The sequence below is a fragment of the Diospyros lotus genome, chromosome 7 (genome assembly GCF_014633365.1).
Source record: "Diospyros lotus cultivar Yz01 chromosome 7, ASM1463336v1, whole genome shotgun sequence".
Lineage (NCBI taxonomy): Eukaryota > Viridiplantae > Streptophyta > Magnoliopsida > Ericales > Ebenaceae > Diospyros > Diospyros lotus.
In genome coordinates, this window is record NC_068344.1 from 18,108,952 (window position 1) to 18,181,040 (window position 72,089).

Genomic DNA, 72,089 nt, shown 5'->3' on the forward strand with positions numbered 1-72,089 from the left:
GAACAAAAATAGTCGACAGATGAAAAGCCATAGTCGACTATCCTTACTTAATAGTTGACAGATGAAAAAATAGTCGACAGAAGCCTTAAATAGTCGATAGATCAAATCAGCATAGTCAACTATTTTCAGACATAGTCGACAGCACTAAACCACATAGTCGACTATCCACAAACATAGTCAACAGAACATAAACACATAGTCGACTATTCTTTTTATAAAAACTGAAACGATAAATGATAACATGAAAAAGAATATTTTGAATCATAAAATTCTTTAACATTGAAATCTCATAACTTTATTTCATCATCAAAATACAATTGTTTTTCATCATCAAAATTATATCAAATGTAAAACATCAATCTCCCCCTTTTTGATGATGACAAAACATTTTATGAAATACCCAAAAGTCTCCCCCTTTTTGTCATAAATCAAAAAGGATATATTTGAAAGAATTTTAACACAAGATTAAGAAGGGATTGGGCAAAACATCAATGGGGTAAGAGTACATGTGAGAAAAGATAAATTTTTACAAACTCCCCCTTAATAACACATATCAAAAAGATTTATTCTCCCCCTTAATTTTAGAAACCAATATAAGTTTTCAACAAAATCATAAAGCCACACTTATAACTCAAGATCATCAAAACTTATAAACACAGAGAGTTTAGGGATAGAAAATATACCACCAAGATTAAATTTAGCAAACTCTCTTACTCTTGGTTGGTAGAATGAGGAATGATCTTCTTGTTCACTTCCTCTTTTCTTCATGCTTGATTCATTCATAAAGATTTTTCCTTGAATTTCATTTAAATGACAAGCAACCTGCAAAGATAAATCATCCACAAGCTTTTGGTGCCCAAACCACTTTGGGGTCACCATAGTTAGCATTGAAAATTCCTTTTGGAACCCATATTTGTTTATATCTTGTAGGATGGTTTCTTATAAAGTATTTGTTTACATAATGCCCACATTGACCACAATAATGACAAGTGATTTTAGAATGTGAAGCAAAATTTTGTTTTCTTTTTACAAAGCCACTTTTCCCTTTTCTTCTTTTATGAAAATCTTTTCTTTGAATCTCAAGAGCATTTTTCAATTCCTTTTTCTCTTTGTCGGCTTTTTCAAGAGATAATTTTAAATATTTATGTTTCTCTTGAAGTTCATCATTTTGAGCTTTCAACATTTTCTTCTCATTATTCCAAGAATCTTTTTCTTCTTTCAATAAGCTTAATTCTTTATCTAAAGTTTTTAATTTCTTCTTTAAGACATTGTTTTTCATACTAATATTTTCAAATTCATTCATCAAATCATTGACTGCATCATGTAATTCATCAAGAGTAAAACCTAAAATTAAATCACTAGAATGGGAAGGATTCTCTTCTATGTTGGTCATAAGACATAGGTTGACCACTTCCTCCACTTGAGATTTGCCACTAGAGGATGAATCATATGTTTTCTTCTTGAACTTCTTTCCATACCTCTTAAATGATGGACACTCGGATATGATATGCCCATACTTTTGACATCCATAACATTTAACTGCATTTCTATATTTCTCCCCCTCAAGCTTATCTTTCTTCTTCCTTAGGTTTCTTCTTTCCAATTCTTTCAACATTTTTCTACTAAGAAACTTTTTGAATTTCCTAGTAATTATCATCAAATCATCATCATCATCATCATCATCATCATCACTAGATGAGTGTGAAACTTTGAACAGAAGATTCTTATCTCTATTTATCTCATCATTATCTCTCTTCAACATGATCTCGTGAGTCATGAGAGATCCAACCAAATCATCAAAAGATAAGTTATCTAAGTCTTTAGCTTCTGTTATGGCAGTGACTTTGGATTCCCACGATCTAGGTAAACTTCTTAGAATTTTTCTAACTCTTTCTCCATTTGTAAATGTTTTACCTAAGACCTCTAAATTTGTGATAATATTATTAAACCTAGTAAACATCTCATTAATAGGTTCCCATGATTTCATAGAAAAAAGTTCATACTCATGAATTAGTAGATTTACCTTTGATTCCTTGACTTGACTGGTGCCTTCATGAGTGACCTCTAATTTGTCCCAAATCTCCTTGGCCATTTTGCATGTTGAGACTCGGTTAAACTCTTCGACACAAAGAGCACAAAACAAAGTGTTCATGGCTCTTGCATTTATCTCCATATCTCTTCTTTCCTTTACTGTCCAAGTCTCCATATTTTCCATATTGGCCAACGTAACCCCTTTCTTAATCACTTGCACAAGGCTTGTATCCTGCATAAGATAGATGAGCATTTTTGTTTTCCAAAAATTAAAGTTAGTACCATTAAAGAAAGGTGGACGAGTGGTACTTTGACCCTCAACTATTGATGAGTCGAAAATATGTGCCATTTGACAAGATCTTTTTCCCTAGGTTGTTAAACCAATGAAAAACAGTGGGAACAAGGCTCTGATACCAATTGTTAGAATGAGAGGTGCTATGGCACACACCAAGAGGGGGTGAATTGGCTATTTTAAAAAACTTGATAGGACTTGAAATCTTTTTGACCCAATTGAGGTTTTAGTGATTTAAAACATTAAACATATGAAATGACAAATATAAAGCTCAATGAATGTAAAAGCAGGAAGGATAAATGACACAAAGAATTTATAGTGGTTCGGCTTAAACCAAGCCTAATCCACTACCTTAGCTCCCACTAAGGATTTTAAACCAATTCAATAAAACCTCCTACTTACACAAGTAGGCCCTCTAGCTACACAAGCTAGGAAATACAACCTCCTACTTAAACCAAGTAGGCCCTCTAGCTACACAAGCTAGGAAATACAAGAAGTATAACAAAGAGAGGATCTAAGAGATAAATCTCTTAGTTACAATGTCTCTCAAAAATGATACAAGCTTGAAGTAAATAAATACAAGTGAGGATCAAAGCCTTGAAGAGAGAAAATTAAAGCACAGACGATTTTAAATACAAATGAGAATAACAGTAGGCTCAAATCATTTCATTTCCTTCCATTAGTCTTCTCTTGATCATCCATGACTTGTATTTATAGGCTTCCCAAAAGATTGAAGAGAAATGTAACCGTTTGTGACTGTTGGAGTTGAAAAACTAGCTATTGGAAGCATTCTGTAAAAGATATAGTCGACAGAAGAAAATGCATAGTTGACTATTTTTACAAATAAAACAAGACATAGTCGACAGACAAAAAGGCATAGTCGACTATCTTCTAACACAAAAATCTCATAGTCGACAGATACATATGCACAGTCGACTATTGCAAAAAGGTGAAGAAAATTTTAAATTTTATGAACAAAAATAGTCAACAGATGAAAAGCCATAGTCGACTATCCTTACTTGATAGTCGACAGATGAAAAAATAGTCGACAGAAGTCTTAAATAGTCGACAGATGAAAAAATAGTCGACAGAAGCCTTAAATAGTCGACAGATCAAATCAGCATAGTCAACTATTTTCAGACATAGTCGACAGCACTAAACCACATAGTCGACTATCCACAAACATAGTCAACAGAACATAAACACATAGTCGACTATTCTTTTTATAAAAACTGAAACGATAAATGATAACATGAAAAAGAATATTTTGAATCATAAAATTCTTTTAACATTGAAATCTCATAACTTTATTTTATCATCAAAATACAATTGTTTTTCATCATCAAAATTATATCAAATGTAAAACATCACATACCTCTTTCATGATGGACCGAGGGCTATACTGCTACAAGGTAATGCCCTTCGGACGATGGAATGCAGGGGCGACATACCAACGGCTAGTCAACATGATGTTCAGAGATCTAATTGGAAATACCATGGAAGTTTATGTTGATGATATGCTGGTAAAATCCAGGCAGGTCGCCGACCATGTCAACAACCTGCGGGAGACATTCCAGATTCTGAGGAAGTATCAGATGAAGTTAAATCCGCTCAAATGCTCATTCGGTGTGGCCTCTGGAAAGTTTTTGGGATTCATGGTAAACGAAAGGGGAATCGAGGCTAAGCCCGAGAAGATCCAAGCCCTACTTGACATGCGATCCCCTACCAAGACTAAGGAAGTGCAAAGCCTAAACAGACAGGTCGCGGCCCTTAGCAGGTTCGTTTCCAAATCCTTTGATAAATCCATCCCATTTTTTAAAATCTTGAAGAAAGCAAATAGCTTCGAATGGACAGAAGAGTGCGAGACTGCCTTTTAGCAGCTGAAAGACTACATGGGGCAGGCTCCCCTCATGTCAAAGCCGAAGGAAGGGGAGGAACTGATTGTCTACCTAGGGTATCTGAGTACACAGTGAGCACCGCCTTGATTCGAGAAGAAGATCGAGTTCAATACCCGGTATATTATGTAAGCCACAGGCTACTTGACGTCGAAACAAGATATTTTCCATGGAAAAGCTCGTTTTCTCCCTAGTGGTCGCATCCCGGAAACTCCGCCCCTATTTTCAAGCCCATCAGATCAGCGTATTGACCAAAAACCCACTAAAGCAGATCTTACAGAATCCTGATTCATCCGATCGCCTCCTCAAGTGGGCAATCGAGCTCGCCCAATTCAACATACAATACAAGCCAAGGACGGCCATAAAGGATCAGATACTAGCAGACTTCGTTGCAGAATTCACAGGGCCAATGGAAGAACCAGCCCCCCAAACCTCGCCAGTTTGGGAGCTGTATGTTGATGGCTTTTCTAGCGAGCATGGGTCAGGAGCTGGCATACTCCTGGTAAGCCTAGAGGACACAAAATCCCCTACGCATTAAGGTTCGGGTTTAAAGCAACCAACAATGAAGCCGAATACGAAGCATTACTAGCTGGCCTCCGTCTAACGAGAGAAGTCAAGGCAAAGTGGCTAAAAATTTTCAGCGACTCCCAGCTCGTGGTTTGCCAAGTTCAAGGGGAATATCAGGCACGGGGCCCAAAGATGGTAGCATACCTCCAGGAAGCTCAGGAATTGTTATGCCTTTTCAACGAAAGCGAGGTGAATCAAGTCCCGCGAAGTCAGAACTCCTATGCCGATGCCCTAGTTCGTCTGGCTTCCGTTGGAGAAACTAACTCATTAGGAACCATCCCCATAGAGTTCCTCGCAGTATCGAGTACAGAGAGAAGAACTGAGACATTGACAGTCGAGCTAAGGCCGGATTCATGGATGAGACCGATCGTAGACTATTTGCAAGGGGGACAATTACCAAATGACAAACTCGAGGCAGGACACCTTAGAGCTCGGGCGGCTAGATATTGCATCTGCGACGATATGCTATACAAGTGAGGGTTCTCAGTCCCGTTGCTCAGGTGCATCGATGAGCCTAATTGCCAAGCGATTCTCAATGAAATTCATGCCGGCCACTGCGGTAATCACGCTGGGGGGGTATCCTTGGTTCAGAAGGCATTCCGCCAGGGCTTTTACTGCCCCACCATGAAGCGAGATGCTACGGACCTAGCAAGGAGGTGCGACGCATGACAGAGGTTTGCAAAGGTGCTATGGGCTCCCCCCGCCTATCTTCAGCAAATGAGAAGCCCGTGGCCTTTCGCCATATGGGGCATTAACTTGATCGGGCCGCTTCCAGCAGCTTGCGGCAGATGTAAGCATGCCATCGTGGTTGTGGACTACTTCACCAAGTGGGCAGAAGCAAAGGAGCTCGCACAGATATCCGCTACAAAGGTAGAAAACTTTGTGTGGAATAACATCATCTGCAGGTTCAGTGTCCCTCAACAAATAGTCATTGACAATGGGACCCAATTTACCAGCGATCAATTCGTACAATTTTGCGAGTCTCTAGGGATCAGAAAAAGCTTCACAATCGTGGATCACCCACAAACCAATGGTCAAGTTGAAGCCGTCAACAAGATACTCAAGCAAATATTAAAGACCAGGTTAGAGTCAAGAAAGGGAGCCTGGGCGGATGAACTACAAACCGTGCTCTAGGCTTACCGTACCACAACTCGCATAACCACGGGAGAAATCCCTTTTTCTATGGTATATGGGTCTGAAGTAATGATCCCGGTGGAAAACGAAGTAACAAGCCAGCGAAGAGCTACTTTCAACCAAGAGGACAACGACCGACTACTAATCTCAAGTCTCGATTTGCTTGAGGAAACAATAGAAACAGCTCGCTTGAGATTGGCCACTTACCAACAGCGAGTGGCAAGATACTACAACTGGAAAGTCCGAGTCCGGTGCTACAAAATCAACGACCTCGTACTGCTCCTTGTCCTTCCCAGAGCTCGAAAAAGCAACGAAGGCACGTTGGGTCCAAGTTGGGAAGGTCCCTATACCGTGAAGGAAAACCTCGGCAACGGAGCATTCCACTTGGCCGACATGGACGGAGCATCTCTCCCGCGAGCTTGGAATGCGGAACATCTGAGACCATATTTTCGATAAGCAAACATCTTCTCCCTCTCCCGCATTCTCAATTGTCAATCAACACCTCAATTCTGTTGATATTTGCTTCATTAATTCAAGTAGCAAAATTATATTCGGATCATATTAATGTGTCCTTTATGACTGATAATTTCTTTTCACACCCATGTTTCGGATAATTAAATTATTGAAAGCTTAAAAGAGTATGGTTTGCGAGTTGGGGCCCATTCAACTTGGCCAACGTGCCATGGTTTGTGGCTTATCTGAGCAATCATCTTAGTCTTCACCCTAGGTCGTGGTTGGCAAAAGCAAAGCCCATTCATCTTGTCCTCAGTGTCATGGTTTGGTGCTGAAACGAGTCACCACCCCTAAAAGGTCACGGTTCACTGGTTGGGATGCTGTTATCTTGACAAAATGCATGAACTATGACCCACCTGCGTGTTCATCTTGACCTCACCGAAGCCCTCAAAAGTCATGGTACGTTAGTTGGGGGCAAAACCATGACCCACCTGGGCGTATAACTTGACGGCAAACTTCGAACTAATTTAACAAATATCATGCTGCTGCATGTTAGTTTGGATTTTATCCCGTGATATTAACCTACTGAGCATATAGCTCGAGCTAACAATGCCTTACTTAACGTGTTGTTTAAGGTCCCTCGTTCTCAAAATTTTCTTACTTTCGAGTTAAAGGTATACCTGAGTTAACTAAACCTAAGCTTATTTTGTAGCAAATAACACGGAGAAACAAAAAGTCAGTCTGACGAAAGGAATGTATTACTTGAAGGATCATGAACGAGGAAACAAAGCATGCAACGGAAGCGTTTTAAAATCAAAACCGTTCCTCGTATTGATTAGAATCTAAGAGACTTACTTTTGCGACGGATTACCGGACGAAATGGAACGATGGGAGCTTCTTCGCGTGGTGGAGACGACGGCTGTCCTGCTAGCCTTCGGCTCCGTCGCATTAGAACTCAAACGCACCCTTTCGATCTTCCGGAGTATGACTCGAACTCGTGGCCTCTCTTCGGTGAAGAAGAATGAAAAACGACTTGGATGAAAAAACAACCAAAGAGAGATATATATAGGGAGAACCCTAGGGTTAAAACCCTAGTGGGCCAAACCCTAATGGGCCAAGATCATTTAATTAATATCTAATTGGGTTAGCCCAATTAATTAATTAAAAACCCTAATGAACTATTATTTTATTCTAGCCCAATGGACCATTCTGAATAAAATAATTCTCTCTCAATGTAATTCATCCAACAAGCCAAATGTATTAAAAAAATACATGAGTTACATCGAGCTACCCCGGGGACCAAAAGACAAATTATTCACGGCTACTAAAATAACCAAAATATCCCTGCTACCTAGTAGCTATATTTTGTCATTCTAAGTGTTCCAACTATCACCATATGGTAACACTGACCCCACGAATAATTTTGCATATGCCATGTCTTTGACCTACTAGTGTAATGACGAAAATACCCCTCTGCGTAACACCCATCATTTAGAAAGGAATAATGTACTAACACCTTTCTAAATGATTTCTACCATCCTTAGATCACTAGTCCAATAATCCGTGACTACTCAAATGTACTTGCTTATCACTGGGAGCTACCCAGAAGCACACACTCTTAAGTCACGTTCCCAGGGCCCTGGATTATTTGATTATTCTTGGACAATCACAAGGGGGTGAATCACAGAAACTATCTTGTATTAGTCTGTCTTAGCTAATTAGAAACCATACTCCCAACTCAAAAGGATATTGATCTTTGATAGACCTCACCTACAATGAATCTAAGAATATAACTCTAGGTTCACTAGACCACCAACTAATACTCAAGTATTAGAGTACTCGTCCACGTAGTAGCAGTGATAGACTAGCTCCATGATAATTAGTACTTTGTCATTAGCTTCTATCACAGGTCCACTCTACGCATTCCAAATACGCTTGTACAATTAGAGTAAACGGACTGTTTACTGGCTAAGGCAAGCCATCCTCCATTAGGATCTATTGCACAATGATCTTATCATGATAGAATGCCCAGTTCTATCAAAAGATCAAGAGTAATATTTTCTTGCTTATTAAGTACCCATGATTCATGCCTAACTGTGAAGAACGACCCATCACATGAATCACTTACTTAATAGCATGGACACCTTTCCAACAATTAAATGCAAATAATATATGTGCCATAAACTGAATAAAAGAAACATCATTACCATAAATTAAACAAAACGTGTCTTTAGGGCATACATTTCCAATATTACTCCCGCGATTCAAGTACAAAAAAATAATAATAAATAATATATATAGTCTAAGGGATTGGAGGATCTTGGCTTGGGGTCGCCGCGCCTTGGAAAGTTGGGTTGATGGCGTCCTCAACAGAAAGATCGACCATGGCCTGGTCAAGCTCGGGCACGAGGACATCAGCTCCGAATTTCCAAGCATCGGCGGCATATTTCTTCACCGCCTCCACTGCTTCCTTGCCAAAAAATGAAAAGTCAAGGCCTGGATGCGCTTTCCATAAAATAAAAAGGAACACGCTGCAGACATCGGACTCAACCTCTGAACGCTCCCTCTCGACCCGGACCTCGACATCGTTTTTCAGCTGCTCAACCTCTAGCCGAGCCCAGTTCAGTTTGCCTCGCACCGCTGCCTAATCCACCTCCGCTTTATTTAACTTTGAGGTGGCTTGGGAATAGGCCAAGTCGAGCACCTGCTTTTAATGATACAACTCATCCTCAACCTCTTTCTTAGTTCTCTCAGCCTCCCTAACTCGATCCTCTAATCCTTCGGCTTGATTCCGATACTTTCAGGATTCGACGATCACGAAGGCCAGGCTCTCCTCCAATTTCGTCTTCTCCCTTTTTAGCTCCCCGGAAGCAGCCTCGAGCTTCTCTATCTTTGTTCTAGTGCGAGTTCTTTCCTCTTTCAGCTTGAAGACGCCCAAGGAAGCCTGGAAAATCAGAAGGGTCAGCACGCTCGAAAAGGGTAAGATAAATAAAAAGTGCGAGGTGGGGAAAGGGAACCTCACCAGGAGACTGTGGTGGGCAATGTAATCCTCGAGCGCCTTACCCGATACTTCTTTCCTGTCCAGGGTCTTGGCATAATTTCCAAGGACCCGGTCCATGCTGTCAAGAAGGGGGGCCAAATACGTCCCACCGGCCACGACATCTGACGCGTCTGGCCCCGTTGAGGCGCTCGGTCTTTTCCTCTTGTCCACCTAGGCCCTCTAATTGAGCTATGAGGTTGGAGGAATCTTCCTCTTGCACCTAGAAGCTTCCTCGCGAGCCACTGTTTTCCTGTAACTCGCGGTGGTCTCGGCCCCCACAGGCTATGAAGAGGTTCCTCCAGGGATGGACCTTGAGGGAACCGTGGCCACTGGTGCAGGCTTAATGCTCGGAAGATGGGGGGGTCGCACCTCGGATCGGTTGCTTCGGTACGGGCTCCAAGCTCCTGGGCCTTCGCAGGGGAAAAGGATGCACGAACGGCCTTGGGAACGCTGGAGAGGGCGGAAGAATCGGGTCGTTCAAGCTGGAGCCTCATCGCCTCGGATGCTGTTGGTAGGGCAGCGATTGTAACCTCACCGCGAACTCTGTTCCCCCTAACCGGACTCCCGTCGAAATCAGCTTCGTAAAAAATCGACCTTATATCCCTCTTGTCGCGTATTCCGATATCATTTTTTCTAACTTTCTTGATGCCAAAGGGAGGGGCGAGCTGATAGTCACAAAGAACGGACTCGCATAACTAGCAGTCGTCTTCGTCAGTCTTTAAGTCCGAAGCTGCTTGAAGATTTTGCGCTTCGGAAAGAGTTAATTCAGGCTGCCCTCCTGTGACGTCTGTAAAATCAGAAAGGCATATGAAGGAAAGGTAAGCACAGCTGAACTGATGATTATAGATAAAACAACAACAAAAACAAAGAGTGGGGAGTGGGAAATTACTACTCACTCGGCACAAGAACGAAGCTAAAGTTGTTGAGGTCTTTGAGAGAAGAACAGGACAAGTAGAACCATTGGGACTTGTAGTCTCTAACGTTAGACCTGCCCTTGGCCCTTCCCTGAGGCAAGACTCTCTTGCAGTCAGAGGAACGAGTTGCTATATAATACAACCTGTCCTTGGTACCCTTGAAAGAATAAAGATACCTAAGTAATCTAGGAGTTGGAAGGGGGAGTGTTCTTTCTAAAAAGAAGGGCAAGGGAGGTTATTTGGGCGTACGAATTGGGTGTCAGTTGGAAGGGAGCGAGCTTAAGGTCATTTAGAATATCTATGAGGTAAGGCCGAAGTGGACACCTAAAACCAAACTCTTAAGTGTTGGGGGTTAATGGCAACAAACCCCATAGGGAGGAAAGTTGCGTGGTCACCAGGGGAAGGGACCATCAGACGAGTCCCACAAGGGAGACTATACGTGGCGGCATGTGACGTCAGTTTGCCGATCGTCATCCTCGAGGGATACTGCTTGAAGATCCCATGAGCCGTGTGCTCCTCGGTAGATCGCTGGGTTAAAATGGGTGTGGCATGATGAAGAGCTCTCTCAGTGACCTCTAAGCGAGATGAAGCCACGCCTTGAACAGTCCACGACTGCATCCCCCCCTTTGCCCCGAAGAGCTAGAGCCTTCGTCACTTTCCACCCTATGGTTGCGGCGTTTCTGACCTGATGTCGACATCTAAAAAAAAAAGAAGGAAAAGAAAAGAATTAGGGCATCGAATCAAAGCTCCTAAAGACGCCTTTTACATATCAGGTCACGCGCTTCGCAACAGGGCATGACTCGAAAGGAAAAATTGGGGGTTTCCTAGGTCATCGAAGCTCCCAAAATAGGTGAAGCCTATTTCCATAAACCGCCCCGCCATTGCTGAGCAACAAGGTACAGAGACAGAAATAAAAAAAAAAAAAGGAGAGAAAACAACAAAAGTAGAGCCGAAGCACACTGAAGAGATGCGAGAAACTCACGGTTCTTAAGTTGATTGCTGCGAAGGACACAAGCAGGGGCAGGTCGAGAATCTGAGGCAGATAGGCTTCAGGACCAACGGCAATGGAGTCTCGAAATCAAAAGAAAGCAAGTTGTAGGAACGAGGGAAATCTTGGAAGAAAGAAGGTAAAGAGCTGGCCAAATGACCCCCTTTTTCCTTTTTATAATCTAAGGCACCCGCAACTGGATGAAGAGATCGACGAGCTTCCCAAGATCTAATAGCTGTGCACGAAAGCATGGGAATACGGACATAATGATCAGCAGTTATGGGAAACGTGCACATTAAATGCGCCGCAAACAAGATGTGCAGTGCGAAACAGTGTAATTTGAAATGATTGGGCGGAAAGCTGAAAAGACGTATGGAAGGCCAAAGCAGCCGGAATATGTCAGCTCCCAACCCGAAGGACGCGCTGCAGGCTGGGGGGCTTAATGTTACGGGTATTTCTCACTCTACTTTGCGCAAGCCGGACCCAACATGATGATTCGGCTCGAACGTTCGGGACCCAACAAATTAGACCGAGCTCGTTAAAGCAAGCTCGGACAGTGCTAGAGCTCGGGGTCAAAGATCAGGGCCAAGCGAGCTCCCTGTAGCACCTCTAACTATTTGGCATATTCTAACGGCCCCCCGCTACACTCTGGAGAAGTTCCCAACAGTTTTCATAGCTCGTTGCCTTAGCTCGTTGCTCGCATCACAAAAGAAGCGCGTATTGCGGCATACCGGACAGCCAGGGGATGCCCCAATTAGACCCCTTAGGCCCATTCTCACGGCCCATTTCGTCGGCCCACGCCAGTCCCATCCTGGCCTTCTGGCAACAACATCATTACAGCCGCATCCGGATTTCGAGATGCCCCTCTCGGATCCTATCCGCATTAATGGGAGATCTCATCTGCATTAATGAGAGATCCCATCCTCATTAATGAGGGTCTTATCGGCACCTCGCCGTGGCAAACATCCCCGTCGACTACTCCATCACATCGCCTTTACACATACGAAGCAAGCAAGAAAGCTTTTGGGCTAATATATATATCAACCAGCTCTCTTAAGGGCCAGAGGTATGTACTCAAAAAAACGACTAACAAAAGAACACCCAATATTTTTTGCCTACTCGCTCACTAACTTGAGTTTTGGAGTATCTTGCAGGACGGGCCGTCCGCTCGGCAAAACCAACCGGATATTTCACTATCTATCTCTCGGATCCACCATACAAGTGCGGGCTAACAAATCTCCGTCGACCAATTACGAACGTGAACAAAAGTAAATATATAATTTAATTATTAATTAAGTGCTTTATTCAATTCAAATTCATTTAATTTTCATTTATTCTAATAATTTTCTTTTTGATAGATTGAAATTATGGAACAACAAGAGGAATTATGGAGTAACAAGTAAATGAAGATCAAGGATGTTTGGTGAAAGCAGTATTATTTTGGAGCATTATTTTTATTTTAGAAATGATGGCTTTCCATATATGAAGTTTTTTTATTTATATTGTTGATTTTATTTATTATATTTAGCATTGTTGACTTTACTATATTTCAAGCCTTTTTTTTAATTTTTTATTTGATATAAGGATAAATAAGATGTCTTAAAAATAATTCTATCAACATGACTTTTATCAGTATTAATATTTTCTTACTAAAGAAATTCGTCACTTATGTGAATTATTGACACAAATATTTTTGTCATTATTGGGACATTGAGAATATGACAAAATATTTGCCACCCTTTTATAATTTTGACAAAAATATTTTTGTCACATTTTTTGATTTTATGAAAAATAATTTCATCAATATTAATATTTTCCTACTAAAACAATTTGTCACCTGAACTAAGTACTAACACAAATATTTTTGTCACTGTTCACTATTGGGACATTGACAAAAATATTTTGTCACTATTGAATAACTTTGACAAATTTATTGTCACTATTTCTATTTTATCAAAAAACTATTTGTCACAATATTTGATAATTGAAAAAATTAATTTTATCACATTAAAATTATGTCAAATAAATTTTTTCACTATTTAAATTGTGAGAAAATATTTTTCAATTTTATGAAAAAATAATTTTATTAGTATTAATATTTCTTACTAAAGAAATTCGTCACTTGTGTGAATTATTGACAAAAATATTTTTGTCACTATTGAGACATTGAGAATATGACAAAAATATTTGTCACCCTTTCATAATTTTGACAAAAATATTTTTATCATTTTTTTAATTTTATGAAAAATAATTTCATCAATATTAATATTTTCTTACAAAAACATATTTGTCACCTATACTAAGTACTGACACAAATATTTTTGTCACTATTGGGTCATAAACAAAAATATTTTGTCACTATTGAATAATTTTAAGAAATTTATTTTGTCACTATTTCTATTTTATCAAAAAAATATTTGTCACAATATTAAATAATTGACAAAATTAATTTTATCACATTGAAAATGATGTCAAATAAATTTTGTCACTATTTAAATTGTGACAAAATACTTTTTGTCACAAGATACATTTTGTCACAATAAAACCTATGATTTTTATCTAAAATTTAAATTTATTATGACTAAATAATACCTATTGTGACAAAAAAAAAATACAACAAAATAATTTGTCATAATAAGGTGTTTTAAGTGACAAAATATTTTTTGTTATAATAAAATTGTTGATATTGTGACAAAACTTAGTTTTATCACAATATACTTATTAAGACAACCTTGTTGTGATTAACATAATAACAAACATTTTCGTCACAATAAGTATATTGTGAACATTTTTATAGTTATTGTGACCAAATATTTTATCACAAGAAGCCTAATTTCTTGTAGGGAGATCTTGTTATAACAAGATTGAAATAAATTTTATACAATAAAAACAAGCCTTTAATGAGAAAAGATTGAAACAATTAAGCTTAAAAAAAAATTGAAGATCTGATCTCTTATATAAGAAAGCCCACTCTTCCAACAGCTTAAACGATTTTCAAAATGGCTGGTATTTATAGTCTTGAGTGTCCCTTACAGAATTATAGCCATTGGAGATCAAATTGGCAAAAGAATCAATCCATTGAAAACTAGCCGTTAATAATTTCTCAATGGAAACGGTCAATAGTTTTAAAATGTAATCGACAATAATATCTCCAAGAATATAAACCAATCGATTTTTTAAACTTGAAACATTGATCCAAAATGTATGCATTAAATTGGTCGACTTGTTTTGAGGACTACTCGACAATTTTGAAAAATCAATCAACAATTTCAAAGAAAAAGTTGATAGTTTAAATAACTAATTGACGTACATGAAGAATAGGTCAACAATATTTTACTAGATTTAATGTTTAATTATTTTTTCTTACATTTTCAAGTTACTTAGTTTATCTTTTAAAACTTTGATAATATTTTAGGATCCACAAGACTTTATCTATTTAAAAGACAATTTCAAAAACAATTTTTAAGAATTGTTTAAGATTAAAACCTTGAATTACAAAACACTTAGCTTAACATGTCCAAAAACCTTAAGTCCAATATAATCAACACTTTATTAAAATTTCATATTTAAGATATACATCTTCAAAATCAAGTGAAGCACCTGACACGTAAGGTTTGACAAAAACAACAAAGACACCCGACATATAAAAATGGCAAACATCTCTCCTAAGATTATAGATCATGCATCACTTTCCTCCTTATGTAAATGAACATCAGTTAATTTTTTTTGCTAATACCCAAAATACCCTTCTTCTCTTTCTCTCCCCCACCCATCTTTCTTTTTCTTATATAATTATATAGAGATAAAATATAAAAAAGTAAAAAAGAAATAATAACACTGCTAGCCAATCACCACTAGCGAAAAGGGAACCCATCTAGGTTAATCGAAGCTTCCATTAAAATCGAATACGCCTAAATCTAGGCCCTTTGGCTTTGAAAAAGGAATCCAAAGATCCAAAGAAAAAGAAGTGTACCTTATATAATCATGGATAAATTGTAACTGTCGCGACCTTCTAGGGCCGATCTTGAGGGTAGGCAACCAAAGCAGTTGTCTTGGGCCCCCCACTAAGGCTGGTCCTAGCCTAGGTAGCCTTGTTGGCATGGGCTCATCTCACATTTTAATAAATTAGTTTGGACACTTTTTATGTTTAGTTAATTTTAAATTAAAAAAATTAAACTAATAAGAAGAACATACAATTTTATTTTTAAATAAAGGGGCTTCATATAAAATTTCGTTTAGGCTCTAACATCTAAAGGTTGGCCCTGCGACCTTCCCTTCCCCGCCCCCTCCCCCAATTTTATTTTTAAATAAAGGGGCTTCATATAAAATTTCGTTTAAGCCCTAACATCTCAAGGTTGGCCTCTGCGACCTTCCCTTCCCCCCCCTCTCCTTTTATCTCTCTTGTTGTCCTCAACCAACAAATCAAAGAGTTCACCTTTGCAAATTGAAAATCAAAATCCACTAAGGTTCAATCCACTTGCAAATGTAGATCAAACCCACGTAGGGTTCAATTTGCATCTTTGCAAATCAAACTTGCAGTGTGAGGAAGAAAAAGAGAAAGATAGAGGGTAGCTAGAGAAGATAAGGTAGACATCATTGGGCAAGAGCGGTTGCTGTCAAAAAAGAGAATCGGTCCACTTTCATGGGAAGAGGAGGGGGAAATAAAAGAGAATGAGTGAGGATAGTTTAAAAATGAGTGTAAAATGGTCTGTTTGTACAAGAAGTTAGCAACAGAGGGCTTTTTGCATTTTTGATATGTCAAAAATGTCTATGTCCCAATTTTATAACAAGGCTTCAATCGTGCAGAGAGTAAACTTATTGAATTGAACTTTTTGATCAAGTCAATATGGAACAAATTAACCTTACTTTTTGATCAACACAAAAATGGTTGCTTTCGACTGTTGTGGGTAGTGATTAAACTGCTTGCTCTAAGAATACATAATAAAACAAAGGGTACGTGATTCATGTGGTGGTTGTGGAAGAATCTCTATACATACTTAATACAGCTTGCAGATATCAAATCCCCATCGCTGACGAAGCAAGCTTTTGCTTTCTGATGACCAAATTAGCCCACCAAGCTATATGTAACAAGATATCGTCCAATCGATCTCGGAAAAGAGGCCTTCACTGACTACTTTTGCAAAGCTACTTTGACGATACTGATTCCTCATTCGGATCGGTATGTGTGTGTGTGTGTGTGTGTGTGTGTGTGTTGAAGGTTTGAGAGATTAGTTTTGGGAACATTAATTCATCAATGGCAACCTCAAGCTCTTTCTCCTCGTCAATGTTAACCTCGGCGAGCTCTTTCTCCTCCGACGTGTACCCGTATCCCGTCGATGTCAACGTGGAGGACTTCGTTCACATCAAGCTGTCCGGAACGAACTACTTCGTATGGCGAAAGATGATGCTCGATTTTCTCGAGAGGCAGTATCTGATCGGCTTCATCAACGGCATGATCAAACCGCCGCCGGCGTTGATCGCCGTCGACGAACAATCCGATTGCCGCGGCAAGGAGATTGAGAATCCTGACCACATTTCCTGGAAAAGATCTGACGAACTGGTACAGAAATGGTTACGGAGCACGATCCAAGACGATATGCTCCGCACTAATGTGGCGCACCTTAAAACCGCTTTCGCTATCTGGCGGGTTTTGGAGGATACATTTTTTAATCCTTTCGCCGATTTTATGGATTATGGTAAGGTGAAAGATGGTGATTTTGGGGCCAATAATGTACAGCGATGATGGACTGCATGGGCATGGGCATGGGCCAAATCAAAAGGGTGGAATTACGATCCACTCCTACCCCTTAATTTGTTTCGTGTGAGGCAAAAAGCAGAGCACTCCTCGCCTGCCCATCGCAGTCTACCACGAAAAACATGATTCTTCTAACATAAATGAAATTTTTATTTGTACAAATAGAAATTTTATAAATTAATAATTACTTATTTGGATATATTTTGTACGTAGAGCTGATGATGGGAGAAACAAGCCGTAGAGAAGCAGGGATCAATCTAAGCCATTACTTCCCATTGTACCAAGCGGTGCAAGAGGGCGACTGGGAGCGTGTGAAGAAATTCCTAGAAGAAGAACCCGATGCAATCAAGGCCCGAATCAATACGTCCTTACAAACGCCACTACTGGTAGCGGTGAAGTCCCCGCACAGGAACAAAGTTGTGAAGGGGCTCTTGGAGAGGATGTCGGAAGAGGATCTGGAGCAGTTTGAACACGGGACAGACGCGACAGTCTTACACAAGGCAGTGGCTGCTGGGAATATAGAGGCAGCAAAGATGTTGGTGAACAAGAACCCTCGCTTGCCTTATATCTGTGGTGATTCCGGCGTTGTACCTCTACGTACAGCTGCTCGTAGGGCCAATAGAGAGATGGTATCTTACTTATGGAGTGTCACCAAAGAAGACATTGATCCTAGGCCCTTCATCGATAAATTAGGCTTCAAGCTCATCGACTCTCTAATTATCGGTGGACTTTATGGTATGTCTTTTTTCTTTGTTCCTCTCCATTCACTCCTACACAAGTATCAGTTATTTGTGGACAAAAGCTTTCAAAGAAAATAAAAGTTATCATCCCTAGGTTTATCCTAATTGCAAAGTCCTCCTTACATTTTAATAATGGCAATGACCTCGTTAACCGTTATAAAAGAGTAAAATGATCTATTTGCTTAATTTCTCTCTCATCTCTCTTATGATTTGAGAAAAAATTAAAAAAAAAAAAAATCGATGATACTTGACCATTGCTGGCCACCCACCATTGATTGCATTCCAATATTTAACTATGATTAACTAACAATAAAAAAGGAAACTAAATTAATAAGCATAAATGAAAGTTAGACACCTAGATCTAAGTTCCCTGAAACCCAAATATTGATATCTTTATTCTTTCATGGACAAACCAATGTCTGGTTCCCTCCAAGTTAGAAGCCTTACATATATAGAGAGAGAAATAGATGGATAAATAGATAGCTAAAAGAGAGAGACGTGATAGGAAAGAAAATGCACCTGTTGTTGGTTGGTGATGAGGATTCCAAATTTCTTCCCCATCACATGAAACATCGTTAATGGGGTGAAGAAGTCCCATCCTCTTTGAATGATGGCATGATATCTAATTTCCTCTCTATTACCAATGGCCAATCATTTGAAGACCATTGGTGATAAAAGAAAGAAATAGATGTGTGAGAGAAAAGAAAAAAAAAAAAGGATGAGGTGGAAAAAAATAAGAGAAAATATCTTAAAATATAGGAATTAAATGGTCATTTTACTTTCTCTGTTAAGTGTAAGGAAGTTGCATATTATTTTCGAAAACATAGAGATGGTTGGTCTCTTTTTGCCAAATTTCATGGGTGTCTTATGAAATGGACTTTAAAAAAATGATTGCCGTATCTCGTTAGATTTGGCAATGGTTGAACTTAAATAATTAAGATTCACCAATATAGGTAAAGGTAAACGTGAGAACTTGGTTTAGTCATTGGTGTTGGTCAACAATGGAGGGAGGGAAAGAGAGAGAGAGAGTTTGAAAAGACATAATAAAATAGTCATTTTACCTTCCAAGAATTTAAAAAATAGAAGGAGCTCAAGTGCAAAGTGTAATTTATTCTTTGCAAATTTGGTCCCCTGTCCTTTAGCAAATATGCCCCACACATCAAAACCAAGTGTGAAAACTACTCCTAGTAGGAAGTGAGGCGGCCATCGTGATATCTTCATTTCCTTATCATTTAGTTTTATATTATTTAAATTACAAGTGGTAATTAATGCAAGTTTTGATAATTATGTCTAAGTGATGGTTGGAAATTGGAATTGTTGTTACAGACATTGCTTTAACATTGATTCGGAGACATCCAGATTTAGCTGTTAGGGATTCGCGTCTTCTCGACAAAATGGCGCTCAAGTCTTCTGCCTTCCCAAGCGGACTAGCCCTCAACTTCTACCAGCGCTTCATCTACTCCTGTTAGTCTCACAATTCCTTCCATCACTCTTTTCGTACTTAGTAAAACAAATAAATACAATAACAACAACATCAATGCTAACACATGATGATCAACAATGATGCTAGGAATTATGGACAAGGTGGTAAAGTTGGTACTTCATGCATGCTAGCAAGCAATTTTTCATTTCCACCTTAATTCAAATCATAATCTGTAATACGTCAGGGTGGGGTTTATTTGTATTCTTATGGTTATATATTTTTTTTTCTTTTTTGCTTATTATGTTATTTTGCCATTTAACATTTAGATGTTCCTACCAAGTTGGAGAACTCAGAGAAGTTGGAGAAGCAACAATGTGGAGGAGACATAGAAAGTCCTGCCCAGTGCTCTACTCCCGGTTCGTCAAGTTGTCACTTAATAATTTTAATTTTTGTTTCATGGGAGAATAATATATTTTTATATAATTTATTTATGAATTAAATTACTTTTTAGTCTCAACTGTACTTGTTTTCTATAATCCGAGATATGAAATTATTTAGAATCTCATAGACATAGGTGTGTAGTGTTTTAAAAACTTTCACATCTAATGTACGCAATAAAAAATAGACATAATGAAGTTTGGACAATTCATTAAAGTTACCTCTTGAATAATACAAATTTGATTTAAGAGAAACTTCACAAGATAATCTTATTCTCCCCAAGTGTGAAGCCAATCTAGCTTCTAAAACCCCTTGAAATTGCCTTTTGTGTTAGCTGAAAGCTACAAAGCTACGTCTAGGCATGTAGTTCTCCTTAGTTTCAAAAGCCAAAGCTCATCTCTTGAGTAATTTGAGAAGAAGCAAAAGAAGAAGAAACCAAGAAAAAGGAAGAGCAATCTGTAATTCAAGAATATTTTCATCTTCTTCTTCTTTAATCTCTTAATTTATATGCTAAAGTGGAAAATAAGTGCTGCAAAACCATATAGCTTGAGCGATTGACAAGTGACATAGGAGCTAGTAGACATTCCACTAACTCTTGAATCTTTCAGGCACAATCTGCCAAATAGAAACTGTTGACAATTTTTAACATCTAAAAAACTATTGACAATTTATGAAATGAGTTGACAATTTGGTATTTGTTGCCGAAAGGTCCTTACTCAATTCATACAAATTTGGCATTAATTCTTAATGACAATTAGACTCTCCATTAATTCTTAATGGCATCTGTTGTTACACGGTTATAACAATAAATTTGTAAAAGGGGAAACTGCTGATGGATGACCCTCGTGTGGCTGATTCGAGCGATGTATGACTCTCGTGTGGTGTATATGAGAGATGGATGACTCACTCAGGGGATGAATGACTCATTCGGGCTATGGGTTACATGTGGATTGTCCAAACGATGAGTAATTATCGGGAGAGATGGGTGAGTCTCCCGGGGTGGAGTGACAATGATGGATGAGTCTCCCAGGGGGTCACGACAGTAATAGATGAGTCTCTCAGGGGTCACGACAGCGATGGGTGAGTCCCTTGGCTAGTTTGAGAGCGATGGATGAGTCTCTCGGGGGTTACGGCAGTGATGGGTGACTTGCTGGAAAGAAAATCAATTAGGGGCGTGGGTGAGAATCCCCGCGTGAACCCTCCGATGCTTAAGTTAGTCCCTCGCAGAAGTTAAATGCTTGAAGACAAAAAGTAAGTACGAGAGTGAGAGCTTGCATACCAAATGAGGGAAAATACCCCCTATTTATAGCGATGGGAGGGGCATCCATGTGTCGTGTGACCCGTTTTTCTCAGCGAGCATATCGGAGGCGGTTTTGACCAAGTCTTGTGGGTTATAGGCGCGAGGGTGCAAGGCCAATCGCGCACACGAGCATATGTGGGTGCGCGCACATTAGGCACCACCGAGTGACCTCTCTCAGGGGTGGGGGGTGAAAGCCCCCCCATATCTTTAGCCACGTTGTTGCGTGGCAGCGTGGCAGAGGGGGGAGCGGCCACATTATGTGGCCGCTTTCGTGCAACCTGGGGGGCCCCTCTTGGCCGCATGAAGCGGCCATGCATGGGGGTCCCCTCATAATTGAATGAAGCAGCCAGTTAGGTTGCATGGAGCAGCTAGCTGGCTGCATGATCTTCTGCCATGTGGTAGCTCCTAGGGCTGCCACGTGGTTTTTTTCTTCTTAGACTTTAGTAGGCATAACAATTGCTCCCTACTCTTTCTGTCGGGTCTCCTAGGAGGAAAAGTATTTTGCCTGCAACACTGCCCTATTTTTAAGAGACTATTTTTCCTTTTTTATTTTGTAGCAATCTCATTCTTCATGTCTTTCGTAGTTGTCTTTGACATTCTGCTCCCTATGTGCCTCTATAAAGTAGGCTTGAGCTTCTCATTTGACCATTGTTTCGACAAGTCTTCAACGTTGTTTGTAGCTCTGGTATTTTCATATTTTGACTTCTCATAAGTGCTAATGGCTTCGAGAAGATGCAGTAAAGTCTTTGCATGACGTGCTGAAGCTCATGCCTTGGCAACAGTAGTCCATGCATTTAGTTCTTCATCTTCTAGGAGTATAGACCCGATTTCTTCATACGCTCCTAGTTCTCGAGGTAGCGGGGGCTCGAAAAGATCTTCAAATCAAGTCCAGAGTGATTATGCTGCCATTTGGCTCATATATTTATCTATATTTTGCCCAGAGCTAAATTGGCATATCAAGGAATTTTCTCCAAATCCAAGGGTGTTCATGATGATTGTCTCTCCATTTTTTGGTTTATTGAAATACTTGCAAAATGATGAATATGACATCTCTTCTTGTAAGGCAACAGCTATTGCACCTTTAGGACGCCAGGCGAAGTAGCGTAAGTCACTTGCGAGGACGCTGAAATTATGGTCCCTCGATGTATTGCTGGATAACGGTCTTATGCCTTCCTGTTGTCAAGCTGCTTGTGAGGCAATGGGATGTTCTTACCTCCTCATCACCAGGTTGTGAGCGAGGCAATGAGCCATTTTGTTACAATGGCGTGGCTCCCTAGTTTCACATGTACATGCTTGCTAGTATTGTGAGCGTAGTGTCTGTGTTTGTAATATTTTATTCTTGCGGTTCGGTATAACACCTACGTCCGTGATTAGAAAGAACGTACATCTTTTGTTTTTGCGGTTCAGTGTAGCACCTACGTCCGCAATTAGTTTTGGTTTTTTCTTGTTGCCGGGGTATGAGCAGGGCAACAGACATGTTGTTTTCACCTTGTGGTCGGGCCGTTAGGGAGACAACGGGTCTTTCTGTTTTTACCTCATTGTCGAGCTAATAGTAAGGTAATGGGCCTTAAGTCACCAGGTGAAGCGGTGTAGGTCGCTCACGAGGCAACAAATATTATGGCTCATTTATATCGGACTTTTTACAGGACAGTAATTTTTTTTTCACCCCATTGTCAGGCCATGTGCAGGACAATGTCTTATTTTCCCCCTATTGTCGGACTATACACGGGACAATGGGCTTGTTATCTCCCTCATTGTTGAGCGATAAGCAGGACAATGGGCTTTTAGCTTTCACTTCGTTATCGGGCTATACGCGGGGCAATGAGCTTTTCGTTTTCACTTCCTTGCCGGGCTGTGAGCAGGGCAACGGGTTTTTAGTTTTCTCCCCGTTGCCGGGCTATGCGCAGGACAATGAACCTTTAGCTTTCACCTCGTTGTCGGGCTATGAGCGACAATGTCTTATTTTTCCCCTATTGTCGGACTACGCGTGGGACAATGGGCTTGTTATCTCCCTCATTGCCGAGCTATAAGTAAGGCAACAGGCTTTTAACTTTCTCCCAATTGCTGGGCCAGCGCAAGGCAACGGGTATTCGTTTGAAGATGAACCTTGATGGAATTTGGTGGTTAATAGTAGACGCCATAATGATAATTTATTCACAGAAATGAGTACAAGCATTTTGATGTGGTTCAGCTAAATGTGCCTACGACCACAATACAATTTTAGACTCACATTATTACGATTCAAAAAAAGGGAATAATACAACTTAATCTTACATAGTTTGTTTGGCAATTGATAAAGTCTCTTTACTTTGTTTCCCTTTTGTAGATGCAACATAGCACGTGCGGGCCTTCCATTGATCCCCTCGGACTTGTCCCACTCCTTGGGGTGTAGGAAATTTCATCAACAGATAGTAGGAAGAGACTACGGCTCTTATGTCGTTGAGCAAGGGACGACCAAAAATTAGATTGTATACAGTTGATGAGGTTTTAACCACTATATGCAGGCCTGACATGTTGTTCTCTGAGGATCAGAGCCCAACGTGACTAGCAACTGAATTGAACCAGCCACCGAGATAGGCTCCCCAGAGAAACTATATAAAGGGGAAGAGATATTTTTCAATCGATCTTGTGAAATGTGCATTTGCTCGAAGCAATTCCAATAAATAAGGTTAACTGAGCTACCGCTGTCTACTAAAATTCTCTCAATTGGGTACTTTGCAATGACAGCTAAGATTACCATCAGGTCATCATGTGGAATGATTATATCTCCTATGTCGGCAGGTGTGAACATAATGGGTTCTTCATTTTCTCTAACCTCCATTACCGAATTGACCTGGTAGGCCAAACGGGCATAGGCTTTTTGGGAAGATGAGCTATCACCAACCAAGGTTTCACCTCCCGAAATGACATGTACAACCTGATGTGTTGGGTCATTATCTAGAGGGAGATTTTTTCTATAGTCGCTTCCTCTCTCTTGCTGTCTTGGATTATGTATTTCTTGTGTTTCAGGCCTCTTTTCCCTTCTTTGTGGCTCCCTATTGTTTTTCTCTTCTTCTCGTACATATCTTTGTAAGTGCCCTTCCCGGATAAGCATCTCAATTTGATTTTTCAACTCCCTACATTGATCAGTGGAATGACCACGAGTCCTATGGTATCGACAGTACTCATCCTGATTCTTTCCTATAGGTCGATCCACCTTTTTTGGAAGTCTGATTAGGCTTGATCCTTCTATGGCTGCCAATATGGTAGATCGAGGTTGGGTGAGTCGGGTATAGTGATTGAACTGGGGCTTGACATCATCCAGTCTTCGAGTCCTCTCTTGTCCCCGATTAAGATCTTCTTCAATATCTCGCTCATTTCTTTTCCGCTCCCTGTCTTCATCCTTTGCCACAGTCCTCATAATTACTTCTGTATGGTGTATATATTTATTGGCCTTGACGAACAAATCTGCCAAGGATTTTGGTGGGTCTAGAGATAGGGATTCTTAGAAGGAAGTCAGTCGCACCCCTTGGAACATGGCAGACACTGCCATCTCAATCGGTAGGTTATGAATCTCAAGCATAGCGTTCCAAAATCTGTCCATATAATGGCGAAGGGTCTCTTTGCTCCCCTGTCGAATGCTAAGAAGGTATGTCGCGTCTTTCTTCCTCTGGCTGTTAATAATGAATGCTTTGATAAATTCTGTCTTTAGCTGCCCAAATGAGGAAATGGATGCTTCGAGTAAACCATTAAACCAAGCCCGAGTATGCTCAACTAGGGTTAACAGGAAAGCCCTACACATTATCTCATCGTCCCATCCATGGAGCATTATCAAAGACTCGTAGTTCTGTATGTGATCGTAAGGATCATCCTTGCCAGAGTAAGGAGTTATTTGGGGCATCTTAAACTTCCTTGGCAAGGGATTTTCCATTACTTCGGCCACAAATGGCAACCTCCCTCGTGATTGCTCTTCTGAAACTGGTAATAATTTATTTCGCTGCAGCACTTGCTCAATCATTTTCTTCATGTCACCTGTTTCTCAAGCACTAAATGTCGTAGGGTTGTCATTAAGCTCATCATTCTACTTGGTTACGGGTTTAGAGGAATTTCGATCTCCTTCCATGGGAATGCTAGCCACCGTTTTAGAATATCTTCCCTTTTGAGGGCTTTGTCTTTTTGTCTTTCGATGATTAATTCCTCATTGATTTCCTCGATGGGAAGAAGTTTGGCTATGAGCCCTTCTTAAGGGAGATATTGGTTGATTGTTTCGAGAAGGGATAGGTTGAGCATGAGTTTCAGGGGTCGCTTCCCGATAAGAGTCATTCCCTGGTACCTCCTAATGAGCCCTATGGGATGGAGCTGTTTCAGGAATAAACTTTCTCAATGTGGTTGGGATTTACCCGTGGGGAACTAAGCTTTACAAAATTCCAGCCATTTTGCGAAGAGCTTGCACCTCTTCATCATGTTGTTGTCGTAAGGACTCATACTCAGCCCAAGGAACTACCGATGGGATATGTATACCTGAGTAGGGTCCTGAAAGTGTGGTGGTAAGGGGCGGCACCTAAAGTTGAACCCCCAATGGATGAGAAGGCCCTGGAAGGGGTGGCTGCTGATGAGTGAGGGATGGGTGACCCTCACAATGGGATTGATGGATGAGGGGTGGTTGGCCCCCATGGATGAGGGGTGGTTAGCCCCCATGGATGAGGGGTAGCTGATCTTCATGAGTAGATTGATGTTGTTCTTCCACCCGAGAGAGGGTATCTTGTTAAGGTGATTGTCCACCACGAGAAAGAGTTTGTCGACCGTTTCAAGTTTGTGCCATGGTGAATGAAGGTTTCTTGGCCTTTTGTTCATTTTCTCACAGACGACGCCAATTGTTCTTACACGGTTACAATAATAAATTTGTAAAAGGGGAAACTGCTGATGGATGACCCTCGTGTGACTGATCCGAGCGATGGATGACTCTCGTGTGGTATATCTGAGCGATGGATGACTCACTCGGGGGATGGATGACTCATTCGGGCCATGGGTGACGTGTGGATTGTCCAAATGATGAGTAATTATCGGGAGAGATGGGTGAGTCTCCCGAGGTGGAGTGACAGCGATGGATGAGTCTCCCAGGGGGTCACGACAGCGATGGATGAGTCTCTCAAGGGTCACGGCAGCGATGGATGAGTCTCTCGAGGGTCACAGTAGCGATGGGTGAGTCCCTTCGCTAGTTTGAGAACGATGGATGAATCTCTCGGGGGTCACGGCAGCGATGGGTGACCTATTGGAAAGAAAATCGATTAGGGGAGCGGGTGAGAATCCTCGCGTGGACCCTCCGATGCTTAAGTTAGTCCCTCGCAGAAGTGAAATGCTTGAAGACAAAAAGTAAATACGAGAGTGAGGTTGCATACCAAATGAGGGAAAATACCCCTATTTATAGCGATGGGAGGGGCATCTATGTGTCGTGTGACCCATTTTTCTCGGCAGGCATATCAGAGGCGATTTTGACCAAGTCTTGCGGGTTATCGGCGCGAGGGTGCATGGCTAAGCGCTCACACGAGCATATGCGGGTGCGCACGCATTAGGCACCATCGAGTGACCTCTCTCGGGGGTGTGAGAATACCCCTGAGAGAGGTCTCTCGGGGTTGGAGCCCTCTTAGCCACGTTGTTGCGTGACTAATACCCCCGAGAGAGGTCTCTCGGGGGTGGGGGGTGAAGGTTCCCCCATATCTTTAGCCACGCTGCTGCGTGGCAGAGAGGGGAGCGGCCACATTGTGTGGCTGCTTCCGTGCAACCTGGGGGGGGGGGGGGCTCTTGGCCACATGAAACGGCCATGCATGGGGGTCCCCTCCTAATTGCATGAAGCAGCCAGCTAGGCTGCATGGAACAGCTAGCCGGCTGCATGATCTTCTGCCACGTGGCAGCTCCTAGGGCTGCCACGTGGTTCTTTTTCTTCTTAGACTTTAGTAGGCATAACAGCATTGAAAACACAACACAAGCCCCACAATTATTATTTCGGTCGCTTTGTTTTTAGGTGTAAGACTTTCTAGATTCACCACTAAATAGCAATAAAGAAACATCCAACTTTTTTTTATGTCAATCTAACTCTTCAATCTATTTTAAGAATCTCTTCATCTTCTCAAAATACCTTAACAATCTTGAGTGACGTCTAACAGTATATCAAGATAATCTAAAAAACAATAAATTTAATTCAAAGTGAACCAATTTCGTTGACAATTATCATGCAATTCAATTATTTCATCACTAATATCTCCACCAAGTAAGAGCTATGAACTAATCAAACTCACTAACTCAATACTATGTGATAGATTTTAGTTGATATGACAAGATGATATATTGAAAATGCCTTTCCAATCATTCATGCTTTGGCTAAAAACTTCTATCACATACCAACATAAGATCACGTAGGACATTCACCTCATATGGAAGGTAATGAATCATATATTTGCAAACACTTGCCTTCATATATCAATCGATGAGATCACACAGTGAACATTTTCACTATGCAATTGGATGGTATGCATCACCAGCAAATCTCACACACACCAATACATAAGAAAATTGTGTTACTTCAATTTAAAGGATAGTTACACAATCGCAACTGATAATAAATTATTAATCCTTTTATGCATTTGATTTGTTATCAACATCACGTTCAATGTAGGGGTGTGCAAATAGTTGGTTCGGTTACCGAATCGACCAAAGTCCACTAACTGAATTAACCGAATCGAGAGAAAAAATCGAGATGAACTAACCAATTAACCCAAATAACATAACTAACCGATAATTGAAAAAATAGATAGTAAACTGTATAAATTGAATCAAAAATTGAAATCTGAACTAGCAGATCGACAAAACAAAAAACTAAAAATTGAAAACCGATAGAGAAGGTTCTAAAAATAGAAGAAAAACTGCACCAACTCCATCAAACTAACATTTGTACACCCCTAAAATTGGAAACAAAAACAAAAAGAGACATAACAATATATAACAAAAATTATTGAATGAAACATAACAACATATATATATATATATAGGATACAATTGAGCGTGGAGAAAATTAAATTTAGTGGCTTAGTAATCTGTAACATGCTGATGGCTATCCTAAATTGAGAGAACCTGATGAATTTAACACCATGTATAACATAAACTATTGAATGGCGGTTCCCAAAAGCAATTGAATTCTCAATTCGAGACCTACTGGAATCTTTGTAGTTAACTACCAGCTTATTGCACGTACAAAATAACAAAAGAACCAACCAATAGCAATATGATGGTAATGCTCACCGAAGCATAATTCTTTCCCTGGCACCTTTTAGTCTACGTCTCTCAAAATCAAGATCACACATTGCAGCATTGATTTCAAGTTCAAGTGCAAAAACCTTAGCCCAAGCTTCTTCCCGAGCTGCCTGCTACCAACATCAAGAAAGAAACCTCAGTTCATTTTGAAGGAGCTTGAAAAATGTCTAAAAGAATTTCAATGCCTCGAATGCTAAGTGTCCTGACCTCCACCATCTTAAGATAAGATAATCAATATTTATCTAGTAATTACAATTCAACTCACTCCTGGACGGGCTAAATAATGGGAGAATCAACTAATTCTCACGATAGGCTTGGTTATTTTTATCATTGTCCTAATCAAGAAAGATATAAAAAGATCTCAAGCAATAAGTTAAATGTACGAAATTCATTACAATTCTCATAATTTTCATTTATCTGAATCTCTTATTGAATTAAACATTAGAGTGGCTTTATCTTGGCCGAGTCCTGGAGTAGTTATTTTTCTCTTGTTTTATGTCCATGCAAGCAATTCAATTGGCCATCGATCTTTGTGTCATCACTAATAATCGCAGGGGTTTAGCTGCATAGAACCGCTGTGCTATAGGGTTTGATTGAATGGGGAGGCAGAGCTAGTTGCAACTCCATGGACGTTGGAGGCAAAAAAGTGGGGCAGGGAGGTAAAAAAGAGATGTGAGGTGAGAAAGAGAGCAAAAAATCAGATCCAGAAAGTCCACCAAAATTCATCAATTAAATGGTCTTGCATAAGAAATTGAAGAGATTGGAAGGAAAACTGAATATTGCCTTTGATTTCTAACAGAAAAAGGATTGGGGTTCACCATCTCTGTCCCTGCTCCTTCCTCTTAGGCCAATCTTTCCCTGTCTTATATCCCTCTTTCTCCACTCTACCTCCCTCTCCTTCACTCCCGTCAATGACGGTTCGATGAGGTTCAGTTGTAGAACCCTTGATGGCAGGCGGTAGCTGGCTGGCTGGCAGGCAATGCTGACCAATCGCCACCTGTTTATTTTTTAAATAAATATATACATTAAAATCATTATTTGTATGTATATTTGGTAATTAAAATATTTTTGGAAAATATAATTTTATTATAATAAACTATATTTTTTTGAAAATATTTTTGTATATGCGTGCATGTAGTAGTCTGTTGGGTAGATTTTGATGACAGTTCCCTGACTTGAATATGTTTATTTTTCCTGTACAGTTAAGCTGAGAATGAGATTGCAGGCAATGTTATGGAAGGTTGCTGAAATATTTGGTAATAATCCGCATGAAGATAAGAAAATCTTTAAGATTTTGTTTGGATTTTGGAATTTAGAAATTTAAATTCTAAATTCACATATAAATACACACACACGCACACATTTTATATTGTAAAGTTGTAAATTTGATCACTGTCAGTGCCGCAAATCAAGCGTGTTCGAGAGAAGAAACAAGAAAATCAGTATGCTGTTGAGCTTGTCAAGCTTCTTTGCACGGAAGTGGGGAAGCTGGATCACTTGAAAGCTTTCGACATGCTTAAGGTGCCACTAGCCACGTCAGCGTGCGTGGGTATCCGAGAAGTCGTCGAAGAAATTCTGCACACGATTCCAGGTTCAACTCGTCTAAGATTAGAAGACAAATCTGTCTTCCAACTGGCAGTTTTGTACCGTCGCGAACAAGTCTTCAACCTCATCTACCAGTATGTGGGATCAACATTTACACAATTATCGCAGTCGGATATAATGGGAAACAATGGCCTCCACATGGCTGGATATTTGTATCCTCAACAGCTACTCAACCTGCGATCTGGTGCTGCTGGGGCAGCCTTTCAAATGCAACTCGAATTACAATGGTTTAAGGTACTTCTTCTCCTCAGTTGCAAAAATGTGTTTTCTATAATTGGATCAAACAAATCACATGCAAATCAAGCAAAAAGACAGAATAATCTAAATTGTATTCACAATATATAACTTATTAATCAATAAATGACATATATGACTGAATCTTGTCAACTTAGGGGTGTTACACAATATGATTATGCTGAGTGTGAAGTCTTTAATTTTGATCTAATCCCAAAATCACTGGATCTTGTACAGGAGGTTGAAAAATTTGTTCTACCACAAGCCAAAGAAGAGAGAAATTATCTCGGACAAACACCTGCAGAGGCCTTCACCGAAACACACAAGATCTTGGTGAAAGAAGGAGAGCAGTGGATGAAAGATGCTGCCAATTCATGCACAATTGTAGCTGCGCTTGTGGCCACCGTCGCCTTTGCAGCTGCCATCACTGTGCCAGGTGGAAACAACGGTGTCACTGGGCAACCACTTTTCTCCAAAGAAACAGCCTTTGCAATCTTTGCCATCGCTGATGCCCTGGCTCTTTTCTCCTCCACTTCCTCTTTGTTAATGTTCTTGTCTATTCTCACTTCTCGTTATGCCGAAGAGGATTTTCTATATGCATTGCCCAATAGACTAATCATCGGCCTTATAACCCTCTTCCTCTCCATATTATCCATGATGGCAGCCTTTGTCTCCACTCTTTATCTTGTTTTTGCAGCTAAAGACACGTGGATTCTCATTCCTGTAGTCGTATTGGCCTGTCTACCTGTTACTTTGTTTGTATCATTGCAATTTCCCCTTCTCATTGATATGATCAAATCCACATATGGTCCAGGAATTTTTGGTAAGCAAAGCAACCGTTTCATCACATAGACAAAGTTGAAGGCTTTAGAGAGTATTGATGTGTGTAATAACTTGGTATATGTTGAACCCTTTTTAAGTATTGGGGCACTCTCAAATGTTAAAATATATTGGGGTTGTATTCTTATTGTCAATGGAGTGCTCAATAAATTCCGTAGAGTTATGGAGATGTGAAAATTTTACTCATGCTGATAGTTGAAAGAATATTCAATATTGACAACTAAATAGAACTCTTATTTGCTCCGTTGTACTCATTTTGCACATATCATGTTAGAAGAATAACCTGTGATGCTAGGTTGCCACGTGATTCCAGTGCCTTTACCATTGTTGGGGGTCTTTCATGGAAATTTGTCCTGGGAATACAATGGAGTTGGATTTTCTATAAGGGATTATATGCCATTCTTATTATGAACCATCTTCGACTAGATAAGGGTCCACTTAGGAATCGAACTCCATTAACTCTTTTTTGGTTGTACTCGAACAACTCTTTTTTGGTTGTTAGTTTAACTTGGCCTATTTTGATTCCAATTTTGATTCCAATGTTTAGGGGTGGTTCAAAGTTCACTTAGTATATGAAAATTAATCTAGTCTCAAATTAGTCAGACTTCAATTTAGTTCTCAATTCACTTATAGGCGTCAATTGGTTTTCGGTTCGGTACGAAACGCGTCTAAGATCGAAAACTAATTACAATTAATATAATATTATTATTTGTTAATAATATGGATGTAATATATATAATATGTTAAATTTAAAAAAATTAAATAGGTAATGTAATATATGCATACTTTTTTTGGAGTGTTATATAGAAATATAAAAAAAATATTTATGACCAGACCATTCCAGTCTTAAATCTAACAGTTTTAAGAATCTTAATCTCAATCTGATTTGGTTTATGACTGATCTGGACCAAATGAACACCCATCTCAATTCATGAATATTAAATATTTTATATTTATATTTAATTAAAATTTTAAATATTAACCTAGTAAAAAAGAAAGTAGATTTTATTATGAATAAATTTAAGTTAATTGACTTGGACTCCTTTTCTTAAACCATTTTCTTATCTTTTAATTTTATATCCATCCAATGTTTGTTTTTTCAATTGAATATATATGTATTGCTTGTGCATTAAGAAAAAAAGGGGTGAAAACCAATCACTTCACTCTCTCTCCCTCTCTCATCTCTTCATTCATTCATTCAGTCGTTTAGTCTCTCTCTATATATATCTTTCTTTATCTTATATTTAAAAAAAAAATCAAATTTCTCTTTAATTTTATAACATTTTATCTCATTTTAAGTGTTCGACAATTATTAATTTAAGTATTTTTTAGTTGGCTCGCAATAAGTTAGAATTTACATCAGTAGATCGTGGGTTCGATTCCTCTATTTTTTAATTTTTTATTTTAAGAAATTTTTTTTAAAAAATAAAAAAAATTTATTTTTAAAAATCTCAAAACAGACAATAAAAAATATAAAATTTAAAATAAATTTAAAATTTTAAAAAAAAATACAAAGATAACGTCATCTTAGTTTAACATGTACAAAACCTTTTACTCCAATAATATAACCAAAACTTTATTAAAGTTACATATTTAAGATAACCACGATCAAAATCAAGTCAATGCACGTGATACCTAAGGTTTGACAAAACGACGGAGACACCCTTAACGTATAAGAATGGCATGCAAACGTCTCTATCCTAAGATTAAATAGATCATACATCACTTTCCCCCTTCTGTAAATGAATGACAGTCAATTTTTTACTAATACCAAAAATACCCGTCTTCTCTTTCTCTCCCCCACACATCTTTCTTCTTCTTCTTCTTATATAATTATATAGAGATAAAAATATAAAAAAGTAAAAACGAAATGATAACACTACTAGCCAACCATCACCAGCGAAAAGGGAACCCCATCTAGGTTAATCGAAGCGTCCATTAAAATCGAATGAGCCTAAATCTGGGCCCTTTGGGTTTGAAAAAGGAATCCAAAGAAAGAGAAGCATTCCTTACTATAATGGATAAATTCTAACTGTCGCGAACTTTTCCTCCCCCTTCTTTATTCTCTTGTTGTTGTCGGACAACGAATCAAAGAGTTCATCTTTGCAGATTGAAAATCAAAACTCACTAAGGTAGCTAGAGAAGATAAAGGTAGACATCACTGGGCAAGAGCGGTTGGCGTCGACAAAGAGAATTGATTGATTTTCGTAGGAAGAGGAGGGGGAAATAAAAAAGAATGAGTGAGGATATATAGTTTAAAAATGAGTGTAAAATGGTCTGTTTGTACGAGTAGAAGTAAGCAATAGAGAGGTTTTTGTCATTTTTGATATCTCAAAAATGTCGATGTCCCAATTTTATAACAAGGCTTCAATCGTGCAGAGAGTAAATTTATTGAAACGAACTTTTTGATCAAATCATTATGGAACAAATTAACCTTGCTTTTTTTTGTTGGCTAGGTCACATATAAACCTTGTATTATAGGGCTTGATCAACACAAAAATGGTTGCTGTTGACTGCTGTTGTGGTTGGTGATTAAACTGCTTGCTCTAAGACTAAGAACACATAATAATACAAAGGGTGCGTGCGTGATTCATGTGGTAGTTGTGGAAGAATCTCTATGCATACATAATACAGCTTGTAGAAATCACATCCCCATTGCTGGCGAAGGAAAGCGGAGGAAGCTTTCGCTTCCGCTCTCTGATGGACCAAATTAGCCCACGCAGGGATAGGCATGTGCCTAGGGTCTCAAAATGATCAAAGCCATTAAAATGAAATAATTATTTTAATTTTATTATTAAAATAAAATTAATAAATTTTTAATTTTTTATTAAGGAATTGGGCCCTAAATTAATAATAATGACCTAAGGCCCCAACCCCTTGAGCCGAACCTGAGCCCACCAAGCTATATTAATGCTATTTGGCCATTCTTAATTAGAGATGACAATTGTAACTGAAATCGTGGGGAATCGAACCGGTCAACGAGGTTAAAAATCGTTTGATTGGGTAATGATTTGGTTTGGAGAAAAATCGAGCACTGTTTCAATGGGTATGGTTTGATTATAGTTTTCACTAAATCTAAACCAAAACCCAAATCAAAACCGAACCAAATGTATGAGTAAGCGAACCAAACTGAATTGAATATACATATATATAATAGATATTTTTTTATTTAATATATTATATATACACATAATATATATATTGACTAATGTATTTTTTTACAAGTATTTTAACTAATGCATTACAAATATATAAAATATTTAACATTTATAAAGTAATTAACAAATAAAAATAAAACCTAATATTAAATTTTTTTATTTTTATCAATCAAATAATTATATCCAAAAAGTTTGAAGTTAATTTGTAACTTTATGAAAGAAAAAAAAATAACTTTATTAGAGTTTGTCTTTATTTGTTGTGGAGTTATCAAAATTTTTTATAAATGCTATTTGCAAGAGTTTGTTTTTATTTGTTGATATGAACCAAACTAAAAAAATTATGGTTAAAACTAAAACCAAACTAAAACCGAATAGTTTGCTTATAGTTTTAAATTTTTAAAACCAATGGGTAATGGTTTGGTTTTAGTTTTAGTAATTTAAGTTTGGTTTGGTTATGGTTTTGAAAAAAACTGAAACCAAACCGAACCATTGCTAACCCTACCCTTAATGCCATTCTCGAGATATCGCGATATCTTGACCCCAAAATATCGCTATATGAAGACTGATCCAAAACCCATTATTTCAAATTTTGCCTCCTCTATCTCTCACTTGCTATCTGGTGTGACTTTTCCTCTCTCTCTCTCTCTCTCTCTCTCTCTTTATATATATATATATATATATTTTCTCTCATTCCGGCTGTCGCTGTCTCTCCCTTTCAGCAACCCTTGGGTCGTTCCGAATGATACTCATGACAGTGGGGGGCTCGACAACGGTGCTCGTGGTGGTGGCAGGGCGAGGAGGGTGGAGGGCGATGAACAGTACTCTCTCTCTCTCTCTCTCTCAAGCACGCACACACACACACACACCCACTATCGCCCAAACTTCACCCATTCTCTCTCTCTCTCACACCCTCAACCTTGAAGGAGGAACACGTCGTCGCCGCCACCGTTGCCCCACACTCAACCGATCTCAGCCTCGAGAGAGAAACCCACCACCGTTGTCACCCGTAGTCTCCATTGCTTCGATCTACAATGAGGTAAGTCTATCCCACAATTATTTTCAGCACAACCATCATATATATGTATATACGTATTTTTGGGATTTGGGTGAAATTTTAAGCTTAGATCTACAGAGTTTTGACCATTTGATCTTGCTGGTTTTTGGGTATATTGGTCGATGGGCCATTGGGTGTCAAGTGATTGCCTCTGATCGCCAAAAACCACAAGCCACGGTACCCGGTGGCAACTAGCAGTGCATTTTTAAGTTTGGTCAAAAATTAAAATTCAGATCTACTAAAATTCAATCGTTAAATCTGTGCCATTTTCTTTTTTGTACGTTAAAAGTGAACAATGGCTTGCTACAGCCTACAGCCTTTGAGACTCATCTGCTTTTGGTTTTACTATGATAACCTTGTTGTTTCTTACACAAAAAATATTTAGCTTTTCGTAGCTTGAAAAAAAGTTGGAATCTATAAAAATTAAACTATAAAATATAAAAATTTAAAATATTCTAAATTTTTTAATATTTTAAAATCTTCAATAAATTATAAAAATAATTGACATAATTTAAATTTTATTTAATATAAATTTAAAAATATATATATACATTAATAAATATTCAAATTCAAATAAAATTAACAATATCTATTTACCATTCAATTCTTAAATAACCTTAATAATTTCAATTCAACAAATACAAATCAATTCAATTTTAACCTTCACAATATTCAAAGATCACAAATTCAATACAAATTCATAATTAAATATCATATTCAATATCAACATCCACAATATAAACTAAAATAATTATAAAATAATGCATATATATGTACGAAAGTCACAACCACCGCCACCAACGCTGCCGACAACCATCACCAGTCGAAGATTCCTATGATCAGAGTCTACCATTAGAAACATCAAGTCAAGAGAGTTAACATACAAAAAAATGGCCTAGATTTAATAGTTGAATTTTAGTAGATATGAGTTTTAATTTTCAGCCAAACTTAAAAATGCACTGCCAGTCGCCACAAGCCACTATGGTCGGTGGTTTTCTGCGATCAGAGGCAACCATTTGACACCCAAGGACCTATCGACCAATATATCCAAAAATTAGTAAGACCCAATAGTCAAAACTTTGTAGATCTAAGCTTAAAGTTTCGGCCAAACCCAAAAAATGTGTATATATATACGTATATATGATGGATATGCTGAAAATTATTGTGGGAGAGACTTACGTCTTTGTAGATGGGAGCAATGGAGACGACGAGTGACAATAGTGGCGGGTTTCTCTCTCAAGGCCGAGGTCGGTCGGGTGTGGGCAATGGTGGTGCAAGCAGTGATGGCGATGATGGTGCGTTCCTCCCTCAAGGTCGAGAGTGAGAGAGAGAGAGAGAAAACATTGTCGTCAAGCCCCCCATTGTCACGAGCACCGTCAAGAACAACTGGAGGGCTGTCGAAAGGGAGAGATAGTGATGGCCAGAACGGGAGGAAATAAAGAGAAAAAGAAAGAGAGAGTAAAGGTCACACGAGAGAGCATAGAGTGAGAGATTGAGACCTCTGGTGTGAGAGAGAGAGGAAGCACTAGTTGAGGTTATTTTTGTAAATTTGCACTATAGGTAAATTGGTAATTTGATGAAGGGTGGCCGAATAACATTAGGGAAATTCTATTCGCAGCCATATTTTTGCTCTTCGCAACCATTAAAAATTCAGATTTTTTTTCCAGTCATGTGATAACTCTCTATAGTTAAATTTTTTCAAAAATACCCTCTTTTATCACATCTCCAAAATACATCAACAAATAAAATCACGGCAGATACATACATTCATTAATACATAGACACACACACACACATACATATATATATATATGTATATATATACATATATTTATATTTGTGTATGCGGTGCATATGTGACTGTTAATGTATGTATTTGTGTTATTCTACTATTATATTTTCGTCTATTTTTTCATTTTCAACTGCATTGGATCTGATATTTTTTATTGTATTGTCTTCGTTATGAATAGTGGGTGTGGGTATTTGATTGAGAGAGAAAGTGGGTATGAGGGTAAAAATGAGTTTTCAAAAGAGAGTGCTTTAGGTATATTAAAATATGACTGCGAAGAGCAAAAACGTGACTGTGAATAGAAGTTTCCACGACATTACTCATATGGGAAGATATCGTCCAATCAATCTAGAAAAAGAGGCCTTAAGTGAGTATACTTTTGCAAAGCTACTTTGACGATGCTGATTCCTCTTTCGGATTGGTATATATGTGTGTGTTGAAGGTTTGAGAGATTAGTTTTGGGAACATTAATTCATCAATGGCAACCTCAAGCTCTTTGTCCTTTGAAGTGTTCCCGTGTCCCGTCTATGTCAACGTGGAGGACTCCGTTCACATCAAGCTGTCCAGACCGAACTACTTCATATGGCGAAAGATGATGTCCGATTTTCTCGAGAGGCAGTATCTGATCGGCTTCATCAACGGCATGATCAAACGGCCGCCAGCGTTGATTGCCGTCGACGAACAATCCGCTTGCCGCGGCAAGGAGATTGAGAATCCTGACCACATTTCCTGGAAAAGAACTGACGAACTGGTACAGAAATGGTTGCGGATCACAATCCAAGACGATATTCTCCGCATTGTGGCGGACCTTAAAACCGCTTATGCTATCTGGCGTGTTTTGGAGGATACATTTATTAATCCTTCCGCCGATTATATGGAATATGGTAAGGTGAAATATGGTGATTTTGGGGCCAATAATGGTGAGCGATGATGGACTGCATGGGCACGGGCCAAATCGAAAGGGGAATTACGTTCCACTTCTACCCCTTAATTTGTTTCGTGAGAGACAAAAAGCAGAGCACTCCTCGCCGGCCCGTCGCAGTCTACCTCAAAAAAACATGATTCTTCTAATATAAATGAAATTTTTAATTAGTTGTACAAATAGAATTTTTAAAATTAATAATTATTTATTTGGATATGTTTTGTACGCAGAACTGATGCTGGGAGAAACAAGCTGTAGAGAAGCAGGGATCAATATAGGCCATTACTTCCCATTGTACCAAGCGGTGCAAGAGGGCGACTGGGAGCGTGTGAAGAAATTCCTAGAAAAAGAACCCGATGCAATCAAGGCCCGAATCAATACGGCCTTACAAACGCCACTTATGGTAGCGGTGAAGTCCCCGCACAGGAACAAAGTTGTGAAGGGGCTCTTAGACAGGATGTCGAAAGAGGATCTGGAGCAGTTTGAACACAAGAAAGAGAAGACAGTCTTGCACAAGGCAGTGGGTGTTGGGAATATAAAGGCAGCCAAGATGTTGGTGAACAAGAACGATCGCTTGCCTTACATCTGTGGTGATTCCGGCGTTGTACCTCTACGTACAGCTGCTCGTAGGGCCAACAGAGAGATGGTATCATACTTATTGAGTGTCACCAAAGAAGACATTGATCCTAGGCCCTTCCTCCATAAATTAGGCTTCAAGCTCATCGACTCTCTAATTATCGGTGGACTTTATGGTATGTCTTTTTTCTTTGTTCCTCTCCATTCACTCCTACACACAAGTATCAGTTATTTGTGGACAAAAGCTTTTGGAAAAAATAAAAGTTATCATCCCTAGGTTTATCCTAATTGCAAAGTCCTCCTTACATTTTAATAATGGCAATGACCTCATTAACCATTATAGAAGAGTAAAATGATCAATTTGTTTTATTTCTCTCTCATCTCTCTTGTGATTTGAGAAAAAACTAAAAAATACTATAGGAAAAAGGGGTATTGGCGATAAAATTTTTCCGACGGTAATAATATCATTACCGACAGTTTTTAAATTGCCAAAAATTTTCAACGATTTATCAAAATTGCTAGGAATTCTTATTTTTACCGGCGGTTCAACAAAACCATCGGAAAATTTTTTTCCCAGCTGTTAAAAACCGTCGGTAATATTTTCCAATAGAGGTATTTTTGGCAGATAAAATTACCGCCAATAAAATTTTTACTGGTGGTTTTTTTACTTTTTTCGGTAATTTTTTAATCGCCCGAAAAAATCAAATCTCTTGTAGTGAAAGAAAAAAAACAATGATGCTTGACAATTGCTGTCCACCCACCATTGATTGCATTCAAATATTTAACTATGATTAACTAACAATAAAAAATGAAACTAACATAAATGAAAGCTAGATACCTAGATCTGGCTTCCCTAAAACCCAGATTTTGATATCTTTATTCTTTCATGGACGAACCCAATATCTAATTCCCTCTAAGTTAGAACCCTAATATGTATATATATATATATATCAAAACCAAGTGTGGAAACTAGCTACTAGCCACTCCTTGTAGGAAGTGAGGCAGCGATCGTGTTATCTTCATTTCCTTATCATTTAGTTTTACATTATTTAAATTACAAGTGGTACTTAATTTAAGTCTTAAGTGATGGTTGTAAATTGGAATTGTCATTACAGACATTGCTTTAATGTTGATTCGAAGACATCCGGAGTTAGCTGTCATGGATTCAGGTCTTCTCGACAGCATGGCGCTCAAGCCTTCTGCCTTCCAAAGTGGACTAGCCTTCAACTTCTGCCAGCGCTTCATCTACTCTCGTTAGTGTCTTCCTTCCTTCCATCACTCTTCTCGTACTTAGTAAAACACATAAATACAATAACAACAACAACATCAATGCTATCACATAATAATCAACAATGATGCTTGGAATTATGGACAAGGTGGTAAAGTTGGTACTTCATGCTAGCAAGCGATTTTTGATTTCCACCTTAATTCAAATCATAATCTGTAATACGTCAGGGTGGGGTTTATTTGTATTCTCATGCTTATACATTTTTTTTTCTTTTTTGCTTATTATATTCTTCTGCCATTTTACATTTAGATGTTCCTATCAAGTTGGAGAACTCAGAGAAATTGGAGAAGCAACAATGTGGAGGAGACATAGAAAGTCTTGCCCAATGCTCTACTCCCGGTTCGTCAAGTTGTCACTTAATAATTTTAATTTTCATTTCATGGGAGAATAATATATTTTTATATAATTTATTTATGAATTAAATTACTTTTTAGTCTGAATTGTACTTGTTTTTTGTAATTTGGGATATGAATTATTTGGAATCTCATATGGGTGTGTAGGGTCTTCAAAACTTTCACATCTAATGTACGCAACAAAAAATATACGTAATGAAAGTTTGGATAGCAATACGCAATAACCATTCAAAGAAATTGAACAATTCATTAAAGTTATCACTTGAATAATCAAAATTTGATTTAAGAGAAACTTCACAAGATGACTTTATACTTCTCAAGTGTGAAGGGCCTAATTGATCCACATCAATCTAGCTTTTAAAACCTCTTGAAGTTCCCTTTTGTGCTAGCTGAAAGCTACAAAGGTACGTCTAGGCTTGTAGTTATTCTTAGTTTCAAAAACCAAAGCTTTGATTTCTAACAAAAAAGGGATTGGGGTTCACCATCTCTGTCCCTCCTTCTTCCTCTTAGGCCAATCTTTCCCTCTCTCGTATCCCTCTTTCTCCCCTCTACCTCCCTCTCCTTCACTCCCGTCAATGACGGTTCGATGAGGGTTCAGTTGTAGAACCCTCGATGGCAGGTGGTAGCTGGCTGGCTTGCTGGCAATGCTGACCAACCGCCACCAGTTAACTAAATATATATATATTAAAATCATTATTTGTATGTATATTTGGTAATTAAAATATTTTTGGAAAATATAAATCTATTATAATAAATTATATTTTTGTAGTCTGTTGGGTACATTTTGATGACAGTTCGCTGACTTTAATATATTTATTTTTCCTGTACAGTTAAGTTGAGAATGAGATTGCAGGCAATGGTATGGAAGGTTGCTGAAATATTTGGTAATAATCCGCATGAAGATAAGAAAATCTTTAAGATTTTGTTTGGATTTGGGTTCGATCTATATAATTTCTTTCTAGATTCATAATATTAATGCATCAAAATTAAACGCAGGACACACACACACACACACACACACGTATATCTTGTGATGTTGAAAATTTGATCACTGTCAGTACCACAAATCAAGCGTGTTCGAGAGAAGAAACAAGAAAATCAGGATGCTGTTGATCTTGTCAAGTTTCTTTGCACGGAAGTGGGGAAGCTGGATCACTTGAAAGCTAAAGACATGCTTAAGGTGCCACTATCCACGGCAGCGTGCGCGGGTATCCGAGAAGTCGTCGAAGAAATTCTGCACACGATTCCAGGTTCAACTCATCTAAGATCAGCAAAGAAATCTGTCTTCCATCTTGCAGTTTTGTACCGTCGCGAACAAGTCTTCAACCTCATCTACCAGCACGTGGGATCAACATTTAGAATCTTATCGCATACGGATATGATGGGAAACAATGGCCTCCACATGGCTGGATATTTGTATCCTCAACAGCTACTCAATCTGCGATCTGGTGCTGCTGGGGCAGCCTTACAAATGCAACTCGAATTACAATGGTTTAAGGTACTTGTTCTCCTAAATTGCAAAAATGTGTTCTCTATAATTGGATAAAACAAATCACATGCAAATCAAGCAAAAAGACAGAATAATCTAAATCGTATTCACAATCCCAAAGACGGATGTATAACTTATTAATAAATAAATGACATATATAGCTGAATCTTGTCAACTTAGGGGTGTTACACAATATGATTATGCTGAGTGTGAGGTCTTTAATTTTGATCTAATCCCAAAATCACTGGATCTTGTATAGGAGGTGGAAAAATTTGTTCTACCACAAGCCAAAGAAGCGAGAAATTATCTCGGAAAAACACCTGCAGAGGCCTTCACCGAGACACACAAGATCTTGGTGAAAGAAGGAGAGCAGTGGATGAAAGATGCCGCCAATTCATGCACAATTGTAGCTGCGCTTGTGGCCACCGTCGCCTTTGCAGCTGCCATCACTGTGCCAGGTGGAAACAACGGTGTCACTGGGCAACCACTTTTCTCCAAAGAAACAGCCTTTGCAATCTTTGCCATCGCTGATGCCCTTGCTCTTTTCTCCTCCTCTTCCTCCTTGTTAATGTTCTTGTCTATTCTCACTTCTCGTTATGCCGAAGAGGATTTTCTATATGCATTGCCCAATAGACTAATCATCGGCCTTATAACTCTCTTCCTCTCCATATTATCCATGATGGCAGCCTTTGTCTCCACTCTTTATCTTGTTTTTGCAGCTAAAGACACGTGGATTCTCATTCCTGTAGTCGTATTGGCCTGTCTACCTGTTACTTTGTTTGTATCATTGCAATTTCCCCTTCTCATTGATATGATCATATCCACATATGGTCCAGGAATTTTTGGTAAGCAAAGCAACCGTTACATCACATAGACAAAGTTGAAGGCTTTAGGAGTATTAATGTGTGTAATAATAATTAAACTTGGTCTGTGTTGAACCCTTTTTAAGTATTGGGGTACTCTCAAATGTTTGGTCTTGGTAAAATATATTGGGGTCGTATTCTTATTGTCAATGGAGTGCTCAATAAACTCCATAGAGTTATGGAGACCTGAAAATTGTACTCATGTTGATAGTTGAAAGAATATTGATAACTAAATAGAACTCTTATTTGCTCCGATGTACTCATTTTGCACATATCAAGTTAGAAGAGAAACGTGTGATGCTAGGTTGCCACGTGATTCCAGTGCCTTTACCATTGTTGTGGGTCTTTCATGGAAATTTGTCCTCGGAATACAATGGAGTTAGATTTTCTATGAGGGATTATATGCCATTCTTATTATGAACCATCTCCGACTAGATAAGGGTCTTTGGGAATCGAACTCCAACAACTCTTTTTTGGTTGTTAGCTCAACTTGGCTTATTTTGATTTCAATATTTAGGATTGTTCAAATTTCAATTAAGATCAAAAAATTAATTAATCTAGTCTAAAACTGGCTAGACTTCAATTTAGTCCTCGATCCACTTATAGGCTTTAATTGGTTTTCGGTTGAGTACGCAACACGTCTAACATTGAAAACTATTTACAATTAATATGATATTATTATTTGTTAATAATATAGATATAATATATAATATATTAAATTTTAAATTTTAAATTTTAAATATGCAATGTAATATTTTGCATACTCTTTAGAATTTTTTATAAAAATATAAAAAAAAAATATTCGTGACCAAACCATTCCAGTCTTAGATTTAAGAGTTCTAAGAATCTTAGTCTTAGTCTGGTTTGGTTTAGAGCTGATCTGGACCAAATAAACACCCATATCAATACATGAATATTAAATATTTTAAATTTATATTTAATTAAAATTTTAAATATTGACCAAGTAAAAAGAAAGCAGATTTTATTATGAATAAATTTAAACTAATTGACTTGGACTCCTTTTCTTAAACCATTGAAAAAAAAGGTGGCAACAAACAACTTTATTCTCTCTCTCATCTTCATTCATTCACTCTCCTTCATAGACATCTTCCTTTATCTTCCATTTTCAGAAAAGGAGGACAAAATTCCTCTTTAGTTTTACAACATTTTATCTTATTCTGAGCGTTGGACAATTATTAGTTTGAGCATTTCCTTAATTAAACATAAGAAATTATTGGACAAAAATCAAGGAGTCCAATCTTTTAGGCTTTTGGTTGTTAGTTTTTAATATTTGAATTCAAATTCCACAACAGTTCAATCTTTTAGGTTGCGTTCTCTTTGCTGTTTTCAAGTCATTTTTAGTTTTTAGTTTTCTAAAATAATGAAAACGTGTTCTTTTTACTGTTTTTAAAAATGTATTTTTGAAAACAAAAAAACAAAATTGTAAAGAAAACTCAAAACAACAAAAAGTTATTTTGAGTGTTTTTATCCAAAACAAACTCTAAACTCAAAATACATCTATTTATTTATTTATTCATATTTTATTATTGTAATGGAAAAAAATATTACAAAATTCATTAACTTTAAAATGTATATATTTTTTTAATAATATATTAACATTAAATATTTATAATTTACTTAATAATCAAATTTATTGAATAAAATATCATTAAAAAATATTTTCAAAATTTCAAAAAGAACGCATTTTCTAATTTTCTGTTTTGAAAAATAATTTTTCAAAATGACAAAGAGAACGCGTTTTCAATTTTCTAAAAACAGATTATCAAAACAGAAAATTGAAAATGAATTCAAAACTCAAAACTGAAAATTGAAAAACAAAGAGAACGCAGCCTTAGGTTTTTAGTTTTTGATGCTTGAATTCAAAATTTTCCTACTTTTGTGTATATTTGAATCTTATAAATTTGCCTATATCTACATGACAACTGAATGAAATAATAAGTTCACAAAACAATTTCTTCTTCTTTCGTGTTCATTCACTACAAAAAAAATTAATTTTTTGCGGTGATTTTTTTGCAACGGTTTTAAAAATCGCCACAAAACATGGCATTTTGCGGCTGCAAAATACATTTTTTGCGTCGATATTTTTAACATTTTGCGGCGATTTTTCAAAATCGCTGTAAAATTCATTAAAACATTTAATTTTGCGGCGGTTTTTTGAAAATTGTCGTTAAATTTAGAAAATAATTAAATAATTAAAAAATAAAATTGAATTAGAAACTGTCGCTAAATTAAAAAATAATTAAATGTCAACGTGAAAAAATGGTCGACTGAAATTCGTCGACCCGTATTGATCTAGTAATCAAGAATGCGAAGGGAAGAGAATAGCAAAACCATCAATCAAACAATATACAAGAGTTTTTTACGTGGTTCGGCTAGAATGATGCATAGTCCATGACTGTTCTCTGATCATTTAGCAGAGTCAAAGTATGTATTTTTTATCATGCCCGTATAATAGCTTTCGATCCCCTATTTATAGTGTGGGATATAGATAATTTACACAAAGTTAAATGTGGTGGGGTCACCTTGTGAAGGACAAAGTGCCCTTCTTATCTCCTTAAAACAGGGAGTAAAAGTTCCGCACCATGTGGGGTTTGGCTTTCCACGGATAAGGGTAGATAGACATCAGATCCAATTATTCTGCTATGTGGTCTTCTTTGCGAGCTAATCGGGTTGACCAGCAAGCTAGAGCCATTGCCGAGAGCTCACTTGCTATCGTAATTGGAGCTCGTGTGTTAGCAATTATGCGACCTTGCAGAATCATCTTTGTTCTTGAGCTCGTTGTACACCAAAAGGTTGGGCTTTTTCATTGGACCACCCCCAGCCTAGAGCAGTCTTGTTAATAGCCCAAGGCGGTTCCAGAAATGCCCGTAACACTAGCCCCCCCAGCTCGCGATGCGATCTTCAGAGTGCGAGCTGATAGATGCCGACCAGATTGGGCTATGCAAGTTGTCAGTCCACCTTTTAGGCTTCTGTCCAATCGTTTCAAATTGCACCGTTTCATGCCGCACGTCTTGTCTGAAGCTCCATTAATGTGCACGTTCCCAATAACCGCTTAATCATTATGTTAGTGGGCCCCATGCTCTCGCGTACCACCGTTGGATCTAGGGCAGCTCATCGGTCTCCTCATCCAACGGTGAAGTGCCTTAAACTATAAAAACGTGAGGAAATTCCTTCCCCCCCTTTATCGTGTCATTTCTTTTTGAAAATATTCTCTGTATTTGCAACCTTCTTCTTCTTCCCGACTTCAAGACTCCATAGCCGACGGTTCCGAAGCTTCTCTGCCCTTCACCTTCACTTTCTAGCCGGTTCCTCCCATCGATTCTTGCGGCAATCAGTCAAGAACAATAAGTTTCTCGTATTCTTTTAATCTTTTTCATTTATGCTTCCATTCTTTCCGTCGATTCCGTCTCCATCCCTTGCTTCTTGGTAATGGCTGTGAGTCTCTTAGGGCTAGTTTTCATTTATTTCAGGAGGTTTAATAGGCTTACAAACTCAACCCCTTTCCCATCGAGTCATATCCTGTTGCGAAGCACCCGACCTGATAGGTAGGAGGCCTTCTTAGGATCTTTGGTTCGTGAAGACTGGTCTGTTCTCAGCGACCTAACTCTTCTTTTCTCTTCTTGTTATCTTTTCATTGTAGATGTCTACATCGGGTTAGAAGCGCCATAACCACAAGGAAGAAGACGATGATACCTCTAGCTCCTAGGGGCACAGCAGAGGGACGCTGCCGCAAACTACTCAAGACGTGGTCTCGTCGGACTCCGAGGTCGGGGGGAGAGTTATTCAGCGCACTGCCACTTCAGTCGCCCAGTGAGCTACCGAGGAACACGCAACTCGTGAGGTCGTCAAGCGCTACCCCTAAAAAATGACGATCAGCAAACTGAGGTCGTGCGTTTCAGACTATAGACTTCCTTGCTGCAAACGTCTCATGGTGCCTTCTCTTGGTGACCATGCAGCTTTCCCCCTACGGGATATGTGGCCATCAGTCCTCAACATCTAGAGTTCGATTTTAAGTTTCCACTCCATCCCTACCTCATTGCCATCATAAATGACCTAAAACTCGCCCCTTTCCAACTGACCCCCAATTCTTATGCCCAAATAACCTCTTTAGCCATACTTTTCAAAAAGAACAAACTCTCACTTCCAACTCCTAAGATCCTTAGGTACCTTTGTTCTTTCAAAGGTACCAAGGACGAGCTGTATTATATGACAGCTTGTTCTTCTAATTGTAAGAAGCTCTTGCCTTAAGGGAAGGCCAAGGGCAAATCCAACGTAGGGGACTATAAGTCCCAGTGGTTCTATATTTCTTGCTCCTCCCTTAACGACCTTAATAATTTTAGCTTTGTCCTCATACCGAGTGAGTAATCTTTGAGCTCGTTCTTGTAGCGACACCTTATTCGCTCACTCCTCATTCACAGATCTTTTTTCTGATCTTGCAGACGTCACTGGTGGGAAGCCCGAGCTGACCATTTTCGAGCCGCATGAGCTTCAACAGGCCTTTGAGGCAAAAACATACGAGGATGACAGCAAGCTTTCTGATTACTTACTCCGAGATTACCAGCTCGCTCCTCCTCTTGACCTTAAAGTGATCAGGAAGGATGACATAGGAGTTCGAGGCCAGAGAAAGATAGAGTCAGCCCTTGACGTGGTTGACTTTATCGGGGGGCCAGTCAAGGAGAAAAAAGCTCGTTGGGGAGTTATAGTTGCATCCTTGCCGACGTTATCAAAAGCGATGAAGCTCCAACACAAATGACCCGGCTAATCCGCTATCTCGAGTGTACCCAAGGTCGTTCGCGTGTCATCCTCTCCTGCCAAGATCCAAAGGATGGAACCTCGCACCGAGGTGGCTAGAGAAAGCCGCGACCTCGCCATTCTGCCTAGTCCAGACCCTGCATCGACTACCATAGCTTCCTAAAATTCTACTCCAACATATGCCTCCTCGCAGCGCGCAGCGGCAATAGCTGCAGCAAATCGTGGTAAGTCTGTGGTTCGCGAGGAGGGTCTCGGGAACAAAAGGAAAGCTCCCCCAACTTCGCAGGCCGTTTAGCATGCCCAGGTGGACAAGAGGAAGAGGGCAAACACTTCTGCAGAGCCGAGCGCATCTGAGGTCGCAGCTGGTGGGACATACTTCGCCCCTTTTCTTGATAGCTTGGATAGGGTTCTTGTTAATTTTACCAAGAACCCAGGAGGAAAGTATCTGGCGAAGCGCTTGATGACTACGTTGCTCGCCATAGTCTTCTGGTAAGGTTTTTTTTTTTTTTAATGTACTGACCTCTCAAGCCTCATAGGCTTCCCTGGGAGTCTTCAAGTAGATGAAAGAAAGAGCTCAGGTCATCAAGGAAAAAGAAAAGCTCGAGCCCGCTGTCGAGGTGCTGAAGAAGGATAAGAGAAAGCTGGAAGAGAATCTGGCTTTCGTGACCAGTGAATCCAAGGAGTACCAAAACATGGTCAAGGGCATGGAGGAATAGGTTAGGGAGGCCGAGAGAGCCAAGCGAGAGGCTGAGGACAAGCTGGGACGCGAGAAGAGAATGTACAAGTTGACTTTCTCCTAGTCGACTTCAAAGTTAAATAAGGCTGAGGCGGAGCTGGCTATGGCACGAGGTGCTTTGGAGTAGGCCAGGTAGCGAGCTGAGGCGGCAGAAAAAGAGATCGAGTAGCTGAAGGTCGACCTCGAGGTCTGGGTCTCGAAGGAGCATGAAGAGGTCGAGTCCGACATCTGCGGTGCGTTTCTCTTTACTTTGTGGAAAGCGCATCCAGATCTCGACTTCTCCTGCTTCGGTGAGGAGGCAATAGAGGTGGTGAAGAAATATACAGTTGATGCCGCAAGCTCGAGAGTTGTTGCTGCCGAGCCCAAACCCGATCAGGTTGTAGTCGACCTCTCTGCCGAAGACGCTGGCAATCCAACTCCTCAAGATGCGGTTGCTCCGAGCTCTACTTCTCCAGGCCATTAGGATTTTTTCTTTTTCCTGCTTTATCCTTGTACTTAGATTTAGAAAGCAATACATTTTTTCAATTTTGTTCGCTTCTTTATTCTTTGTTGCAAGTTGAATGCCAAACACAAAGATGAACTTAAATTCAGTTAACTCAAGAACACCCCTAGCTCGCAACTGATAAATCTAAAAACTAAATTACTTTGGGTAAGATTCAAGTAAGATTTCATTAATTTAAACCATATGCCCAATAGATTATGATTATGAGATCTAATCTAAGCTAACATACGGTAATTAAATCGCATTTTTTCGTCAAGCTATACGTTCATGTATATCGTAATTTGATCCTAGCTAACGTACCATGACCTTTAAGCGCTTAACGAGGTCAAGATGAACACCCAGGTAGGTCGCAGTCCATGACTTTTGTCAAGATAAGAGGACCCCAGCTAGTGAACCATGACTTATAAGTTTTTAGCCGAGGTGATGGCTTAACAGGCGTCGAACCATGACATTCTGGTCAAGATGAATGGGCTCCAGTTTGCTTACCCCGACCTAGGGCGAAGACTAAGATGAATGCTCAGATAAGCCGCCAACCATGGCACGTTGACCAAGTTGAATGGGCCTTAGCTCGCAAACCATAACCTCTTAACCCCGAATTAAAATTGTTTCTTACCACTTAGCTTTTAACGAAAAGCGAAAATAATAAGTGATGTCAGCAATGATAATAAATTCAGTTCGTTAATGGAGCAATATCAGTATAAGTAGAACATCAGTCAAACACCATGTAAAGAAAAGACGTTTCTGAGATGTTTTGTGTTCCAAGCTCGTGGGAGAATAACCCCATTCATATTTACAAGGTGGCATGCTCTATTGCCAAGGTTTTCTTTGATAATGTAAGGGCCTTCCCAGTTCGAGCCTAGTGCTCTGTCGTTGGTCTTCCACGCTCCAAAAAGAATAAGGCGCAGCACGAGCATTCCGACATTGTAGCACCAAGCTCGAACTTTTTGATTGTAATACCTTGCGATTTGTTGTTGATAGATAGCTACCCTCATGCGAGCTAACTCCCTCGCTTTGTCGAGTAGATCAAGATTTGTGGCTAATAATTGGTCATTATCTTCGAGGTTGAATGTGGCTCTTCATTGATGATCAGCTCATTCTCTGCAGGGATCATCGCCTTAGATCCATAGACTATAGAAAAAGGAGTTTCTCCTGTTGTGGTCCAAGCTATTGTTCGGTAGGCCCAAAGTATCGTTTGTAGTTCGTTCGCCTATGCCCTCTTTCTGTCTTCCAGCTTTGTCTTGAAAATTTTCTTGATTATTTTTTTGACAGCTTCTACTTGACTGTTAGCTTGGGGATGATCCATTGCTAAAAAACTCTTCTGGATCTCCAGTGATTCACAGAACTGGATGAACTGCTCGTTGGTGAACTGAGTCCCATTGTCCATAATTACTTGTTGGGGAACTCCAAACCTGCAAATGATATTACTCCAAACAAACCTTTCTACTTTTCTTGTGGATATTTGAGCGAGCTCCTTCGCTTTTTCCCATTTGGTGAAGTAATCAACTGCTACTATAACGTGCTTGCATCCATCGCGAGTTGTTGAGAGTGGGCCAATTAGATCTATGCTCCAAATAGCAAAGGGTCACGGGCTACTCATCTGCTGCAGATATGCTGGTGGAGCTCTTGGAATCTTTGCGAACCTCTGGCATGTGTCACATCTCTGTAGTAGGTTCATAGTGTCCTGCTTCATTGTAGGCCAATAGAAACCCTGGCGTAAATCCTTTTAAGCCAAAGATAGCCCCCCCAGCGTGATTTCCACAGTGACCTGCATGGATTTCCTTGAGTACTGTCTGGAAATCAGGGTCATCGAGGCATCTTAACAGCGGGGTGGCATATCTCCTTTTGTAGAGCATATCATCATGGAGGTAGTATCTGGCTGCCCGAACTCGCACATTTTGAGCCTCTATTCTGTCATCTAGCAACCTTTCCTCTTGTAGGTAATTGATAATGGGCTTCATCCACGAATCTGGGGCCACCGTTATTGCTAGAACCTCGCCTTGATTCTCTATGCTCGATGCTGCTAGGAACTCTACCAGAATGGCTTCCAAGGAATCCGCATCGCGAGCTGATGCCAGGCGTGCTAAAGCGTCGGCGTGTGAATTTTGGTTCCTTGGTACCTGGCTCACCTCGCACTTCTTAAAGGTGCACATTAAGTCTCGAACTTTCGGGAGGCAGACCGCTATCTTTGAGCCTTTTTCCTGATACTCACCTCGTATTTGACATACCACGAGTTGAGAATCGCTGAAGACCGTTAGCCTTTCTGCCTTTACTTCCTTCGCCAGGCGTAGCCCTGCGAGTAGTGCTTCATATTCTACTTCATTGTTGGTTGCTTTAAATTCGAACCTTAGTGCGTATGGAATCTTGTGCCCCTCCGAACTAATAAGGAGCACCCCAGCTCCAGCTCCGTGCTCGCTGGCAGATCCATCCACATATAACTCTCAGATCGGACTCTCTGTGGACTCGGGCTCTTCTTCTGCTAGCCTTGTGAACTGGGCAACAAAATCTGCTAGCACTTGTCCTTTTATGGCTGACCTTGGCTTATACTCTATATCGAACTGAGTGAGCTCGATGGCTCACTTGAGTAAATGGCCTAATGAGTCGGGCTTCTGTAGGACTTGTTTTAGTGGATATTTTGTCAATACATTAATCCGATAGGCTTGGAAGTAAGGGCGCAGCTTTCTCAACACCACAACCAAACAGTAGGCGAGCTTCTCCATTGGAGTATATCTAGTTTCTGCATCTAACAATCTGTGACTTGTATAGTATACTGGATACTGTACCCTATCTTTTTTTAGGACCAGCACGACACTGATAGAGTATTGAGAAACTCCCAAGTAGGTGATTAGCTTTTCTCCTTCTTTGGCTTGGACATAAGCGGGGCCTACCCCATATACTCTTTTAGTTGCTAGAAGGCAACCTCGCATTCTTTCGTCCACTGGAAATTTTTAGCTTGCTTCAACATATTAAAGAATGGAATGCATTTATCGGAGGCCTTAGAGACAAACCTGTTGAGGGCGGCGATCTGGCCGTTAAGGCTCTACACCTCTTTTATCTTGCTCGGTGACCTCATGTCAAGCAGAGCTTGGATTTTTTATGGGTTTGCTTTGATCCCTCTTTCATTCACCATGAAGCTCAAGAACTTCTTAGAGGCTACGCTGAATGTGCATTTGAGTGGATTTAGCTTCATCTGATATTTCCTTAAGATCTGGAACATTTCTTCCAGGTCACGAACATGGTTGTCCACTTGCTGGGATTTTACTAACATATCATTCACATAGACTTCCATGGTTCCTCCGATCAGATCCTTGAACATCATGTTAACCAGACACTGGTGGGTCGCTCTTGCGTTCTTTAATCCGAAAGGCATTACCTTATAACAGTATAACCCTCAATCTGTAATAAACGAGGTGTGCTCCTCATCTTCGGGTTTCATTGGAATCTGATTATACCCCGAATAAGCGTCCATGAAACTGAGGAGCTGGTGACCGGCCATTGCGTCCACGAGCTGGTTTATTCTGGGCAAAGGAAAACTGTCTTTTGGGCAGGCCTTATTCAGGTTGGTGAAGTCCACACAGGTCCTCCATTTCCCATTCTTCTTTTTCACCAAAACCCAATTAGCTACCTAGACCGGATAATGGGTTTCTCTGATGAATTTGTTCACCAACAGTTTACCCACTTCTTCTTTCAAGGCCACATAATGCTCTGCAATCATAGGCCTTCTCTTCTGGTGGACCGGCTTGTGGTCGAAATCTATGTTGAGCCGGTGCATCATCACATTCGGATCTATCCCTACCATATCTTCGTGGTTTCAGGCGAACACATCTAGGTTTGCTTTAAGAAAATCAATCAGTTGAGTCTTTACTTCAGGAACAAGGTCTTTACCCAGCTTGAGACACCTTTCGGCATTAGTGCTGCTAACTGCAACATCTTCCAGCTCGCTTATAGGGCTTGCAGCTCAGTCACAATCCACCTCGCGTGGATCCAGGTCATGACTGACTCCTTTCTCGCTCACGCCTTGCAATCCTCCTAGTGAGACAATGTTGACTTTCTTTCCTTTGAATCCCATTTTTGAAGCCTTCTCGTAACAACGTCTTACTGAATATTATTCGCCTCTTATGCATCCAATCCTGTTCAGAGTTGGGAATTTAGCGATTAATTCTTTTGTTGAGATGACCAAATTCAAGTCATTCATTGCGGGCCTCCCCATGACCACATTATACGCTGAAGGGGAATTGATGATCAAGAAGTCCGTCATTATAGTAGCTTGGCAATCTGAGTCCCCAATTGTAAGTGGGAGGCTGATGCATCCTAAGGGGATCGCTGCATCTCCTATAAATCCATAAAGTGGCTCTAGGGACGCCCTTTGTTGGTCCGACCCTAGGCCCATTTGGTTGAAGCATCTTCTATACATTACATTTACCGAGTTGCTTGTGTCTACCATAATCCTTTGCACTTTAACGTTTCCAATTTGAGCTCGGACCATAAGAGTGTCGTTGTGGGGCCAATGCACTTCTCTCGTATCCTCTTTTAAAAAAAATGATATCACTGGGAGTTGTTCTGGCTTTCTTTGACAGAATTCCCTATTTGCCGTACCCGTCCAGTAAGAGGTGACCGGCCTCCCGCACATAACGTTCGTGCGACCAATTTGAGGTCCCTGAGATATGAGGCCCACCATGAATAGTGAAGATAATTCTTACCGCAGGCGCCCGATCCTGTTTGGGAGCTTGGCGAGATTCTGGTTGGGCTAGATGCTGGGGCTGTTGATCCCTCGGCCACACCACATAATCATGCAGGCGACCTTTCTTGATCAGTTTTTCAATCGCATCCTTCAATGCCCAACACTCAGAGGTGTTGTGTCTTACCTTGTTGTGGTAAGTGCAGAACTTGTCCTTGTTCCTGTACCTATCGAGGTTCCTTATGGGACTAGGCCTCCCGAAATTTTCCTTTCCCTTCTCGACAGTGAAGATCCTATCTTGCGTGTCTGACAGGACACTAGAGTGCTCATAGCAACCTTGATGTGGAGGTTGCTCACTTCTCTACTCATTCCTGACTTTTTTAGTGACCTAGTCATTGGGTTTTCAACCTTGGCCTCCTTTATCGCCGTCGCTATTGCTTCGCTTCTTACCCTGGTTATTGTTCACATCTGTATCCTTTTGGTTGCTGGGCTTCTTTAAGCCAAAAGTTTCCTCCCACTTAATCTCTTTCGAGGCTCACTCATAGAATTCACTCAAGTCTCTTACAGGGGACTTATAAATGCTCTCATAGAGCTTCCCATCTTTTCGAAGTCATGCGGATATCATTGTTAAAATACTCTCATCTGAGGGGCTCTCGACATTGTTGACCTCGCGTCTGAACCTATGTACTCCTTCAAAGATTCACTAGATCGCTGGAAAACTGTAGCAAGGTGACATGTTGGAGCGAGTTGCTTCCGTAGCGACCTGTATTGGTTGATGAACCTCCTCTGGCATTTTTCCCAGCTGCAAATATAATAGGTAGGAAGACTTCTTAACCATGTTTGAGGTATATCCCCTAAGGTCAGGAAGAATGCCCGGCATTTGGCTAGCGAACTTGAAGTCTACAGATCCATTTGGATGTTAAAGGCATCCAGGTGGTCGTAAGGGGTCACTATCTCCATTGTACTGAGGGATGTTTGGGACCTTAAATCTACGGGGTAAAGGCTTTTGCTCTAGTTCTCTTGAGAAGGGGGTCCTTTCATCGCATTCTCCCTTCCGATCATGAGCTCCATGTTGCGCCTCCAATTGTCGGACCCTTAGAAATAACTCCTCCACAATTGGATTTTGGCTCGAAGATCGCTTGGTGGGAGATCACATTTCCCATCTACTACCTCGATCTAGCAAATAGCGAGCTCTAGGCTGATGTCGTCTCCTATTCCCTGGCGAGATGTAATGAGTGGCGCGACCTGGGCTGATCCTAGTCGAGTTCTCTTCTAGGCATGGATCCACACGTTGTCGGCTCCCTTCATGAACCTCGTCACAGCGGTCTTCATAGCAATTTTCTCTCATTCTCGGGTTTGTGGGGTGAGCCTCCAGTCCCTTTCCCCGAGATCGCCGTTCCTCCTATCTCTTGGACCGGGAGTTCGAGGAATGCACAAATCTAGGCCGCTGTGATATTCATCTACCTTCAATTTCATCTAGAACGAGTCTTTCATCTTGAGGTTGTGAGATGCCTCCTGGTGGCGCGACCTCCACCTGATTTTGTACTACCCGGACTTGTGTTTGGGCCAAAGTCCTAACCGCATCCGCGAGCTGCCTGACTGTATTCTCCAATGCCTCTTGATGTTGCTGCCAGGCTTAAAGTGCTTATGTCCATGGAACAGGGTTCGCCGACTGACAAGGAACCCACGAGGGGATCCTTGAAACGGTTGCGGCAGTCACAACCGCACCACCTATAGGTAAAATTTCTGGTGGCTGATTAGCATGATCTTCGGGTTGATTGGCCGCCGCTCCTGAACTTCTTGTATGTCTCCCCCTTGCCATTAACGTTGATCAGAACGAGCCCCCCTTTTATCACCAAAATGTCGACGTGCAAAAATGGTCGACCGAGATTCGTCGGCTCGTACTGATCTAGAGTTTTTTACATGGTTCGGCCAGAATGATGCCTAGTCCACGACTGTTCTCTGATCATTTAGCAGAGTCAAAGTATGTATTTTTTATCATGCCCGTACAATAGCTTTCGATCCCCTATTTATAGTGTGGGATATAGACAATTTACGCAAAGTTAAATGAGTGGGGTCACCTCGTGAGGGACAAAGTGCCCTTCTTATCTCCTTAAAATAGAGAGTAAGAGTTTCGCACCATGTAGGGTTTGGCTTTCCACGGATAAGGACAGATAAACATCAGATCCAGTTATTCTGCTCTGTGGTCTTCTTTGCGAGCTAATCAGGTTGGCCAGCTAGCTAGAGCCATTGCTGAGAGCTCGCTTGCTATTGTAATCAGAGCTCGCGCATTAGCAATTATGTGACCTCGCAGAATCATCTTTGTTCTTGAGCACGTTGTACACCAAAAGGTTGGGCTTTATCATTGGACCACCCCTAGCCTAGAGCAGTCTTGTCAATAGCCCAAGATGGTTCAAGAAATGCCCGTAACATTAAATAATTCAAAATTAAAATTAAATTAACATTTGCGGCGATTTTTGAGAAATCGTCGCTAAATTCAAAAATAATTAAATAATTTAAAATTAAAATTAAATTAACACTTGTGATGATTTTTTAAAACCGTCACAAAATTCATTAAAAATTTGAATTTTATTTAAAAAATAATTAAAAATTAAATTAATAAAAAGAAATATAAAATTTAAAAAAACTTAAAATTTAATTTAAATTAATCACAAAATTAATTAAAAATTTTAATTTAAAAAACAAAAATAAAAAGAAATTTTAAAAAACTTTAATATATAAAATTTTAATAATTTTGAAAAATATATATAAAATATTTTTTTATTTTTTAATCAATTAATTTATTTAACTTAATTTAATTAATTTATTTTTAATTTATTCCTTTATTCTTTTAAAAATTAATAAATTAATTAAATTTTTTAATTTATATTAAAAAATATAAAATATAATTCTAGAAAATAGTGGTTGGATTAGTATATAATTTATTTTCGTGAGTATATAATAAGGGGGCTTGGTAGATCAGACGGTTTTGCGCACGCGCGCATAGGGGAGGTCCCTGGTTCGAAACTAGGAAAGAGAAGGCTAGAAATTTAATTTCCAACATCGCCACGTAGTGGCGCGCAAACATGTAGCCACATGGCGCACAGGCTCCAAGCCCGTTAGATTGCTCGTGCATGGGTCTGGGCGTGGGTGCAGGTGGCCTGGTCGGCCGCCTACTAGGAGAAATTATTTTTTTTTTAATTTTTGTAGCGGTTCTAAAAACTGCTGCTAAATTACTTAACGCTAAAACCGCTGTTAAATGCAAAAAAAAAAAAAAAAAAAACACCACTAAATGCCATTTTTTTTATAGTAATTTTTTACATGGTATCAGAGCCGTGAACTGTATTATTTTCTTGTTTTCTATTTCTTCACCATGTCCGATGAAAATTTTTCTACCAACCTCACACCATCATCATTATCCCCCACCATCATCAACGTTTATCAAAATTGCTTCTTATGTTATTCATCACTCAGATAGCCCTTCTACTGTGCATGTTACACTTCTATTGACAAGAGACAATAGTGGATCAAGGAGTTGTGTAGTAGCAATGGCACTTCGTGTAAAAAACAAACTTGGTTTTGTTGATGGATCATTCCCAATTCCAAAAGAGCAAGATGATATTTCCAACTGGGAACGATGTAATGATTTGATTGGAAGTTGGATTCTTAACTCTGTCTCACCTGAGATCCGTCTAAGTATCCTATATGCTGAAATTGTAGCACAAATCTGGATAGACCTAAAGGATCATTTTTTCTCAATCAAATGCTCCTAAAATCTATCAATTGAATTAATAAATTTTTGCCCTTAAGCATGAATGTATGTCTGTTTCATTCTATTTTACACAACTCAAATCTTTGCGGGACGAACTCTGTTCTATTGTCTTTATCACTCCATGTATTTGTGGTAATGCTAAAAGCATTATTGATCAACAAAATCAAGATCATGCCATTGTAATGACCCAAATTTTTAGGACAAAGAGCAAGGTGGCTAAGTGTTGTATTTATAATGATTATTCTTGGGGGAAAATGGAAGACCTATGTGAGGTTTAAAGGAACTTCTTGTGAAGTGGCTCATCCGGATACTACGGGATGAATTGAAGAAAGCATATTCGGATTTGGGAGATGAGATATTCGGATGCATGGCATTATATTCGCATATAAGGGCAGTGCATGGGATGTATTCGAATGTGTTCGGGTGTATTCGGATATGTTCAAAGAAAAGAAGAGGGCATGTTCGGATAGCATGAAGGGTATTCGGATATGTCAAGCTATATATTTAGATATGTCAAGTCGTATTCGGATATGTGAAACAAGGAAAGAAGGACCATATTCGGATATGAGAGGTCGTATTCGGATATGCATTCAAGGAAAATGGAAGGCATTTGAATACCTGAATGCCTATTCGGATATCACTCACAAGGGAAGAAATTATTATTTGGATAACCTAGAAAATGAATCCGAATATTAGGTATTAAATTAATTAGCTAAGAGGTGTTGGTTCTAATGATGACAAATATATCCCAAGAGAGGGGTGAATTGGGATTTATATAAATTTTTCGATAATTAAAACAATGATTGATGGCAGAACACTATGTTTCAAAATATAAGGTATATGTTTTGAAATAAACCTTTCTATTAAGTAGGTTTCGAAACCTACTGTGTATGTTTCGAAATATACCTCACTGTTTTGGCTTGTTTCGAAATCTATGAGGTATGTTTCGAAATACAACTTACTGTTTTCCTTGTTTCGAAATTTATTAGCTTGTATTTCAAAATAATGATCTTTGGCAAAGATGATTTGCATAAGTAAGGGTATACTAAAGGAGTTTGAGATCAAAGATAGATACTTATGTATATGAATAAGCTTATGCTCAAGGAAACTTTATTTTAGACTTTGAAAGCAATTCTTTTGAAAGCATGAGCAATAGGCAATAATGATAAGCAAAAGCGAAAAAACAACTGCATATAAGATATATAGTGGTTCGACACCCTGCCTAGTCCACTACCTTCAAGTTTACCCACTTGAAGGATTTTTCAATCCTAATCACTTTTACTAGTAATCAACCACAACAAGGGTTTTACCACGGTTCACCCCAAAACTTTATACAATGAGTTTTTACGGGCTCAACTCAAATTTTACACTAAGTAAGTTTTAGACTCAACTCAAACCTTATAATATTAACAAGATAAATATAATTTTATCTTTACACACTATAAAAAAATGGGTTTTTTGCGGTGGTTTTTTTGCAGCGATTTTTAAAATCGCAGTAAAACATGGTATTTTGCGGCGGTTTTCCAACTGCTGCAAAATATGTTTTTTACGGCGGTTTATCCGAAATTTTGCGGCGGTTTTGAAAAACTACCGCATAATTAATTAATTTAAAATTCAAAAATAATTTTCACGGCAGTTTTAACCAACTGCCGCAAAATTCAGCAATAAAAAAATAAAATATAAAATATAACGGCGGTTCTGTTAAACCGCCGCCAAATTCTTTAACAAAAAATTTTTAAAAAAGTTAAATTTAGCAGCGATTTTGTCAAAACCGCCGCTAAATTCATTAATAAAAAAATTAAAAAATAAATTTCGCGGTGGCTTTTGTCAATTGCCACAAAATTCAGTAATAAAAAAATAAAAAATTAATTTAAAAAAAATAATAATTAAAAAAAAATAAATTAAATTAAAATTTACAAATTAATCTAATTTTTTTATTTTTTAATCAATTAATTTATTTAATTTAAATTTATTTAATTTAATTCAATTAAATTAAATAATTTTCAATTAATTTATTTAATTCAAATTAATTAATCTATTAATTAATTTAATTTAATTAATTAGTTTAAAACATTTTATGTTCAATTAATTAATTTAATATGTTAACTCTTTTTTAGGTATTTTGAGAGTTTAATTAATTAATTTAATTTAATTTAATTCAATAGAAAATAAAATTATTTTTTATTTTATTTAATTTGGGGTTAAGTGTAATTTCAAAAACTTGAGTTTGTGGGTGCAAAGGGAATTTTGAAAAATAGTGGTTCAATTACTTTATAAATAATATGTGCAAATATATTACAAGGTGGCTTTGTAGATCAGGTGGCATCGTGCGCACACGCGCATACGACAGGTCATGGAATCGAAACTTAGGAAAAGAATTTGCAGCAATTAAATTCCAGCAGGAGCTGGTGGGTGTGCGCGCGAGCGCGCAGGGGTGGGGCTTTGGCGCGCGTAGGGGCGAGCCTCGTGCGCGCGCTATATTTTTTTCCATTGCGGGAAATAGCGGCGGTTTCAAAATCGCCGCTAAAATTATCAAAACTGCCGCTAAATTTAATCGAACCGCCGCAAGGTTTTCAAACCGCCGCTAAAAATATCACTTAGCGGCGGTTATACCAACGGTTGCTAAAAACCACCGCTAAATGCTGCACGACGGCTGTATCTACAGTAATTTTAAAAATCATCGCTAAATCACTTAGCGGCGGTTAAAAAACCGCCGCTAAATGCCAATTTTTTTGTAATGACAACCCAATAAATTTATAGTAATGAAATGCCTTACCAATGGTTGGACAAACCTCTTAACTTGAGGTGAGGAGAGCTGGACAAGATGAGACTTCAGTTTTCACTTGCTTCTCATTTTCACTCACAATGCACAAGAATAGGATTTGTAGAAGATCTTCTTTGAGAGCTTGAATAAACGATTTGATCACCACTTGTGCTTGTGTATGTGTCTCTAGTGTGTGCTCTCTTGTTGTATCTAGTTCTTGTCTTCAAACACCTGCTATTTATATCAAAAGATAGAAATTTGGCCGTTTATAGCTGTTAGAGACAAAACATAAATGAAGGTTTCGAAACATAGCATACATGTTTCGAAACATCACAAATTTACACTAAGGTTTTGAAACATACTCCTCATGTTTCGAAACATACAGCCTTTCTAGCTGGACTTGCATTTAGAGACAGTAATGAGTGAGAGACATAATCTATTCCCCACTAACATATAATAATGATCTCCACTTCAAATTTGAATTTGAATTCTTAGGGCATGGAGAATACATTTAAAAATACTTTGAGAAGTTTTTAGATAAATATTAAAATATAAAACAAAAACATCTTGGATTTTAAAACCTCTGCTGACAGAAATGTCAGAGGTTTTGAAACATAACCTATAGGTTTCGAAACATACTTCAAAACCTGTTTTGAAAATAAATGCATTACATAGATGTTTCGAAATAGCATACACACATAGAAAAACATTGAAACCTTTTCAAATGGGGTTTCAAAACATGCACAAAAACATGACAGAGTTTCGAAAGGATTTGCTTGACAACACAATCCATAGCATGTATATATTACAACATATTTACATTTATTTAATTTAAGCAAATGTCCTCATTTTCCTTAATTTATTTTTTACCTTCTATTTACTTTAATACATAAATGTAAATAAGAAAATACCCCCTATTTGGATTCAATAAAAATATCCAAAAAATCAAAATCCATAACAATAAGAAAGTAAAATTTTGGTTTTAGTACAAATTCAGGATTTTGCGATTTTACCACCTCCAAAATATATACTTTTTATTTCTTGAAAAATTCGTAAAAAAATCATTTTAACACCAATGGATATTAGCTATCGAAATAATGAGAGATAGTTTTCTAAAAAGAAAACATTTTCTTATAAATCTCCTTATAAGGTGCTAACCTTCTAGACTTAGAAAAAATAAGGTTTTGCAAACCTCGATACTTGGAATTCATTTGGTTTTCATTTTCACAAAGTAATACTTGATATTGAAATTGATATATGTTGAAAATCACAACTTTGACTCATGGCTTAGGGATATACTAATAGATGTTTTTCATCATCAAAACTAATATACAAAAAGGAAACAATAAGAGGCTGCCACGTGTCTAGTCTTCTTGCATTCCTCTTGCCTCTCTAGTTTCATCTTTCTTTGTGGCCAAGTAAAGCATTAATGAGGTGCCATGAGATAATGAAAATCAAAGATACGTGCCTTAAAATGAGAATGGGTTAGTATAAATAATGATTATGTAAATTAATTAAAGGAAATTGTGAGGATGCAGTTGTGGAGAACTGGTGAGTATAAATAAGAGAAGGAGGTTCGTCCAAGGGAAGATAATTGGAGAAGAAGCATCGGCAGTGGCTGGAAAGTAGAGGGAAGATCAGAAGAGAACTAGAAGGAATTCACACAATGTTTGTCAAGACCTTAGAGTCTTGCCAATGATGCCACTCGTTCCCCGCAGTTAAAGAGATCATTTTCTAAGGCAAATTCCCTTGCACCTTGATTATCTCGTGGTGCAAGTCCCTATTGGCTTCTATTTATTCTTTCGCAAGCTCCCCGTTTACCATGTCTTGAGAGTTCATTATGCTTACCTCCGTGGTCAAGCTCTTTTTAATTCTTTTAAACTCATAAGTTATTCTTACTAGAAGTCGGGGGTTTTATGATGAGCCGGACTTATACTCCTAGTGAGGGTCTTGTTTCACCCTCTAGTTTAAAAAGGAATGATGCTTTTTTGCTAGGGTCAGGATATACAGGGTTTGTCCCTCTTTGCAAGATAGCTACCCAAGTATGGTTAAGGGTGTGGGGTATAAGCTATTGACTATCGATCGTCGGGTCGTGGCAGTCAATGGCTTGATGTATGGTACATGGATTGGGTTGTATTCATTGGGGAACATGTTTTGTGTGCGTGCGCGGGGGGGGGGGGGGGGGAAGTGTGAACATTGGCATAACCTGGTTGGCCATTAGGTGTTGACTTGGGTATAATAGGCGAGCATATGCATTTAGAGCATTCTGCCTGTGTGAGTTCTTATGTGGGCGTATCATGGCCTGATGCTTGGTTTATGGGGGCCTTCTTATCACGTTTATGTTGCAAAAGCCACTACATTTCTTATATGTTGCGTTGCATTGCATGGTAAGCAAGAGTGGCTATGAGAGATGAAGGAGGGGCATAGACCATGGAGATGAGACCCACGACAGCTATATGTTATGATGATACGTTATGTGTGATGGTAAGATGATGTGGATGAGATGGCTTTACATTTTATGAAATGTGGGAGGAGAATTGATGCAAGGAAAATTTGAAGAGAAGTGGTTCTAGGCAATTTTTATAGCATTTTAGTAAATTTTGCCAATTTTGAAGTGTGCGATTCTAGTGATTTCAGAGGCTAATTTCAATGGAATCAGGCTGAGTATTCAAAGTCACGAGCTTTGCTGGTGCGGTCCATGTTTTTCGGGCAAATTCCTTTGTTTAGTTCTCGAAATTAGCATTTTTGCTATTTTAGGAAACAATTGACTTGGTAATAACTTCCATTAGGAAGTGAATTTTAATAAGCTATTTTGGGGGATTTTCTTTATTTCAATCTAATTTTAATTCTATAATGAAAACTCAATTTTTCCTTTTTTAGTAAAATTCGAGTTTTAGGGTTTTGGGGTGTTTTCTAGTTTCCTAGTCGTATTGGGAGTTGTAGCCTATAAATACTATATTTATAGGACGTTTTTGTAGTTGATTTCAGAATTCTCAATAAAATTTATGTTGAAATTTTCCCTATACAACTCTTCAATTTTTTGGTATTCTTTAGAATCAACAAATAATTGATTTGAGTCCTATAACTCGACATTCATGAGTGAATCAACGGGTTATTAGAAGGCTTTCACTAGGTTAGTTGTTATCAAAGCCAGGCTCGTTCCTTGACAGCCACCATGCTGCTAAGATTAGCAATTCGCAACCAAGCCATAGACGAAGTATATACCCAAGATAGCACACAAGAAATCCAGCGTTTGAATGGGCTCATGAATACTATGATGGAGCAGATTATGTAGATGAATCAGGCCATGTAAGAGTTCATGATTGGATAGGGAGGTGAACGAAGGAGGCAGGAGGATGTCAATCTGTTTGGTCCTCTTAACCAAGAAGAGGGTGATGAGAATGATGGTGATAGTGAGGGATACTTCGAAGAGGTTGATGGATGTCGAATCCAACAAATAATAAATTCTTGCTCTTAAAAATATGAATTGTGATAGTGATGAGCAAGGTCGTATCCACAGGGATTGGTTAGATCTATTCCTTTGAAAAATTAGAATAAATAGAAGAAACGATTAGGGGGTTTGTATTTTGAAATTTAAACAATTAAAAATAAAATATTATTCTAAATTAATAAGACAAATCAAAATGTAACAAAATTAAAGTAATCAATAGAAACGCTTTCGGTAGAAGGGATTGATCCACCAATGGTTATAACACTGATCATTGATGCCAAAGTCACTAATTTTCCTTGAATACTTGACCTTAGAAAGAACAACAAGCTCTGTTCATTCAATGTTTCCCATACTTGTTAATTAATTAAAACAAGCTCTTCAATTAACCCTTACCTTCAAACAGCCCTAGAACAAGCTCTCTAGAATTTAATTCAATGGCAGCATTAAACTTTGTGGAAACAAGACCAAATCTGAACAATAAACACACAAGCTCGGTTTATTTAATTTAACACATGTACTCCCTAGGAATTGAACGAAAACTTATCCATAATCATCAAGCCTAGTTGCTACTTATGCAAGAAAGACCAAACAATTACAGATTTGGTATTCAAGCTAGCAATAGATCATGAATCAAGAATTGAATAGCAACCGTCTATGCAATCAAAACACACAATCATAAACATTAAAATCAGAAGATACATGAATATTCAAGAGAAAATCAGATTGCAAATAAACTCAAAAAGATCTCATAGTGTTCTTCACGATGGCTTCAAAATATCCTTCTACCGAAAAACTAAAGTTTAGCCACACATAATGAGAGAAAGAACACAAAAAGAATAGAGAAATATCAAAAGGATGCTTCTTCCCCCTCTTGGATGTTCTTCTCTGCCTCTTTTTCTTCCTGGACGTCCCCCCTTTCGAGCTTGGATCAAGACTTTAAATATCCCCCAACAAAGAATCCAAATCAGCCAAGGAATTAGGGCTCCTAGACTCTCGTAACTTAAAATCCCGTTTTGGGTCAGATAACGAGCGTTTTGGGCTTCGGCCCCTTCTTAATAATTGTAGTTCAGAATGTTTATATGAATTTAGGCTTTTGAATCACACTATTTGGACATAAGAAGCTCAATTTATGGCCTTTTAAAGATTCCATATTTGTGCAGAATTCTAATCCAATTAGGATTTGGCCCAACTTTTCGGCCCTAACTTGAAGCAATATTTGGAGGCCCAAACGAACTCTGATTTGGAAAAATCATACCATTATGGAAATCCCAAGAAGTTCTATACAAAATATCTGAAGACATTATTCATTTTCTTGAACTTTAGCATGTTCAAAAATCTGCAAGAAGCCCGAAAGGTCAAAATATTAAAAAGCTGAAATTTTGTAAGTAAAAGCCCAATTTATTCTAACCTATCTAAAATTGCCTTAACCATAAAAATAAGTATAGATCAATACAATAAGGCATAAATCTCACCCAAGAGACCATATGTAAGGGAAATAAATATATGGAATTATGCACTCATCAAAGGTACCTCATAGGTGTTGTAGAGGTGATGAGGATGAAGACAATAGACGTTGGGAATCTGGAATGCGAACTGAAATTCTAGGATTCTATGGTGAAATTATAGCCGAAGAATTTTTAGATTGATTGGAAATGACAAAGGAGATTTTGGAATTTAAGGAAGTGTCAGTGAATAAACGTGTGCCATTTATCATAATGCGATTTAGAGGCAGGGTAGCGTGGTGGAAACAAGTGAAATTAACAAGGGCCAGAATGGGAAAACCTAAAATTTCCATGTGGGAAAAGCTGAAGAAGAAGATGAGGGAGGAGTTTCTTCCCAATAATTATCAGAGGTTGATGTACCAGAGGCTGCAAAATTTGAGGCAAGGAAATAGGACTATGGATCAATATACCATAGAATTTTATCAGTTGGTTGCAAGGAACGAGCTATAGGAGACAGAGGATAAGTTGGTGATGTGCTAATATTTTTTACATATTTTCTATACCATTCTTACTTGATTTCATGCTTAATTCTTATGGTTATATATGTTTTCTATATTAATTTTAAGTAATTTATCATGTTAACAGGATTTGAAGGAAAAGTGAGAAAGAAGAGCAAAAGTTATAGATTTTCGCTACTCAAGGGTCTAATTAAAAATAAAAAATGTACCAATCGGAATGTCAAAAAATTTTGAAAAATATATATTTGAGAGCGCCATTGTCTAATTTTATACCCTTCAAACGGTGCATAAATATGATTTTTCTACAAAAAGTTATGACAGATGGAGTAACAGAAGGTCAAAGTTGTCAAAAATTCAGCATTACCTACAAATTTTCCATTCCATTTTCTCCAAGTTGGGCTGATTTGTAGATGGATTAAGAGGTCTTTTAAGGGTTATTTGGGTTGCCTATTTCATGAAGAATTAGGCCCAATTAGACCTAAGAAGGTTAGCCCAAAATTCTAATCAAATTAAGCTCATATCTTACAAGAATCCCTAAATTGTAATTCTTGATATTTTGAGGGATTCTTTTGTATTGAATATGGGACCTAAACTTTTGAGTGGACATGCGTGGCATGAAACATGGAGAGGAAAATATGGAAGAGGAAAACATGGAGAGAAAAACATGGAAGAGGAAAATAAGGAGAGGAAAACATGGAGGAGGAAACTATAGAGGTAGGGTATCCAATGTTTTAAGGAGAAAATTAAGGAAAAGAAGAAATTGATGAATATAAATAGACAAGGAAGGTTGGAAAATTAAGAGAGTTGGAGGTGAGAGAACTTGAAGGATTGGAGAATTGGAGCACTCTTAGTGGAAGATTTCTTCAAGAATTGATGACAACATTTTTGAAGAAGGAAATCCTACACATCAAAAGAGTTTTATTCTCTTCTTCCATTTCCTTTAAATTCTATATTTATGTTCATTTATTTTGTTATGGATTCTATCATTTGTAATATGAACTAAACTCTAGAACTAGAGTGTTTTGATGTAACTTAAATATGATAATTTGATTTTCATGGATTGATTTTCTTTATTCATGCAAGTGTTTATTATTATGCTTAATGCTATCAAATACTTGGCCAATATTTGATTGATATGTTGATATAGATTTAGACCGGAAGGAAAAATCTATAACTTGATCTAGATAATAAACACCACATAATAAACACTACAAGAATATAATTGGAATGGAAGTAAGAATTTGACTTGTGTGGTTAATTATCATTGCATGAATAATTAAATTTGGATTGTCAACCATTTAAATTAAATTCGATTAATTAGGTGAAATCGAAATACCCTAGTGCTCTCTAAATCTTGAAACTCTCCATATTTACTTTGTGTGCTATTATTTTCTTTTCTTAAATTAATTCCCCTTAACCAATTGTTTAAATAACATTTGGGTTAATATAATTTTGGTAATTATCACTCGATCCTTATGGGAACGATATTCTACTCACTACTCTATTATTTGTGCGATTCGTACACTTGCGAAAAATTGCCACCAGTTGGTGTCAAGGTATATTTGAGGATTGGGATTACAGATTCAGGATATAGTCAACATGCATGTTTGATCCTATATCTGTTTCAGCTATGCATCAAAGAGCATTGCAGGTTGAGAAACAAGCTCGACGTGCAGGAAATCCCACAAATAGTAGCAATATGGCTGCTGGTAGTAGCTGAGCAATAGGTGGTGGTAGTACCAGGAATGCGGATTAGGTGTTGGAGGAGTGAATAAAGTCGTCCCTAGAACAGGCTAACAAAACATAAACAGTCCTAGTGGTAATCAACCTAGCACAACTAGTGGCAATAGTGGAATTAAGTGTTTCAATTGTGGTGAAATGGGTCATCAACAATCAGAATGCAAGAAACAGTTGGAAAAAGGCGCTGATGGTTGAGGTAAGAGATGAAGACGATGAACTAATGGATATGGAGCAAGAACCATCATTTGATACAGATACTTATGAGGAAAAAGAAGAGGTGGCTGGTGATACAAAGATTGCCCTGGTGGTTAGGAGATCCTGCCTAACTCCTAAAGCTGCTAATGAAGACAACTGGCTGAGAAATAATATTTTTTAGTCTACATGCACCATCCTGGGCAAGGTATGTCATTTTGTTATTGATGCTAGTAGTTGTGAGAATATAATATCTATTGAGGTTATCCAAAAATTGAATTTGAAAACTGAAAAACATCCAGCTCCATACAAGCTGGCTTGGATTAAGAAGGGTAGAGAATTTACAGTGTCTTTACGTGCTTTAGTGTCCTTTTCAATAGACTCAAAATATAAAAACTCTGTATGGTGTGATGTAATTGCTATGGATGCATGCCATTTATTATTGGGGAGACCTTGGCAGTTTGATAGGAGGGTAGTTCATGACGGTAGGGCAAACACTTTTAACTTTGTATTTGAGGGGTAAAAATTGTATTATTGCCCAACAAATTTCCAGAAAAAATTAAACTTGCTATGGAAGGTACTAATCTGTTGTCCTTGGAAAGATTTAGTGAGGAATTATAGGATTCGAAGGTGCTGTATGTGTTGATCGGAAAAGACATAGGAGCTAAGTTGTCGATTCCTACAAAAACAGCTTCATTAATTTCTAAATTTCATGATGTCCTTCCTAAGGAGCTGCCTGAAGGGTTGCCACCATTACGGGATATTCAACATCAAATTGATCTTGAGCCTAGAGCTTTTTTTTCAAACAAACCCCATTACAGAATGAGTCCAAAAGAGCATGAAGAATTACGCAAACAAATGGAGGAGTTGTTAGGTAAGGGGCATGTGAGAGAAAGTATTAGTCCTTGTGCAGTTCCAGCATTGTTGACTCCTAAGAAGGATGGGTCATGGTGCATGTGGGTAGATAACAAATCCATTAATAAGATCACAGTAAGGTATCAGTTTCCTATTCCTCGTTTGGATGACTTGCTAGATCAAATTAGTGGTGCCACAATTTTTACTAAACTAGATTTGAAGAGTGGATATCACCAAATTCGTATTAGACCTGGTGATGAGTGGAAAATAGCTTTCAAGACTCGTGAGGTTTTGTATGAATGGTTGGTCATGCCTTTTGGATTGTTTAATGTCCCTAGTACTTTCATGCATGTGATGAACCATATTTTAAGGCCTTTTATTAGGAAATTTGTTGTTGTCTACTTTAATGATATCCTGATTTGTAGTGCTAATGTAGAAGTACATCTTCAGGACTTGTGGGAAGTGTTGTGTGTTCTTCGCAGGGAGAAATTTTATGCTACTATTAAAAAGTGTGTTTTCATGACACCCAAGGTGTTGTTTTTGGGTTATGTGGTTTCTAGAGATGGATTACAGGTTGATGAGTCCAAGAGGTGGTCAAATATTGGCCTTGTTCTAAAACAATTACTGATGTTCGAAGTTTCCATGGATTAACGTCATTTTATAGGCGTTTCATTCCCTACTTCAGTAGTATTATGGCTCTAGTTACCGATTACATGAAGGGTGGCAAGTTTGAACTGACAGATGCAGCTGAAGGGGCGTTCTAGCAGATTAAACAAAGCCTTACAACAACCCCAATTTTGGTGGTGCCAAATTTTTCCCAACCATTTGAGTTACATTGTGATGCTTCCAAGGTGGGCAATGGAGCTGTGTTGAGCCAAAACAATAGACCTATGGCTTATTTTAGTGAAAAATTGTCGGGTTCCAAGCTTTACTACAATACCTATGATGTGGAGTTCTTTGCCATGGTTCAAGCAGTCAAGTATTGGAAACACTACCTTTTCCACAGAGAGTTCATCTTATATACAGATCATGAAGCATTGAAACACCTACACAAACAAGATAAAGTGTCTTGCAGACATGCTTCATGGGTGGCTTATTTACAGTTGTTTACTTTTGTGGTTAAACATAAGGATGGGCTGAAAAAAACAAGGTGGTTGATGCTTTGAGTTGAAAATAGAGTTTATTGACCAACATGAGAGTTGAGGTACCTAGTTTTGATGATTTTTGTGAATTATTTGCTACTAACCCATATTTTTCTCCTATTTTGCAAGCATAATTCCATTCAAGCTACGTAATACAAAATACATTCTCTACGATCACAAACAACATCTCCCAAGACCTTTGACGTGAGAGTAGACCCGCGCACACACTTTTCTACCCATCCTCCCTACTCGACTCCTCGCCAGCTATTTCTTTACCTTCACCTGGAATGGTGGAGGGTACAAAGTGAGCTACAAAGCTCAACAAGTATGAGAAATAGGAAGCAAAAACGTGACAGATAATAATGTGATACAAGTGTGGTGGGTGGTATCTGAAAAGCATATATATATGGATGACAGATCATAACACATGGATCACACACCCACCCATGATGATAATGCCTTGCAACCAACGAAGCTGTGATAACATGCGGACCATAGGTCCTATCTCATATACTTGGCTATAGCCATACATATATATAATCTCACCCAGGGTCGTCACCATTAAGCGTGGCCCTTAGTTGTCACCGCAAGAGCATAACCCCAGTCAGGCTAGTGCCTATTGGTTTTGGGGGATATATCTCGGCATTACACAACCGCAACGCGCATCAATTTCTCATTCCTTCCATGCAAATGCAATGCAACAAGTAGTTGGCCACACTCAATGCTCATGCCACATTAATCATCCATGCTCCATGAGAACGCATGTAATGTGAAGTTTAATGCTCACACATAAGAACATGCCCATCATGCACAAATATCACACTATCAAAACAAGCCATGACAAGGATTAACATGCTTAGCTTAATATTACACATTCCACAATCATGGCCATCATAGTGAATAAATAGCAATAAAAGATGGAACACGTAACACTTGGGCTCACAGGCAAGACATAGTATTCTATTGGGTGTTCAAGTTAGTAGCAGCAAGGCATGATGAAGAGACAAACCTCTCATGCTAATAATTTCAACAAAATCACCATTCCTTAGGAAAAGTGGGGAGAAACAAGCCCCACTTGGTTGTTAGCCCCACTTGCTTGCAAGACCTTAGCGTCACTACTATCGGGTTACTTCATGACATACGGCATAGTGTATTTTCACGCATCACAATATTGAGTCAATCACTTAGATATTAATATCTAACTTGAGTGTTTTATACCTCTGGAACATTCAACGTTCCAGGTGCATCAAGTGTATCAGGTACCCCGGGCTCAAGCAAAGGTAAAAAGGAAATGGCTACTTAATATTACCCTTATTTTACTCTTCTTCCAATAAATCAAGTTATTTTAATTATACCGCCTAACACGACTTTAATTTATTACTATTGTATCATATTTTTTGATATATGAGAAAATGTGTTTGATGAAAAACCTATCTTAGAATGAAAACTCTTTTATGTGAATCTCAAATTTCGAAATAAGATTTTCATATTTCGAAACATGCATTAATAGTGTTTGGTGTGAATGTTCAAATATTTGAAAAATCCAAAGTTCATGCATCATGTTTTGAAACTTAGTCTCTATGTTTCGAAACATCATTCTACCATGTTTCTATACTTGTTTCGAAATGCTTTTTGAAAGGTTTCAATGATTGCTAAGTCTGTATGCTATTTTGAAATCTATTTCAGATTTAAGCATATGTTTCGAAACCTATATGGTATGTTTCGAAACATTTGACAATTCTATCGGTAGAGCATTTAAAATCTAAGTTGCATATGTTTTGAAATAAGTTTTTGAAATATGTTTTCATCATGTTTCGAAACATGTGACTCTGTCAGCAGAACTTTTAAAAACTCGAGATGTTTTTGCTTTTCATTTTCTTTATATTCAAAAGTTTTTCAAAAAGATTACCTTTTATTTTATCTCCATAATTTCAATTTCAAATTTTGTAAGTGGAGAACAAAACAAAATCATAAGTAAGCATAAAACATTATCTCCTACTTATTCTGTCTCTAAGTGCATAACCAACTGTAAAGGTTGGATGTTTCAAAATATATGATGTATGTTTCGAAACCTTAGTGTAAAAGTGTGTTGTTTTGAAACCAATAAAGTGTGTTTCAAAACCTACTTTAATATCTTGTCTCTAATGGTTATAATTAGCCAAATCCCTATCTCTTATTATATATAGCAGTTCTTTAAAGACAATGATAAGAACTTACAAGCACATACACGAGAACACACACACAAGAGACACAAGATACATACTCAAGCACTTGTGAACAAAATCTTTTTAACAAGCCCTCAAAGAAGATGCATACATACAATCTTTGATGTGCATTGTGGTGTGAAAAGGAGAAGCAAGCTGAAATTCGAGGTCTCATCCTTCTAGCTCTCCTCACCTCAAAACCAAGAGGTTTGTACAACCATTTGGTAAGACATTTTATTGCATTAAATCTATTAGGCTGCAAAAGATAAATTTCATTTATCATGTTTTTGGTTGTAAAGTTTGAATTTAGCCTTAAAAAGCATTATGGTGTAACGTTTGAGTTGAGCCATAAAAACTCATCGTGTACAAGGTTTTAGGGTGAATCGTGGTAAAACCCTTATTGTGGTTGATCACTAGTGAAAGTGATTGTGTTTGAAGGTAGTGGACTAAGCGGGGTGCCGAACCACTATAAATCTCGTGTGCATTTGCTTTACTATTTTTACTTGCCTATTCTCATTGTTCATGTTTTTAAAATAATCATTTTCAAAAAGCTAAAAGTTTTGAAATAAGCAAAACAGAGAGGAAGGTTTCGAAACATATATAGTAGGTTTCAAAACATACTTAACAGAAAGTTGATTTCGAAACATTCTTCTTCATATTTCGAAACATAGTATTCTGTAAGCAATAAGTCCTTAAACTATCGAAAAATTTATCCTAATCCCAATTCACATCCATCTTGGGATATATTTTCCATCATTTGGAATTAACAATTACCTATTCCTATATGGATGTCTTGAGGCCCTTATTTTTTACAAGAAAGGAACAAAGGTTAAAGTATGGTAATTTTCAGGTTATATCATGCGGCGTGCTCATTTTTTTATTCAAATCTCTAAAG

At 38.5% G+C, this 72,089-nt stretch overlaps 1 protein-coding gene across 5 annotated transcripts; it reads left to right on the forward strand.

Annotated features, from left to right (window-relative positions):
- Positions 1 to 16,226: 16,226 nt before the first annotated feature.
- Positions 16,227 to 42,673, forward strand: LOC127807004 (protein ACCELERATED CELL DEATH 6-like). 5 transcript variants are annotated; one of them, XM_052344661.1, is made up of 8 exons: positions 16,227 to 17,010; positions 17,283 to 17,804; positions 19,136 to 19,273; positions 19,559 to 19,648; positions 29,460 to 29,513; positions 29,657 to 30,096; positions 30,334 to 30,394; positions 41,886 to 42,673. In XM_052344661.1, exons 1-8 carry the CDS (start codon positions 16,569 to 16,571, stop codon positions 42,437 to 42,439), a joined length of 2,301 nt encoding a protein of 766 aa, XP_052200621.1. In that variant the 5' UTR covers positions 16,227 to 16,568; the 3' UTR covers positions 42,440 to 42,673. The 5 variants fall into 5 exon arrangements, with proteins under 5 accessions (XP_052200621.1, XP_052200620.1, XP_052200623.1 ...); XM_052344660.1 differs by having other exon boundaries at positions 16,229 to 17,010; positions 30,334 to 30,532; positions 42,024 to 42,673; XM_052344662.1 differs by lacking the exons at positions 16,227 to 17,010; positions 17,283 to 17,804; positions 19,136 to 19,273; ... (2 more) ...; positions 29,657 to 30,096; positions 30,334 to 30,394 and adding exons at positions 37,320 to 37,821; positions 38,090 to 38,611; positions 39,551 to 39,688; ... (1 more) ...; positions 40,907 to 40,960; positions 41,135 to 41,574 and having other exon boundaries at positions 41,825 to 42,673.
- Positions 42,674 to 72,089: the final 29,416 nt, after the last annotated feature.

Excerpts from the sequence above, each read along its gene's own strand:
- LOC127807004 (XM_052344661.1), top strand. The coding sequence starts at position 16,569 with ATGGCAACCTCAAGCTCTTTCTCCTCGTCAATGTTAACCTCGGCGAGC. Across the intron at positions 17,011-17,282 it reads CGCCGATTTTATGGATTATG|AGCTGATGATGGGAGAAACA; the intron begins GTAAGGTGAAAG and ends TTTTGTACGTAG. Across the intron at positions 30,395-41,885 it reads AAATTATCTCGGACAAACAC|CTGCAGAGGCCTTCACCGAG; the intron begins CTGCAGAGGCCT and ends TCGGAAAAACAC.